The sequence below is a fragment of the Eumetopias jubatus genome, unplaced genomic scaffold, assembly GCF_037043125.1.
Source record: "Eumetopias jubatus isolate StellerSeaLion01/CBP00866 unplaced genomic scaffold, mEumJub1_p1.0 scaffold_1, whole genome shotgun sequence".
Taxonomy (NCBI): Eukaryota; Metazoa; Chordata; class Mammalia; order Carnivora; family Otariidae; genus Eumetopias; species Eumetopias jubatus.
Genome location: NW_028274807.1, coordinates 57,541,972 through 57,606,359, shown reverse-complemented (window position 1 = coordinate 57,606,359; position 64,388 = coordinate 57,541,972). Strand labels below are relative to the sequence as shown.

The 64,388-nt window shown below is 42.9% G+C and overlaps 2 protein-coding genes across 3 annotated transcripts in view; both read right to left on the bottom strand.

Annotated features, from left to right (window-relative positions):
* Positions 1 to 5,119: 5,119 nt before the first annotated feature.
* TMPRSS7 (transmembrane serine protease 7) lies at positions 5,120 to 41,545 on the bottom strand. 2 transcript variants are annotated; one of them, XM_028110683.2, is made up of 18 exons: positions 41,498 to 41,545; positions 39,567 to 39,774; positions 36,578 to 36,708; positions 34,042 to 34,109; positions 32,736 to 32,929; positions 31,705 to 31,743; positions 30,543 to 30,771; positions 29,110 to 29,240; positions 27,055 to 27,167; positions 21,170 to 21,276; positions 18,079 to 18,215; positions 16,090 to 16,197; positions 13,715 to 13,825; positions 12,785 to 12,901; positions 11,711 to 11,882; positions 8,842 to 9,110; positions 7,159 to 7,295; positions 5,120 to 5,290 (listed from the first exon to the last, which is right to left on the bottom strand). In XM_028110683.2, exons 1-18 carry the CDS (start codon positions 41,543 to 41,545, stop codon positions 5,120 to 5,122), a joined length of 2,490 nt encoding a protein of 829 aa, XP_027966484.2. The 2 variants fall into 2 exon arrangements, with proteins under 2 accessions (XP_027966484.2, XP_027966485.1); XM_028110684.1 differs by lacking the exons at positions 31,705 to 31,743; positions 39,567 to 39,774; positions 41,498 to 41,545 and having other exon boundaries at positions 32,736 to 32,926; positions 36,578 to 36,670.
* Positions 41,546 to 57,119: 15,574 nt separating this feature from the next.
* Positions 57,120 to 64,388, bottom strand: part of TAGLN3 (transgelin 3) — a 13,582-nt gene continuing 6,313 nt past the window's right edge. The window contains exons 3-4 of the mRNA XM_028110712.2: positions 59,115 to 59,217; positions 57,120 to 57,604 (exon numbers count right to left, since the gene is read on the bottom strand). Coding sequence (XP_027966513.1) covers positions 57,463 to 57,604; positions 59,115 to 59,217 — 245 coding nt within the window. The 3' untranslated portion in view covers positions 57,120 to 57,462. The remainder of the gene's footprint in view (positions 57,605 to 59,114; positions 59,218 to 64,388) is intronic.

Below are 64,388 nucleotides of genomic sequence, written 5' to 3'. Positions count from 1 at the left end.
GGGGAATCAAACAACATTTCTAGAATATTTGAAATGCCTTGTGCTATGGAAAAAAATAAAGCAGAGGAAGGGAGGCTGGAGTGTCTTGTGGTGAAGATTACGGGGAAGAGGAGGTACAATGATAAATAGGGCAATCACCTCAGGCCCCATCGAGAAGGTGGTATGGGGATGCAATGTTCAGCATGGCGACTGTAGTTTAGAATATGTGTTGCAGATTTGAAAGTTGCTCAGAGAGTAGATCTTAAAAGTTCTCATCAGGAGAAAAAAAGCCTGTAACTATGTGTGGGGATGGACATTAACTAGATTTATTGTGGTGATCATTTACACAAATATCGAATCGTTATGTTGTACACCTGAAACTAACATCATGTTAAATGCCAATTATTCCTTCAGTTTTTTCATACGAAATTGGAAACAAAAAGTTAAAGGTGGTGGGCGCCTGGGTGGCTCAGTTGGTTAAGCGACTGCCTTCGGCTCAGGTCATGATCCTGGAGTCCCGGGATCGAGTCCCACATCGGGCTCCCTGCTCAGCGGGGAGTCTGCTTCTCCCTCTGACCCTCTTCCCTCTCGTGCTCTCTATCGCTCTCATTCTCTCTCTCTCAAATAAATAAATAAATCTTTAAAAAAAAAAAAAGTTAAAGGTGGTAAGGACAGTAGCTGCACTGTGTGGAAGGAAGAGGGGCGTTCAGGAATAAGGACTGTAAACTGGGACCTGTTTTATTTTTACTGTCTGAGAATCAGTAAAGTGGCCCGAATGGTTAACAGGAAGGATGAGCAGTAATTTTTTGTCTCATCTGTCTCCTCTACTGTTTAAGCTCCCTGAAGTACCTGTGAATTCCCAGTGCTTAGCTCTGTGTCAAGCACGGTGCCCTATATAAATGTTGGGTAATTGGAATGATAGAATGATATTCTCAGCACTGATGGTTTGGTAGACCCAGGGCCTGAGACCCCCACTTGAATCACCAAGACCTCTCAAACCTGGACCCCCATCCTTACCCAGGCCCAGACAACCTTTCCCACAGTTCCCTCGTTTGACTGCAAGAGCTTAGTTTCAATGGGAGATTCCCTCCCTGTGTTGGATGAATTGTAGCTGTCTTCCGAGCCCGGTTTCTGTTTGAATAGATGCTTAAAATTTCCTTCACCCTCCACAGGATCAAAAAGCTACTGTTTACTGTCACAAACACACTCTAAACCAGATCTCCTAATGCTTTCTGAGTAGTGGGAAGCAGGGTTTATGTAATCTCTAAACTAGATTAGGACGCATTTCTATAATTCCATAAACCTAATCCTTGCATACAGTTGGCATCTCTATGGTAATATAGGTCTTGAGGACAAACAGATTTAAGACTCGCACTACTGTGTGCTCTTGGGCAAATTGTTCAATATCTATCAGCTGCTGCTTCTTCTTCTTGAGAGAGAGAATGCGCACACAAGTGGGGTGGGGTGGGAGCAAGAGAAAGAGGGAGAGAGAGAATCTTAATTCTTGATGTGGGGCTTGATCTCACCACCTGAACTCACGACCTGAGCTGAAACCGAGTTGGAAGCTTAACCAATTGAGCCCCCCAGGCTCCCCAAGCTTCTGTCCTCATTATAAAATGATTCCTACCCAGTAAAGACAATTAAATGAAGTAATTAGAATAAAGCATTTATTCCTGTACCTGACAAATAGCAGGGTCTCAGTAAATATTCCCTTACTTTCTGTGACTGTAATGATCTTTGTAAGTAATCCCCACCCACTTCCAACCCTTAGCAGCCAGCAATTAATCCTTGACTCAATAGATTTTCTTTTGATATTGATTTGTGTTCCTGTCCTGTTGCATTTTTTTGATCACTGACACTTGCTGACACCTCCCAATACTACCTGAACTATTTAAAGTCTTACTTGCAACTTGTTCCTGATTTCTGATAACTGCAAATTTCTTAATCTCCAGAGAGCTGATCTAGAATGTAGATAAGTGTCCTAATCTCTTCTTGAGGACTTTTTCATCCCGCCAGTCAGTCTGACTCTAAACTGAAGATTCAGAATGAGTAAGAAAAAAATGTTTCTCCCTTGAGGTAGAACCAAAACTAGATTAAACAATTCTTGATGGCAGTTGAAGATTTTTGGATGAGAAACCAAATTCTATATAGGTTTGTTTTTGCCATTTCTTTAAAATCTCTATAGGGGTAGCTTTTTAAAGGGTATTGTTCTTTCATAAAGCTATTCAAACATGTTTTTTAACGTATACTATTCTTGCACAAATAGTTCTTTTTAATATAATTTCAAATTATTATTGACTCAATTGCTTTAGTTTGCTTAAGGATTAAAATGTAAATAAGGGTAAAAAATTAAAATCTACTTGTTGCCAAGGCTTGCTGACCAGTAGAAGATTTTCAATTTTGTTTTTCTTGTCATAGAACTTGCTCTTTTTCTTCATCTCTCTTTTGAGAGCAAATAATTTTCCAAATGATTATTTTATAAACTGAAAAATAAAGTAACACCATCTAAGTGACATCACCAAAGCACCAAAGCATCTCATTACCTTCAAACAGACCTGCACCTCTTGAAAGCACAATATATATCCATATGTTGTCAGGTGACAAGCACTACTACTGTGAACATAGGCAATTGGGTCAGCCTCTCAGACCAATCAAGCAGAAAACAATTGGAAAAAGGTTGATTTGTGAGGTTGCAGTTTGCAGATTTGAAGACACTGTGAAGGAGGGCAAGTGTCCCCAGTAGTCTGGCCCATAGAAGTGCTCCTGTCTTGGTTTATGGAGACCATTCCTCTCTGCCAACTAATCCAGTCTTTGGATCTGCCTCTATTCACACTTTTGCAAGAATAAAGTATATTAAAGAATAAAGAAATAAAGTTCCATGTCATCCTGGCATGTTGGCATAAAATAGCCAAGTAAGTTAGGTTGGTGTTTCTGAACCTTTTCCCCACCCCTGCACTGCTGAAGAACATGGTACAATCACATTTGAGCAAGCAAGCGCATAGAGTGGTAGCATGTATGTGTGGTTTGAAAAATTTCCTGTGTTAGGGGCGCCTGGGTGGCTCAGTTGTTAAACATCTGCCTTCGGCTCAGGTCATGATCCCAGGGTCCTGGGATCGAGCCCCACATCGGGCTCCTTGCTCCGCAGGAAGCCTGCTTCTCCCTCTCCCACTCCCCTTGCTTGTGTTCCTTCTCTCGCTGTGTCTCTCTCTGTCAAAAAATAAATAAAATCTTTAAAAAGATTAAAAAAATAAAAAATAAAAATTCCCTGAGTTGAATCTGATAGATCAAGCTAGCCCTCCTCCATCTCCTGAGATCACAAACTTACTTAAGGTGTTGGTGAAGTTTTTAAATAGTAAATCTCCTTAAAATTGACCACGAATAAAAAATACAATTCAGGGATGCCTGGGTGGCTCAGTCAGTTAAGTGTCTGCCTTCAGCTTGGGTCATGATCTCAGGGTCCTGGGATTAAGTCCACATCAGCCTCCTTGCTCAGCGGGAAGTCTGCTTCTCCCTTTGCCTGCCACTCCCCCTGCTTATGCTCGCTAGCTCTCCCTCTGGCAAATAAATAAAATCTTAAAAAAAAAAAAAGTACAATTCACCTTGTACCTAGGTCATAGCAATCCCAGGCAAAATAAACCTGGTTTTAAGAACTGTCAGCCTAATTTGTTCTTCTACACAGTGAATTTAGTAACTAAGTCCCACTTTGTGAATTAAGTGGTGCACTTGGCACTCTGAATTGTACTATGCCATAGCTGGTTTACTGAATCCTTAGGAACCCGTTCAGAAAGGTATCATTAAAATGTTGTGCCTTTTACCTGATGGAAACAGTCTTTTGGCAAATCAAAATATATTCTGTGAACTGGAAATTGTTCACTATTCCAGGGATATTAAATCCACATTTCAGCCTTTCTGTCTGATCCAGAGAATGAACCCTTTTCCTCTCTTTCTCTCCTTTTACTGTTACATTAAGATCTTCTGAAGCCCCACAAAACCATTTTCATTATTCTGGACCCTACTTAAAAATAGCATTGTTATTACTCCTTTGACTCTGTCCCAGGGAAAACAAATATCATTCTTCTCCTTCCTGCTGTTTTCCCCTAGTCAGTGGTATTGTTAAGTCTAGCCTCTGTTCATGGAAAGTTTATTCTGAGATCACATATGAAACCTTCTAAATCAAGATCAAATAAATCAATAACTGTGATGTATTGAGCATGTATTACAGGTTTACAACTATGCTAGGTATTACAATGCCCTGAAAATAGAAGTAAGTCTAGGCCACTGGAGTTTTATTTAAAAAAAAAAAAAAAAATCAGAAGCCAAATGATAATATTTCTGAAAATTTTGACTTTCAAAACAATCATCTAAAAATTCCCTTATCGTTCAACTGCTGAGCAGCATTATCACAATTCCTTAAATCCCACGTAAGTGCTTTCAGTCGAACTACCATGATGCTTCATTCCATGATTTTCGTGAATATAGTTCCGTGTCATCCTGCCATCTTGGCATGAAAGAGCCAAGTAAGTTAGGTTGTCAGTTTTGTTGGTTAGTAGATTGGTTTCTCTGTACACAATATTACCCTGTGTCATGGCTGAAGAAAGTCTGTTATGATATAGTTAGACAAAACTGGATTGGAAACCAACAATATAGATACTTCCTTTGTCAATAACTGAGCTTGGGTTCATTTGTGTTTATAAAAGAGACATTTTTGTGCATTTACTTTTATTAGAACACTGAAATCAGGCATTTTTAGTGGAATTTTTTATTTTAATAAATCAGATTTGCCTAAATCCTTATAAATATCTGTACCTTGAATAGAAACATAAATTTAAGAATGGATTCTTGAGCATCTCACCCATTTCTTATCTTATTTTAGAGTCTTGATTCATGACATTACTTTAGGTTTCCTCCATTTCTGAATCAATGGCCCCTTGATGCTTAAGAATGAATACAGTTCTATCCTTGAGGCAATTTTTCCTGGAATAAAATACATATTAATTTCTCTGCCTTTCGATAAACATCAAATGAAAGCAATCTGAAATTTACAGGAGAAAAAAATAGGGTCTCATTTTATGGATAATTACTGCTTTCTTTTTCAAAGAATCTATCACAGAAATCATAGTCAAAACTCCAACTTGTACTTTTACATAAGAGAAGGGACATATTTATGAATCCAGGGAACGAAGTTTGACACTCTTGTGTAAACACCAGGAAAGTTTGGTCTTCCGCATCCATGTCCCCAGCTAACGATGCCAGTCAAAATCCATTTTCCATCAGTTTTTCTTCGACAAGATAAAGGTCCACCTGAATCTCCCTGCACAAGAAGATAATGTAAGTAGGAAGTACCTTTCTCCCGTGATCATCAATTTTGTCATTAATGTGTCTAATGGATTGTAGCAAAACTCCCGTTCTGGAAAGTTTTCGCTTGGCTAATCATTACGTAGTTTGGAGAAGGGTCAGGAAATAATATGAAGCTTCTAATGTCGTTTTAGAATTATTCTTCCCAGAATCGAAAAGCTTCATTCGTCACAAGAATTGTAATTCTTTAGGCCAAGAGTATCTTTAGAATATTTTTGTAGGGGAAACAACTCTCACATATCCCAAACAAAGAACAAACCTCAATAGTAGTGGAGGTAGCCATAGTAGTAGGGGTAGTAGTAGTAATAATGGCTAACATTTATTTAGTGTGAGCTGTCTGCCAAGTACTATTTTGGGTCATTTAGCCCTGACAACAACCTCAGGAACCAGGGTTACCTTGGCAAGTTGACCTCTGCCTCTGGGCCATGCAAATTCAGTGGTTGGCTCAGGATTCTGACAATGAATGATGAAGAACCACACCCCTAAGGCAACCCCTAAGGCTCACTGGCCCACAGCCATCAGGGACAAATCACCCTCATCTGAGAGTCCCTTCTGATACCTCAACTCCACAAAGCAAAGCAAAGACAAAAATAATTCACAGTGTAAACATAAATCCTACAGTACCCATCCTTTACATTATAACACCTGGGCTTTATTTTTCTAGTTTGGAAGACAGGTAAAGCTGCAACTTAGCTAGAGGCAAAGATTAAAAAAAAGCATTCCGAATTTGCCCCCGGAGTCCCACCCCCCAATTCCAACCCTGATTAGATGAATTCTGACTGGTAGAGAAACTGGACTCTTTCTATTTTAATTATCACGACACCAGCTCTACTAAGTCTAAGTTGACCTGTAAACTTTGGTGGCTAGGTGGAACAGGACTCTAGAACTGACTAGCCTCGGGAAGCAGCCAAAACAGAGCAGCTTTAGCATTAGACAGAGAAGCGTTCACATTCCAGCTCAGGCATTTACTTACTAGCTGTGTGACCTTGGGTAATTTGCTTACCCTCTCCATGTCCCAGTTTCCTCTTCCGTAAAATGGGCGTGAAAGAAAGACTTGAATGAATTTATGCAAAGGATCTAGTGCTTGCCGCAAAACAGGAGTTCAGAAGATAAAATCCATTATTATAGTAAGATGAGTTTTTGTGGCATGGTGGCTAAGGTTGTGGAGAGATGTGGGAACAGCTCCCACTGCTCTCTTCATCCTCTAAAGCATCTGTTCACTTTTTGGCAATCATACAGCTATCAGCATAGGTTGGAATCTGAGACTTAGAAACGTCCTCACGAAGATGAACTCCAACTTGACCACTGTCAGGAGGCCTAACCAGAGGCATGCGAATGAGTGTCCTCTGTGGCCTCTCCCAGTCCTCTTTCCCTTCCCCCAGGCTATGCATCAAAGAGCAAGTGAATAAAACCCTGATATTTCAGAAAGGAAATGGCAGCTAACCATCCTAAAACACTGTGTGTGTGTGTGTATGTGTGTGTGTGTGTGTGTGTGTGTGTGAGAGAGAGAGAGAGAGAGAGAGAGAGAGAGAGAGAACTGCTTTGTTTTTTAGTTCTGGTCATAAGAAAATAAATTATGGCAGAATGATAAATCCCAACCTCATTTTCTAAATGTTGGAGGAAAATACATGGGAGCCAGAAAACTGAGTTTTATAGACCTAATTATTTAATCATCTTTCCCTGATCTTAGGCAATTAGATTATAATTAATATCTGAATTAAGGGAAATACCCATCCTAGTTATTTCCCAGTGTTGTGCAAGTTAAACATGAGAGCATTTATGGAAAGTATAACCTCTTGGCAAAGGAAAGGTGCAATGACTTACCCTGCAAGCATCTCTCTTGCCTGACATGACCCCTGCGCAGAGCATCCGTGAAGTGATGATCCCATAGGTGGAAACACAGAGGGTTTGGTCAATGAGCTCTACCTCTGCTTGCTGCAAAACAGGGGAGCCTTTATCGTCTGGAAAACACATTGGAAGTAGAAATCATGGTAACGATTACACTTATGCAGGGTGCTATTAGACCATCTACTCACATTATCTCAGAACAATTTTTTATGTAAATTCTTTTATAATCCCCATTTTGCTGATGAAGAAATAGAGGCTTAGGAGGTTAGAGGGAGTGCCCAATGGCACACACCTCACAGGTAATAGAGCAGGATTCAGACCCAAGGTCTGACTCAATCATTGGAGCCACTGAGCCATACTCCTTCACCATGGACTTCTTGCTTCTGGTAGGACTGTGAATCCCAACAGTTACTAATACTTACTGGTTGAGAGGACCACCCCTGAAATAGAGTGGCATAATCTGATATATGGGAGAGTCCTGGGAACCATAAAAACAAAAGTTTTGTTATAGCCCTTTCACTTCCTTTTTATCCTGTCTGGCTAAAATGATTCAGAAAAATAAATACACTCATACTCATGCTTATAAAGAAATGTCTCATGATAAAGCTGGTTGAATAGACTCTTCCCTCCCGTGATATAGGATAATGCAATTAAAGCCCGGAACACAGTCCTGATAGGTTACAGGTGTTGGAGCCGGGAGCCACCCTCCCTCATTAGGGTCCTGAGATCCCAGCAGGCCACTGGGAGGGCATTAACCACACACTGGCAGTGAGCCCTAGAGAAGCTGCCTGCAAGGAATGTTTAGAGGGTGTCGAAACAAGGCCAAGATTTGCAGAAAATGCGTCTGTCCTAAACCCTTGGAAATGGCTGCTGGGGACTCTGAGAGGCGTGGGAGCCGAAGGAGGAGCGTCAGCTCTGGGGCGGTGCTCACAAAGCTATGGCTTCTTCCTCTTGCTGCACATTGGGAATCAACCTTGAATCCTAGACCATGAAAAATCTTGACGGAGCAGATGTAGGGACTTCCCTACCAGTCCGACCTTTGTGCGTAATGATAGAGAGGCCAGCTAGGGTGAAGGGATTATAAGGAGGCATCCCCTCCAGGCGGTCCGATTCTAGGCTGATGGAACTCCCCGGGCCTGAATTTGCAGTGCGGGGAGCTAAGGGCAGGCAGGTTTTCGGCCCTGACTCTCATCTGCCTGGTGAGTTGCCTTTGTGACGGCCATACTTGTATAAGCCTCCAGACAGTTGCCTGTGACTTGACACAATGGGGCGGGGGTCGGGGGGAGGGGGCGTCCTTCTCTTCTTTAAGAAAAGGAATCGCTTCTTTGGATGGAAGGGAACCTAAAAGTAAAGAGGAATTGCTCCTCTATAGTGGAAAACCCAGTACAGTTTGAAAAGGGCCTATGCTATCTATCCAATCTTGCCTTGCTCACAGGCCTCCTTCCCCTTGTGAGGTGGGTCTTGCTTCTTTTGGGGGTAAGGGAAGAACATCATAAAATAGGAATAATAACACCTTCCTCCATTCTACTTCTTAGAATTATCAGGAAGCTCAAATGAGACCATATACAAAAACCCTCTCTGTGAACCCCAAAGCACCACATCAACGCAAGTGAGTATTATCTGGAGGGGCAGGGCATGACCATTTACTCGTTCACACACCTGCTTCGTGCCTTCGCCCCCAGCCAGTTACCCAGCACTTCTCCCCACTGCGCACTTTCTGGCCAGCAGGAGGAATGCATATTGGCTGAATGAGCTGTTTCAGGGTCTCAGGCCAGGCCGCACTGAGCTGTAGCAGAGCAATGTCATAGTCAAAGGTCTGACTGTTATAGTACTCATGGACCACAATTCTTTTCACTGGGGAGACGAACTTGGCATTCCCCTGCACGTACATCCCGAGGTGAGCAGTCCATGGCGTGGGGTCTGACAACCTAGCAGAAAAGGAAGAAAGTCAGTGGCCAGGGTTTGGAGAACCACCCAGGGTTTGGACACAAGCCCTCTGCAGACAGACAAGGGCAGAGGCAGGAAGGCCTACCTTCCAGTTCCTATCGTAGTCCCTGGCTCTGTACACTGACATGGCAAAAAGCACAACTTTTCTGAGCCTCCCTTGTTTCCTAGTAAAACCAGAGATGAAGGAAAGTATAGTAGGGGTGGTGCATGGTAGCTATGTTCCAGAAAATTCCCTCTCCCATCTTAAAGAACTGCTGGAAATTCTGTTGCCCCTGCTATCTCATGAACCATACACGGGTCAAGAATGTGACTGGAATTAATTTGTTACATTCTTCCTATTCATGCTGACGTAGGCATTTGATGGGGACAGACAGGGCCCATAGGACAGAGGTCTGGGAATCCTTTTGCCAAATTCAAATGACATGAATCCCAAGAGAGCTTAGAAATCAAAGTGTGATAAGGAGGAATTTGATGAAATTCCTTCGTGTCATCTACCAGAAGCCTGAAAGATCATGGCTACAACTGCTCAAGCATGACCATTCTTAGGGGCCCCACTCTTTGTCAGCCCTTCCAGAACTCTACTTCTGACCCCTGTGGCCTTGCACAAAGTCACTGATGGTCTTGCAGTTTCCATGTGAGGTATCCAGCTCCACCTGCACAGCAGCCTTGTTCTAGTAGGGTGAAGAGATGGCAAGAGCTTTGCAAGAAAAATAAGGACAGAGCCTAAAGAGTATGGCCCTGAATCTGTGCAGCTGACATCTCATGGTGGCACCAGGCACCCGGGGGAGTATTAAGGTTACCATAGTACTTGGAGCAGTGTCATAGGGTAAAAGACTACTGATTAAAGAGAAGCATAGCCATTTTTTTTTTAAATTTTATTTATTTATTTATTTGAGAGAGAGAGAGAGAGAGCACACGAGAGGGGGAAGGGTCAGAGGGAGAAGCAGACTCCCCGCTGAGCAGGGAGCCTGATGCGGGACTTGATCCTGAGACTCCAGGATCATGACCTGAGCAGAAAGCAGTCGCTTAACCAACTGAGCCACCCAGGCGCCCGAAGCATAGCCATTTTAGTCATGAACGTGAACTCTGTAATTTCCAAAAGAAGCAAATAGTTAAGGGGCGCCTGGATGGCTCAGTTGGTTAAGCGACTGCCTTCGTTCGGCTCAGGTCATGATCCCAGGGTCCTGGGATCGAGCCCCGCATCGGGCTCCCTGATCGGCCGGAGGCCTGCTTCTCCCTCTCCCACTCCCCCTGCTATGTTCCCCCTCACACTCTCTCTCTCTCTGTCAATTAAATAAATAAAATCTTAAAAAAAAAAGAGGCAAATAGTTAAATTGTATAAATTGGTTGAAATACTCTACTTTAAAAAATTCGGAATGAGAAACGAATGATATCTTTTTGTACCTAAGATCCAGTAGATTCCAAATGAGGTTACATTTTAGTGGTTATATGTTCTAAGCTTCCCTTTCACTCTGAACTGAAAGAGCATCTGCCCCATAACAATCCCATTGGTAAAGATAGTCAGAGCTCTTCCAACGTGAGCCCTAATAATGGACCTTTGCATGATTCCCTTCCGTGAGATTGTGATTTTATGATCAGAAATATGTATTTGGTCTTTATCTCGTTTTGGGCACAGCTCTTAAAAACCCTTGGAGTTTCCCAAGTGAATAGCACCACAAAGCTGTCTTGTTATGTTGTTATGTTAATGAGTGACTTTTGGACCCCACCCAAGGTCGGGAGCCAGTGGCCAGGAGAACCAACTATGTGATTGGAGGCTTGCAACTTTCAGTCTGATCTCTGAGGAGGGGAGAAGGGCTGGAGGTTAGAATCCACCACCAAAGCCAATGATTTAATCAGTCATGCCTAAGTACTGGAGCCTCCATAAACACCCAAAAGGACAGGGTTCAGAGAGCTTCAGGGTTGGTGAACATATGGAGATTCAGGGACAGTGGCTCTGGGAGAGTGGTGCACCTGGGGGCGGGCATGACAGCTCCTCACCCTTTCCCCAAACCTCGCCCCGGGCATCTCTTCCCTCTGGTTGTTCCTGAGTTATACCTCTTGACAATAAACCAGTGATCTAGAAAGTAAACTGTTTTTCTGGGTTCTATGAACTGCTCTAGCAAATTAATTGAACCCCAGGAAAAGATGGTTGGAACCTCTACAGCTGCTGAGCCAGGAGTACGGTGACAACCTGTACTTACAACAGGTGTCTGAGGTAGGCTAGGAGGGACAGTCTTGTGGGTCTGAGCCCTTCACCTGCTTAATCTGATGCTATCTGCAGGCAGACAGGGTCAGAATTGAGTTAAATTGTAAGACACTCAACTGGTGTCAGAGAGTTGCCTGGTGGTATGGGAACCCTTCCCCCAACCAATACTTCGGAAATTGGGTGAAGAGTCATTACCCTTCCACTCTAAATAGAAGTCCAGTGCCCATTCTACACACAGACACACCATTTAAATTGATCGAATGTCCCCAGCGGGCAGCTTCCTTCCACAGCTTGAGGACGGATGTATGGTCTGGGATCAGAAAGTGTGCCATCTTAGAGTAAGAATTGGGATGAGTAAGAATTGGGATGCCGTACCTGTTTCCATGGAAACAGTGGGCCGCAGAAAGAAGCCACTCCCTGGAGATGAGCGAGGCTGCGCAGTAGGCAGATCCGACAAAGTGGAGGCTGACTTGCCACGGCCAACCCCCTTCCTGCGTGTCGGTGCCCCCAATGATGCGGTGGAGGGTGGAGGAGCCCCCGCTGCAGCCTTCAGGAAAGGAAGGGCCCCGTGATTTAAAAGCAGACTTGGAAGAAAAACTGGAAATGAAGTTCGGCTTGGAGCTGCATTGGGAACTGAGGCCCCAGGCAAGCAATGTGAAACCTCTCGCTTATCTAGAGGAAAGGCACCCACACACCACTCCCTCCTGAGAACAGGCGGCACACAGAGTCTCCATACAAAAAGCACATTGATTCAAGGAGGAGGGGACTTGTTAGCAACAGCTGCCCTGATATGAACAGGAGTTGTGGGGCTTAGATTATTAGAGAGGAAAAGATGAGTTTCAAACGCAAGAGAATTGAATGCATCTTTGGAGGCGTGCTGATTTGAGAGGAGGCATTCGGGAGAGAATTTCTAAGTCCCAAGACAAATGAAAACCCATTAAGAAAAACTAGTTACCAGAACAATTATTCTCCGGGGCAAATTGTATTGATAAGGATGCATTACTAACATGCTGCCAGGTGGCCAGTTAGAGACCACATACTAACATATGGCAGATTACAGTTCTCAGGCTGTCGCTAAAGAAAGAAGCAGCACTTGGTATTGATTATAACATAAGGCTTAAATAACAGTCATCCACTGTGTTCCAGTATCTGTTTCTTTTCTCGTGGACTTTTTATTTAGGAGCTTCTCCCTTGATTAGAGTTATCAGAAAGTGAAAGTTGTCATTATAAACACCTGAGGTTTTGATGCTTGTTATCAAGAAAGCAGACAGAATCCGCTCCAGAGTTTTTAATTCTGAGAAATCATTTCAGACGCAGTTCGCCAATATTTACTATTCTTCCCTGGAGACCAACTTTTGCCAGGAGCATTTACCCCAAGAAGGGAATGAAAATGAACAACCGGAAGCTGAAGACAATACAAGGAGTGGGAAAGAACGTATTTCTACTTACTGCAGCCTTCTTCATCGCTTCCATCTGGGCAATCCATGGTCCCATCACACTGTGCGTTCTGTTTCCTGAAGCAAATATCATTGCCACACTTAAAAGTCCTGTTGTTACATGGAATGCCTAAAAATGAACAAAAGAGGAAAGAGTTTTTCCTGCCCAGAAACAGACTTGAGGGAATGACACTCAGCTCCATCCTCCAAGGATGGGGTAGCCATGGCCTCAGTATTCGCTGCTCTGGGAAACATGGCAGGGGCGATGAAGCAAGCCCACGGTGACCAGTCCCTTCACCTCAGAGCCATCGGAAGGCAGGCAGGCAGGCACACCTGTTGAGAACTAATCCGATGGCCCCTCCTTTCTTCCATCAGAGGTGAGATGCAAAGCAGTTGGCCCTATCGGTTGCTGTAGGCCGTGGTCTCTGTGCTATTAATTATTTTGTCTTGTTCTCCAAGAAAATTCTGAGCAAAGATCAATACCATATTCAGTCCTTTCATATCATTACGGGGAAAATGGGCAGGCTTTGTGAATCACAGCACATTTGTTCACAACTCTAGTGGTGTGTGCTTCTGTGGGGGCTAGAATAGAACATGCCCCATCACGGTATCTGGCAAGTCCCGCTAGATCACGTCCTCAGCATCGTTTACTCTCGAGCAGCATTAAGAGCAAATAAACAATGAAAAGCTTTACACGGTATTTACATGGACACACACACACATGCGCACACGCTCAACACACACACTCAACTCAAACAGTGACCAACTGTCCCGTTTTGCCTGGGCCCAAGAGAGTCCAGGGAACTGGGATTTTCAGTGCTAAAACTGGGTAAGTCTTGGGAAAACTGGGGCAAGTCAATTGCCCTAACCCCCCCGAGTTATTTCAGTTCCGACTAGCAGAGTGTACAGGAAGAACAGCAGAGTGCAGAGGACTCTCCCTCACTTTGAGTGCAGTTCTGCTCATCCTGGCCGCCCTCACAGTCCCTGAAGCCGTCACAGACCAGAGGGCCATGCTGTCCAAGAGAGCTGGCGTGGCAGGCAGGCTTAAGAGTCACTGGAATGAGAACAGACAGAAAGCTCATGAGCCTGAGACATCAGCTGGCTTCTGAGAACCAGCAGGGCCCCTCTAATGGTGCACATGGTTAAGATGACTTACATAAAATAAAAAGTGTGTTTTCCTCAAACCTGACACCTGCATGAGAAAAGTGGAGGTCGAAACTTTGCTGTAATTCCTACTGCTCTGAGTTTGTCAGCTCTGATTTTTGCTTTTGCCTAAGTGTGTTCAACCCTGGCAATTTGTTTACTTAATCACGATTAAATGCATCGTGAGATTTTCTTTTAAGGAACATAAAAACCATAAACTGTTATTGAAATTGAACTTGTCTGGGGCGCCTGGGTGATTCAAGTCAGTTCAGTTCTAACTCTTGATTTCGGCTCAGGTCATTGTCTCAGGGTGTGGAGCCTGCTTAAGATTCTCTCTCCCTCTGCCCCTCCTCTCTCTCCCTCTTTCAAAAAAAAAAAAATTAAATAACTAAATACATAAAATTGAACTTGTCTGCCTTCCTAAACAAAGTGGGAGTGTCCTTACATTGAGGATTTTGTCTTATTCATCTTTGTACCTCTGGCCCCTGACTACATAGTAGGTGCTCATTAAAGTTTTATTGAATAGATAACATCTATGAGATCTTAAAGGACAATGGGCTTGTGATCTGCGTATAAGGAAAACTCTCTTTAAAATGATTTTGTCCTGGGTGATCCATTTCCTGAATTAAGAAACACCACTGTAAATTATCACAGGTTTTCTTCTTTGGGATATTTTCATGAATTGCCTTTGTACAAGGGACAGGTGCAGTAAATTAGCAAGCACTCTTGGAAGGTATGATTCCTTAGACATTTCTGGTTTTGTGAAAAGTGATCATTTTTGTTATCGCTCTCGTGTTTTCAGTGGCATCTCTTGTTAGGGGTGGGGGGTAGCTGGGGAGGACATGGCTGCCCTGAAATTCTCATTGAGCTTCCGGGTGTATCTAGCTGACTCCTAGAGAATAGTTCCCAAAATGGCACTATGAGAAATAATGATTACCAAAAACAGCCCTTCTTATAAAGTAACAATAATCACTTCTGTTTGGAGCATCATAGCAGGGAATGATAATAATGTAAAAAACACCAGCAACCTCACTCACTATATAATGGCCAGCATTTATTTTCTTAAGCAATAGAAAACCCTATAGATTGAAAAGGTCAATGAGCCATAAGTTAAGAGACTTTGATTTTGTTTTGTCAAAAAAAAAGGTATAGAGTCATAGGTTATTTTTCATGAATATAAGTTTCTCATAGTTATATTAACTCTACTATTTCTCCAAGAATATGAAAGAAATTAAATAGCTTCACCATTGCAATTGTATTTGAATTAAAATCTGGATCTTTAGGAGAAAGTGTTTCCAGTGGTGTCATGCAGTCTGGTGAACTATCCTCCCCATGTTACACCCCGAAACTGGAGGTAGATTCGGGAATGATGTGCAAATAGTAACAAAAAACCAAGAGAGAGAACCTCTGTCCAAAATAGGAATGTCCAATACCCTGCCCCTTAGTCGTTGCAGGTGTGACATTGTTGCAAATTATACAGGTAATAATAGTAATAATTCTCTCCTTCACAACCCCTGTGCTCCATGAATGAATGTGCTGAAAGAGTTGACTCCTCTGCAGATTCTGAGCTACTCTCTAGATAAAAGATCGGTGCTTTGAAAGAGGATTGTTAGTTGAAGATTCACTTTTAGGTTCACTGAATTACTGGCCACAGATCCTCACTCCCTGTGGTAGTATTATACACCTCCACCCTCGCCATGGCCCCAAAGTGTGCAGGATAAGCTTCCTGCCCATTGACTATGGCCTTAGCTCTAGGACTCACTTTGACTGATGGAATATGATGTAAGTGGTGGTGTGCTGGTTCCAAGCCCAAAACTTATGAGGAACCATGTGGTTTTGCTCACTCCTCCTTTGCTTCTACCACTGCCATGGCCAGCCCACTAGTTCAATGAGAAAAAGAGCCATGAGCAGTAGACCTGACACCAACCTGGAAAGAACCAAACTTAGGAGGACCTACTGCTTAAGGCAGAGCCACCCAGCTGAGGCCAGCCTAGATCAGTCATATCTCAAACAACCCATGGATGCATGGTCCAGAATAAATGATTGTTGTTGGGAGTAACTTGTTATGCAGCAATAGATAACAGCTACAAAGACCCAGGATATACACCAGCAGCAACAATGGCCCTGAGAAGTTACTTATTCATAAGAAAGCCATAGTACAACTTGAATACCCACCACAGAAAAGTTCGTCACTTTCATCAAAGCAGTCATTTACTCCATCACATCGCTGGGCCTGAGGGACACACAAGCCAGAGGAGCATCTAAAAGATCCAACCGGACAGGCTAGAGACAATAAAACATAGGAAGCCTCGTGTGAGTCCCTCAAAGTCATCAGACCACATGAACAAAGAACAATGAAGTACTAGGTGGTTAAGGAAATGGCAATGTAGCGATAGTAATTATACACTTTCTCTATCAAATCAAGCTATAGGTGATAAAAGACAAAAAAGGTGAATTTAGGAGAGCAGAGGAAAGTAAACTAATCCACCAGAGGCTCTGAGTGGACACTGGATCCAGGTCACGTGTATAATCAAACTTATACTATCTCCATTTTTCACTCAGCAATCCGGCTTTGTCACTGACTCGGAGAAAGCGAAAGCTGGAATATGCTTTACAGAGTCCAGCAGTCTTAGCGTGCAGTGTTTAGACTCCTCCAGGGAATTACAAATGGCCTTCTGGTGTCTCTGAATCCTATATGATCAGATGCACTGGTCTGAAGAGTCTGTGCTTTTAATTACATTATCAAGTGATCTCTGTCCCCAAATACATTAGTAACTACTGATCTTAGACACTTGGGCCTAGAGAGATGAGTGACTGGCCTCAAAACTCAGGACTCCTGCCTTCTACCTCCCAGTCCACCTCAACCAGGCTACTTGTCAAAGATCTATTCCCTGCCTGACCTTGAATCACAAATCCTGGGCTTATAGCTAAATATATTAGGAATAATAAATCCTTCTTTGTTGCTATGGTCTGAATGTTGGTGGGCCCCACAAATTCATATGTTGAAATCTTAGTGCCTAACGTGATGATATTAGGAAGAAGGGCTTTCGGGAGGGAATTAAGTGATGAAGGCAGAGGCCTCATGAATAAGATCGATGCCTTTATATAAGAGGCCCCGCAGAGCTCCCTCACCCTCTTCCAACACGTGAGGATACAAGAAGTCTACAACCCAGAGAGAGCCTGATCTCAGACGTCCAGCCTCCAGAACTGTGAGAAATAAATTTCTGTTCTTTATAAGCTACCCAGTCTGTGGTATTTTGTTAGAGTAGCCGGAACAGACTAAGACATTCCCCGTGTGCACAAGAATGGTGGGAACGCATGGTCAGGTCTTCTACTATCTCATTGGCACACACGGAGAGGGTAGGTTTCTAGAAAATATTCATGGTTTGAAAAAATCAATTGAAAATAAGATGGATGGCTCACTATTTACCTGCTATTCTTGCTGGAAATGGTAATATTCTGCTAGTCAGAAGTGTAATATTCCAGATCCAGAAGCGGGTATATTGGCAAAGAAGGAAGGCTCTAAATGAGCTTTTCTCAAGTCTTATCCTCATGGATTCCCAAGTGGTTAACCCTTACTTTTCCCCTTTTAAAACGTGTTGAGAATTTCCTGAGGCAATATCTACTCTCTCCAGCCCTAAAGACTTCCCTTAAACACTGCTGACCACTTCCTGGCCACTGTCCCCATGGTTCTTGGTGTGGAGTGCAACATTTTGAGGGCTGATGTTTGAACTCTCCTTGACCAACCAGCTCTCCCTGTGGGTCATGGGCTAATGTGAGTCACAACAGTTGCTTTCTGATCCACCAAATGTTGGTATAAACATCATATGTACAAAGATTTATGAGTAGCAAGAACAAGAAATCAAGCAATGGGTTTGTCCCATATTTTAGGAATAAGGTAAGAAACTATTTTTCAATTGTACCAAATCATTATATTATTTCTTCTATAGTTTAAACTATAGCCATAATAAATACATAATTTTAGTCTTATTTATTATATATTTTGTTTGTATTACATTTATTTATATGTATTTACATATTAGTAGTAAATAGCAGAAATAAATCCATTTTTATTCCTTAATTTCTCAAGGTTTAGAGTTACAAAATATTAGGCTCTGTTTAACCATTTATTAGGATTTTCTAAAGAGCTAATTCCAGGCTTACGTTGACTAATGTTGTAACTTCCATATTCCACCAAAAGTGGCTTGTCGGAAAGCCTTGAACTACACTGCAGCTGAATGTGAGCCAGTGGACTAGGCACTCGGAAGACCGTCTGGTGATCCATGTAGGAGCCACAGTACCTGAGGAGGCAAGAGTGAGGGAAGAGACATGGATGAGGGTCTGTCAACTGCATCCCCATTGACAGTGAACGCACTGATACTTTGGTACTTTGGGCCTCACAAAATGAGATGCTTACGGCAGAGCTAACGGTAGTTCTCCAATCTATGCTAAGTGACTGTCACTGAGTAACTTCCGTCCCCTCGATTTTCTACTCTGCTAAATACAACAGCAGTGCTATTGACTGTTACCTAGTGTTTTCCTCACCAATACTTATTATCAGAAGAACTATGGGTCCTCTCTTTTTCTGCATAAATAACCATGTAACAACAAGAAATGCCCGCTTTTGCCCACAAACGTCGCCACGGAGCAGAGTAGAATCCATGAGCTCAGGAAGAAAATATGCAAAGAATCCCAGCACAACAATGTTTTTTCAAACTCAATTGAAAACCGATGTGTACTTTGGGGATTGTCCTTGGTAGAATTTCAAAATAGTAATGTCTGTCTGCAATATTTCCTTACCTTGATTTTTCTTACTTCTTGTACCTAAGAGGAAATGCCCCTCCTGTTAGTAGTTCTCATTATATGAGCACTGTGGTTAGTAGAACATGAAATATTACTATGCTGGGGGCCCATGGTAAGTTAGGTCTCTGCCCTGTGTAGGCAAAGCCCTTCCCAGGGTGAACCCTACAAAGTCTCAAAGGGAAACACCAAACAGGCAGGTTGAGGAGGGACCCCCTCCATTGGAATCTGTGAATGCCAATCACTCCTCGCCCCCACGGCACTTGGGAACCACGAAAGTTCCATGGATCAGACACCGGCATTCTGGGGGAGGACCACAGAGGTTGTGGTTTTAAGGTTCAAAGAAGGAAAGTGTTCACATATATTTCAGGAGGACTCTTTTGCAGCTGGGCTAAATAAAGTTCAGGCCCTGATGGGTTGATAGACCAGCTCCTGGAACAGAGGAAAAGATAGCAGCTGCAGGTGGGTGGCCACTTGGCAAAGTGGGAGCCAGGCTCTGAGAGACTCCTGGAATCCATGTTAACCTTTTGGGGCCAGGATCCAGCTGATCATCTTGGGATCAGAATCCTGTGTTCTGAAAACATAGTCATTATTATTTGTATCTCGTAGTGATTTTATTTGTGTTCTCCATTAACACTTACTAGAGCTTTCTTGCGAAGATGGATCTTACTGGGATGTTAAGGAGGAGTCAAGAAAAAAGGAACCTTTGAATCCATGCTTGGGCTGGAGTTTGAGGACAACAGTAAGGAATGGGGGCATAGTGGCGTCTAAAGGAACAAAAGTTAAAAAAAAAAAAGTGAGAAATTGGAGAAACCAGCAAGAGTCGGTTTACAGCTACAGTCACGTGACAGGTAAGACACCGGAGAAGGTAAATAGGGGACGTAATGCGTTAAAGTTCAAAACAGTGAGAAAGTGGGAGCAGAACTAGGACACAGGTCTGCCTGGTACTAAACCCTAGAGGCTTCTAAGGCACGAACAGCTTTTCCTTCAGGAACTCTGCTCTACAAAACTTCCTAGGAAGGACATCCATTTCTTCAGGGTTCATAGGCTGCGTTCTAGCTGCTCTAAGCATGCACACCCCATCCCCACCTTCTCTGAATTCAGGAGCACTAACTAGGCTTCCTGGTGTCAGCATTACCTTTTCCTACTTCCCCATTACAAGCCCGGCGCCTTTAGGCAACTTTTCAGCAAGGTGTCAGAAATTAGTTCAATTAGAGCCTTTCCTTTTTAGATGAAGAGAACTGATAATGAGAAGGGCTGGCATTTCAAATCCTAAGGGTGCTACTAGCATCAAAAGAATCTGCTGGGATTTCAGCCAGCCCGCCAGACAAAGGGAAGAGCTGGTCCTTCCCAGAAAGTATTTAGGGCAGAGAACTGTCTTGGTTGATTACTTGGGAGAAGATCTTGCTCCTACTTTGGCAGCAACACTCCGTGGGTGGTGGGGGTTGTTACTTAGGACAAAAAAAAAAAAAAATAGTATCACATTTTACAAAAGAATTGTAAAGATCTGTTTTCTGGACCTCTAATTAAATATCAGAATGCAGTATTCTTAAAACTTGGAGAGGGAGCACATTCTATAGTATTTATCCATCCAGTGTCATTTCCAAAGCAATCTTTTTTTTTTTTTTAGTATAGTTGACATGTGATGTTACATTAATTTCAGGTATACAAAATAGTGATTCAACAACTCTATCCAAAACAATCTTATTAATTGTAATAATGGCTAATTTTTTTTTGGTGTGTAGTAGGCATCATCTCATTGAATGCCTACCAAAAAAATCCCACCTTATTAAGTAGGAATGATTGGCTCATTTACAGACTGAAAATCAAAGAGGTTAAATAATTTGTCCCAGTTAATATAGCTACTAAATACCAGAGCTGGAATCTGAACCCAGGTATTCTGCCTACTACATAATAGACCCTGATTCAAAAATATTCCCAAAAGGAGTACAAGTCTTAATAATGGATCCAAGAATGCTCTTAAATCAGATAGGATCTATTCCAGTGAAGACAGAACCAGTGACTGTTTTAGCACGTAATCTGAGAGTCTAAAGAAAATGAAAGAAGGTCATTCAGGAAAATCATTTAGAAAAGGAAACTCTCATTCATGGATCAACAATGAGCACAGAATTAGCCGGCAAGTCCCTTAGGCTAACTTCACAAAAAATCTTACCTGAAAGTAAACTTAGAATTTACTCTGCTGCAATGACAGGACAGTCTATATTTTTTAATTCAAGATCTATTACGACTTCAGAAGAAAATAAGACATGGATTTGAATCCTGGCTTAATCACATATGAACTGAGTGACCTTGAGCAAGTTCTTTAACCCCTGTATCCTTCGATTTCCCTATCTGTAAATAGTAAAGTGCAAACTCTTTGGGAACAAGGAATCCAAGGTTTTGAACCTCTGTGTCAGGCCTTTCATCAGATTCCTTACATCTGGAACCCACTTACATGTGCTCATTAATTTCCCACCATCCATGGTCACAGCCTTTCACGCTCTTCTTGGTTATTGAGTAGTTATGGAATTTCAGTGCTATGCCAAGGGTTGACAGGGAAGTCTGTGAGAAACATAAGTCAGAAAAACGTTTCAGTTGAAGGACATGTTTCAGGCTGACTCCTCACTCAGAACTCATTCCCTTGACTTGCTGTCCTCGGGGCATTTTATTCTTTGTGCCCTATGGCCTTTGGTGGGGTAGACCTGACCCCCCCTCCCCCAACAAACCAGAATGAGAAGAGCATAAAAGAGAGGGAAGTGGGTGGCCCAGTGCTCAAGGAGTGGCTCTTAGGCCCCAGTTTGAGTGTGCTGGGTGATGTGGGACACATTAGATTATCTCTAGATGTCGGTTTCCTCCTTATAAATGAGCTTGAAAACACCCCCTTGTTAATGAGTGCGCACAGTTTCCTCCTTCAGTGACAATAATGACAGAGTTTATTTTAAAGCACTATTCAGATTATTTAGATAATGAATCAGCATCCTCTTCATATTCAACCCGGGTATTCCTGAAGGCAGTCACTGAGTCACTCCTGGGTCTGTTCAGGCAGGATCAGACAAGAGAAGAGGCTGTCCATACAGCACACACCCATGCGAGAGCATGGGTGTGTGCACACGCGCACACACACAAACAGAGCTGACCTTTTTACAACATTTTATGACATTCACATACATTTTGTTTGTTATGTCAGGATTTTAGTTTTAATTTTCACTTTGACCCAGGAATTATTTAGAGAGAGTTTTCACATTTCCAGGGAGTGGAATTTTTGTTCACCCACTCTCAAGTTTCCTAGTTCTATACTAATTAGATAAGAAATTATTTGTTGCCTATATTGCTTTTTCATGTTTTTATTTATTAAGGATTTTGGTGTGATCGAATTTGTGAATGCTCCAAGGGTAAAAGAAAAGGGTAATGTATGTATGTATGTTTGTTTGTGTGTATGTATATACATGGGTATATAGCCAAACTCATTATCTGTGTGGTTTAATATCCTTCACAGCTGTAGTTATTGTCCCCACTACCCCTGTCAGGAACCAACGGAAAGGAACTAAAATCTCGTAGTTAAGCATCATCCATTTCTCTCCGTATTTCCTATAGATTTTGATTTATGAGTGTTAATGTTATGTCCTTTGGTACAAAAATAATTATCACAGACCTTCACGTGGATTGCTCTCTTTATCATTATAGATCACCTTCCATTTCTCACCCAATGTTGTTGCCCTAATGTTGACTTCCACGTTGTCTGGTGCTAAGGTTTTGATGCCTAGTTTCTTTTTGTTTATAATGTCGGTATGATATTGCCCACCCTTTTACTTTCAGCTTTATTAAATCACTTTTTATTCTGCCATCTTTTGTAAATAATATACAATTAAGTTGTAGGTAACACTTTGTGGTTCAATCCTGTTGTCTTTTTCTTTTAAGAGATGGATTTTACCCATTGATTTTTATTACTCTGATATTTGGTTTTTAGAGATGTCAACATATTTGATGTCACAATTTCTCTGTTGTGTGCATGTACTTCTTTCTAACATGTACTTAAATGTAGTAGCCCCCCTCTCTCAACGTATCTTCGAGAGGCTCTTTATGTCTCTCATTTAAACATCACAACAACACAGTTAGGAAGGTAGTATGAGTCATATTTTATAGAAGAAATCAAAATTAACCAAAAATAAGTGGCATGTCCAAGGTTGCCCTGCAATTCCCTGAAGGCCACATGGTGGTCTTTCCAGGTGCCACAGTGTATCATGGCGCCTGGAAGTGGACAGTGAGGGCTCAAGAGTCCAGGGATTGTCTTTTTTTTCTTTTTTAAGATTTTATTTCTTTATTTGACAGAGAGAAAGACAGTGAGAGCAGGAACACAAGCAGGGGGAGTGGGAGAGGGAGAAGCAGGCTTCCCGTGGAGCAGGGAGCCCGATGCAGGACGCTGGGATCATGACCTGAGCTGAAGGCAGACACTTAACGACTGAGCCACCCAGGTGCCCCAGGAACGGGATTGTCTTATGTTCAATAAAAACCAAGGGTTCCTGAGGGCACACATTAATTTTTTGCCCAGTCTTGTTATCTGATTTTTTCTTCAAATTAAAAAAAAAGAAGAAAAGATGCAAACTGATACTAAATACCTTGAGTAACCACTGTAATTTTATAGCGTAAGGACGTACTCCAATGCAAATTCTTCATAAGAAGCTTACATAGGCATTTTCACTGTGTTCCATCACTCTAAAGTAAAATAGATTTAAATGCATCACCACCCCCCAATCTACAAATCTTCTTCACAGTGAGAAGAATTAAGTCCCCTTGCACACCAGATTCTACTGATACAGATTTGCACACAAATCTACATTTGTGGCCAGATTGGCCAAGAGGCTCTACTGATATTAGCCAGCTTGACCCCAGTGGGGTCATGAGGTGCAGTTCTACAAAGCATTGTGAGCTATTTTGTTCAACAAATGGACAAAAATGAAAAACCACTAAGTATGCTATTTCCTTCTATGTCCTGTGTCCTCTGTTCCCACTGCCCAACCCCTGCCTCTGCTTTGGGAACTTTTACCTAAGTAAGGGGAGGATTTCTCCTGATCTGGACCTGCTGTATTGAAATATTTCTCTAGTCAGCGGTAGCAACAGGACACAGAACCCGCTGCACTGTTTCCAACGGGCACTAGAAACTTCGGTGGTTACGTGTTTGCCACAGAAGCAGGGAAGAGGGGGTGCCTGGGTGGCTCAGTCGGTTAAGTGACTGCCTTCGGCTCAGGTCATGATCCTGGAGTCCCGGGATCGAGTCCCACATCGGGCTTCCTGCTCAGCAGGGAGTCTGCTTCTCCCTCTGACCCTCTTCCCTCTCGTGCTTTCTATCTCTCATTCTCTCTCTCTCTCAAATAAATAAATAAAATCTTTAAAAAAAAAAGAAGCAGGGAAGAGGGATTCCTTTCTGGAGAATCCCACCTTTTTCCTAATGACACGAGGAGGTGAACTGACATGGGCCACTGTAATCTCTGCTTGTGTCGGATGCATCTAAGTTGGTGGGTGCTAGGCTGATGGCATCTGTGATAAAACAATTCAAAACCCCACTCCATGTTTCTCTTCTGAGATTGCATAACAAAATGTATTAGTTGGAAAACAAAAAGAGGGAAGAGAGAGGGAGGTAAATATTCAACTAAGCGATTGTTATGAAACATAGGGAAACTGAACATCTTTAGGGACCTGGAGGGCGGATTTGCTTATGGGGGGGCAGGATTCCTTTTAATGCTGCCTGGGTCACTTTTTTTTTTTTTTTTTTTGAATAGCCTCTGGCCAGTGGCTTGCCCCAGCTCTATTTCCCTATTTATAAAATGTGATGAGTCTCTCTCCTCTATCAGAGGTATGTTTTAAGAGCAAATAAAAATGTGTGTGCCCGAAACAAATGTAGGTGACATGTTATAAGCCTCAATACTCTTTTTCACGTTTCACCACACCTCTTTCCCCTGCAGTCTGTAAGCTCCGAAAGAACAAGGACTTGACTTTGCTACCGAGTGTTCCCTATGGTTACGCGCCTGAAACTGACATTCAATAGACATTTGTTAATTCTTGGGAGAAAAATTGCAGGGACTTTAGGTTGGAACGGGAGTTAATCCTTCTCAGATAAATGAGACCTTAAAACTCAGCTGAAAGGGAGTTTGCAAAAGGGATTGATGGCTCTTCAGTTACATTTAGAAATCAGACAAGCGCTAAGAAGGATGGAGGATGATAGAAACCAACTCTTGTGTATAAAAGGTTTTATCATGACTTGAGTCAATATTTTTGTCAAGTCATTCTTCTCAGTCGTTTGCAATAAATTCAAAGCTATTTTACAGGTGACATTATTTTTTTACATGAATTCCATTTGCAGAAACATGCTATCACAAAATTTTAGGTGGCTGTTCAAAGCCATCCGAGAAAGGGACAGCTTTATTGAACGTCCACACTGAGGAGGACCAACCTTGACCTCTGGGAAATGGCGTCACCCACCCCAGTCTGTCCCCAGTATTTCCTGTCTGTCTCCCCTCTCCCATTCTCCACACTCCCTCCGTGGCATGCTTTTTTCTTTATGAAGAGTTCTTTTTACTCAGCATTTCTAACCCTTCACCTGTAGTGAAATAGAATCTAGTATTCTTTTTTATATCCCGACTAGAACAATATTTAGGGACCTTCACATTAGGTTTAATGGGTTATCACGGAATCAATGTTTATTTTACCTCGAAGGAACTTCAAACATTTGATAGAGCTCTTGGGAATGGGCTTTTCTTGTTCTGGATGTCATAAAGAAGATACGCCCGCTTTTTTGGAGAGATGGAAGAGACAGATTTGATTCTCTTTTTCCTTCCCCAACTCATGAGTGACCCGAGGCACTGAGATTCTGCTGCCCGGAGGCATTAAGAATCTGGTGGTGAGCAAGAGTCCAGAACCTTTGGGTTTTCATTATCTTGGAAATGTTTGCAACAAAGACGAAAAAAATAATTTAAGGGTGTATGCCATCAGGACATTGACACTAAGTACACATTTGGGTATAATAAAATTATTAAAAATATTTAACTCTGGGGCGCCTGGGTGGCTCAGTCCTTAGGCGTCTGCCTTCAGCACAGGTCAGGATCCCGGGGTCCTGGGATCGAGCCCCGCATCGGGCTCCCTGCTCGGCGGGAAGCCTGCTTCTCCCTCTCCCACTTCCCCTGCTCCCCCTGCTTGTGTTCCCTCTCCCGCTGTGTCTCTCTCTGTCAAATAAATAAATAAAATCTTTAAAAAATATATATTTGACTCTTTGTGTACAAATGAGACATGCAGCAAGCATGCCCCTGCCTCGGGGCCTTGGTCTCATCTGTTCTCTTTGCCTACAACACTCTGATTCTAGGGACGCATGGGTCAGTTCCCTCATCTCTCTCAGGTTTCTGTGCAAAAGTCCACTTGTTGGCGAGACTTCCCCTGGCCGTGCTATTTAAGGTAACAAATTCCTCACATCCTGCCCTTCATACTCCCATCACCCACTCAGCTCCAGAGCCCCCTTCCCTGCTTTGTTCTTCTCCATAGCGTTGTGCCACCGTATACCCTACTGTACATCTTTTTGTTCGTTTGTCGCCTGTCTCCCCCTACTGTACGGTAAGCTCCATGAGAGCCGAGCTTTTGTGAATGTGCCTCAGGTACCATGGATCCCAGTGTCTGGAATACTGCGGACACATAGTAGGCATTTCATAATAACATGCTGAATGAATGCAAACCCTAAACTCCTTGCCACTTACGTCTAATTGCTATGCCTCACAAAAATGGTTTTACACATAGATGCTGAAAGAGCCCTGCCCTATGTTCCTCCACAGGACAGTACAGTTGGAGAAAGAAAAATAGTTATAGACTAAAATTTTAAAGAAAAAAAAAAAAGAAGGAACTCTGTTAAGGACCAGGTGGCGATGTATATATTTTATATAAATTTACAAAATTTGGTTTGCTTATATAACTGAAATATACACTGCCTAATTCAATTTATTATTTTTTATTATTCTTACAAAAATGCTGACAGTGAAATAATTAAAAATTGATAAGTGAGCTCTATCACAGTAAAATAATAAATTGTTTGATCCCGTAACAGTATCTTTGCATTTTTTAATACAAACAAACAAAATAACAATTGGAAAAATAACCCCATCTGCAAAGAACAGTAAATTTATGGGCAGCAGGTTGAAATTACAAGGAACTTTCATGTTCTAGGTAATGTATTTGATTGTTTAGATATTATAAAATTAACTAACATTCTTTTTGTAGTAAAAAATAAAGGTAATTAAAAATAGATTGCTACTAAACGTAAGATAACAAAATTTTTCTAAAGTAGTGGTAAAACTAGGCTACCTGAAATTTCCAGGTACACTTGCATTTCGGAGGATAGTAGCTTGGGTAATACGGACTTGAAATTTTCCCTTCAAAGCCAGTGATTTCTTTGACCAATACTGTGTTTTCACACTCTGAAAAAAATATCCAGTAACACACACAATGACTTGCAGTTGTGAGACTATGGGAAATGCACTGCATACATTTCTTTAACTACAAACACACACTCCTTGATCAACAAACTTACATACTTTTTGAAATTTAAACTAGTTTTTCCAAAAAGAAACAGTACCCTATAGACATATGGCTTATCTTCTTATTCAAATTCTATATTTGTTTTCTGATCATATTTTGACTACAGATCTAGAGGATGCTATTACTCTCTTTAAAAAATTAGCTTAAATATATTTTAAGGCTTCTGAGCTTATTTGTTCAATTGAGTGTATATTTGTTGTTGAAGAAATATCCCCAGTTTACATAACATGTTGTTCTGTTTAAATAAAAACAGTCTAAATGTCTATTCTTACTGTAGGGTCATCCTTCTGCTAAAATGCAATTTCCTTGAGAGTACTGATTTTTATCTATTTTGTTTGCCACTTTCCCTAACACCTGAAATCATTCCTGGCATATAGTACATGCTCAATAAATGTTCACAAATTCCACTGCAATATTTCTGAGCTAATCATATTTTTAATCTTTGGAGTTAGAGATAATTTTCAACACAACAACATTTCAAATAGCTAGTTCAATTTGGTTCAATAAATCAATTTTATATTTAGTTTTGTAATAATTTGACAGAAAAAAACCTATCAAAATAAGCCACTGCCTTAAAATGTCGGTGGACCTACGAAGCTATGACAATCTAACTTAAGCCAGATCCACTGTCCTCCTCACCCACATCTCTCTTTCCACACCTTTTGGCCTTGTCAGTGCTCAGAAAGAAGTTACCAAGACATGACCTGGAAGATCTGACCGGTTACAAGGCAACAAATATTACAAAAAGACTAGAGTTGCAGTGAAGGCTCTTTTGTTTTGTTTTGTTTTGTTTTACTTCGTCAACCCAAGTCAAAAGGAGAAGAATGAAAGGGAGCTAGGTCACTTTTTGCTCACTCTCTGACCTAGGAAAACCCACTAAATCTCTGAGTTTTACTTCCCGTGCACTTTCTAGGATGGCATTCACACGCAGAGCTATTAACGAGAGTTCACGGAAGACAGCCGCTGTAGTGTGGTAGGTTCTGTGCTATTATCGCTGAGTTGCCAATGCACCCTTTTCCGACGCTCTTATGGGGACTTTGCGAACCGCTTCTCTCCCTTGCCACCTGGCTTCCTGCCAGGCCCAGCCAATAGGGGGCGCTACAGGAAGACTAGAAAACTTGAAGGAGGCAGAATGGGGCTTCTTGCGTGTTTCGTTTCCACTTCCTGGGAAAGGTACCCCAGCAACGATTCTTACCCCATCCCCCTTCTTCCCCTTCTCCCCCCGATTCGCTCCCCCTCCTTCGCACAGCTACACTTTCTTCCTATAGCAGAGTTGAATCCTGTATGCAGTTTTCCCAACTTCCATTTTATTGCATCTTCCTCGAAGATACCAGCCCCGGCTGTCTGGCACCCCCTCCTTGAAGGTCTGGGTCCCAAGTCCGTGAACACCGGCTCTGAACTCAGAGACACCGCATCAGCTGAGCAGCAACCCCCGCTCCCCTGCGCCAGAGGTCTGAGTTTCAGTCCACAGACCCCCCTCCACACTGTAAATTGTCAGCATTGCCACCACTTTCCTCTGCCCCCCCCCCCCCACCGAACTACAGAGGGGTAGTTGCTTCCTACATGTATTACACCCAGAACACCTTACGGTTTTCTTTCTGCCTTTTGATTGACCTAGCTGATACCTTTATGCCGAGTTAACAATTCTTCACATTAAATCCTCTCTGTTTAAATAATATGATCTCTCTCCTCTGACTGGACCCTGAGTCAAAGTCCCTGACTAAGAGGACTGGTATTACAACACAGCCTCAGGAGAGATAAGACTGGAGTATCATAATAGATACTTTTCAAGGTGACTTTTTTCAATTGGGAGAGACTTACTTTCTTCCGGAATGACCTCGAAAAATGCCCGGATTCCCGATAGCCTCCGTATCTGAGGAGACTTAAATGACACCAACATGAGATTATTTGTGGAGACAAAGGACATTATCATTCTTGTAGGTTCACAAATTCTGAAACCAGACAACAAAAGTCCGTGGATAACAGGTTATTGAGCAGTGAGCCTCCATCCACCACTAATCCCACCCATTTCCCAGGCCATCCACACGGTTCTTGTTAGTCAGACTCCGCCAGCCAGATCTTCATCTGCCACAGGGCACCACGGAGGGGAGCTGATAAGGGTTAGAAACTTCTGCCCAGTAACTATCAAAGAATTCTGGATGGCTGTCACTGGACGCCCCCCACCTTGAGAGCGAGCAAGGCATAGACAACTATTGAAATGGCTGGGGTCCTGAGCTCTGCCCTCAGGAAAACTGTGTTCAAAACTCAGCTCCATCCCTAAACTGGCCAAAAGAGCTTGGGCAGTCGAGTAACTCATCTTCATGAATGCCAAATCCCCTACTATGAAACAGTGGTAGTACCAAGAGTCTACTCCTTGTGGCTTTGGGGTGAGGATTATGTGTGATAATAGCATAGTATGTCTGGAAGGATGAAAAGAAATAATAATAATGACTGAGGAATGGGAGCCAGGGACCAACTTATTTTTCACTGTAACCATTATGTACTGTTGAAATTTCTAGCATATGCATATTCATCACCAAAATATATATACATACATACATAAAACACGGTTACATACATAAGCACTATTAAAAATAATAAGATAATTCATGTGCCTTTTTAGCACAGTGAGTAACAAATAGTACATTTTTGATAAAGTGTAGCTATCATTATTAAATTATCAAGATAGTAAGCACTCATAAAAAGATGTCTACTAGTAAGTAAAAAATACTAGGGCATATAAATACGTGTGTGTGTGTGTGTGTGTGTGTGTAGAATGAGAATGTGCAAAAACATAACAGACATTTGTTCTAGCTAATGGGACTGTGAAATATTGATCTTTTTCTCTGTTCACTTTCACAATGAACAATTGTGTTATCTTTTTAATAAGGGGAAAAATTTTAATTGTTTTACTAATGGTATGCAATCATCAGAATTTTTATTCTCACACTCTAATGAAACAGTAGATTTCATTGCAGTTGCAACAAAAGTAAAATTAAACAGAAAAGTCAGCTAGATTTCAGAAATATTGGCTGAAGTTCCTGTTATACTGATTTTGACCCTTGTAAGCAACAAGTAAAAAGCAAAAGTTGTGTCTGATAGGCGCTGGCTAATACAGGGGATACTAAGTAAGGCCTGGGTCAGTCTTGAATCTCACAAGTGCACACAAAAATAGGTTTCAAAGTCTAAGGGGAAGGAGATACTGCCCAAGAGAGATACTGTAAAAAAGTCTTTTTACTCGCCAACCCGAGTACCTATACAAGATGGTGCTCCGGATTGGCAAGAGGGAGTCGTAAATGGTCAGGGAGTCGGTGACACAGTTGGCAGCTTCAATCTGGACGGACTCTATAGAGAGACGAATCAGATAGCCCACGATGGCCACCAGCTTGAAGTGGCACATCAGCCTCCCTGAGGTTGCAGAAATCTCCAGAGGGTAGCGGAGAGACAGATGATCTGCATAGAAGGACTGAGAGCAGCCTTTGTCTGTGGAGACAGCACTTTTATTTTGTTTTGTTTTAGGAATGACTTTTCTAGACATCTTTATAAAGAGTAAGAGTGGAGGACCTCTGCTGTTTTTGTCAGCCTGGAATCCACTCCCCTCTCTTCTGGTAACAGCACCAAGACTTTACTTTGAGAAACTATCCTTACCCTGCCTGTATGGTTTGGTTGGGGTTAAACTCACCTCGAGGTCCAGAGATGGGAACGTGACCCAGACTGGCCAATCAGAGTAAAAGAAACTGGTTCATAAATGGGCAAGCCAGCTGATCTGAGACACTGAGATCAGCCCCAGGACTTCTGCAAAAATTCTGGAAATTTGTGTGGGCTTTTCTCTTTTTTCTTTTTTCTACTATTGCTGCTACTGATAAATTATAAGCTTGGATCTATTGGTTGCCAGTCATGACACTGCATTAGAAGAATACACTCGATGAAGCTTCAACAGGGAAAAGCAGAGATGCAGAGTTCTGATGATATTTTATTTTACAACCTGGCCCCAAACATGCCTGAAGCCAGAACATTCCATGTATGTCCCAGTTACAAGAGCCAATCACGTTTCTTCTGGGCTTAAGCCAGTTCGAGTGTATTTCTGTCACAGGCAACTGAAAGAGCACTACCAAATGCCATCATTTGAAAAAGAAAACTATAGGGGCGCCTGGGTGGCTCAGTCGTTGAGCGTCTGCCTTCGGCTCAGGTCATGATCCCAGGGTCCTGGGATCGAGCCCCGCATCGGGCTCCCTGCTCGGCGGAGAGCCTGCTTCTCCCTCTCCCACTCCCCCTGCTTATGTTCCCTCTCTCGCTGTGACTCTCTCTGTCAAATAAATAAATAAAATCTTAAAAAAAAAAAAGAAAAAGAAAACTACAGCCAAAAAGGATAGTGATTTGGAGGCAGCGTAGGAGAAACTGCATGTCATACTTTACCAGATCCTATAGTTGAAGAGTAATCTGACCGAAGCCCAGCTGCATTGAAAAAACACATGGAAAAGAGACTATCAGTTCCAGCATTTCATTTTGTTAGAATTTTGCTCAGTAAAAATTCCTTTCAGTCCTCTAAAAGCAATTCCTCATATCTGGGATTTGCTTTAACATGATCCAGGGAGGGTGGGGGAAGTTGTTTATGTATTTCGAGAGCAAGTGGGATGGCCAGGAGTTCATTGTTGTTGAAGCTGAGTAAAGGGTATATGAGAGTTCATGATAGTATTCTCTTTACTTTTCTTGATGCTTGAAATTGTCCATAGTGACACATTTAAACATCCCTAAAGGTAAAAAGCAACCAAATATAATAATAATTAGTCCTAGATCTGAAATAGTATTTGTGGTGCAGACTTTTCCACTTTTCCACTTCATTCATTCATTTAGCAATACTTATCAGCCACATACTACTACATTACATGCCTGGCATATAGATCGATCAATATCTATCTATTTATATCTATATCTATATCTATATCTATATGATTTAAATCAAGAGAGAAAGTTGCATAATTTGGGGGTCACACAATTAATTAAAGTATTTTACTGGCAAATCGAATGATAAAATTTGCATTTTGGCAGGGCTATTCAACAGGCAATTGTGGAATGCTGGGCAACACTCTATAACACTGGTGCAGTTCTAGGTTCTATCTGGACAAAGGAAAAGACAAGATAAGCCTCAGCAAAATTCTTTCTTCTTCAGGACTTGGAGCCTTAGTTTGAAGACTCGTATAGCTGAATTAAATATAGGGCAGGGGACACTGTAACAAATTCAATCTCATATGTATTTTGAACCCACTTCTATTGTCCAATCATTGTATATAACATTTAGCAATTTCCTTTATCAATGTCCTCAGCTAATACTGTTTTACTGGGATTGCAGAAGGGAATACAATTCATTACAATAATGACCGTGTTTAATGGCAGTATCAGCAGTGCTGCAGGAAGGAACGCATAAAGGAGAATTACCCAATAATCACCATTTAGTACCACAGAGTCCATGTCTACAGCAAGGCCCTGCAAGCTCCCCACAGAGGTTCGGTTTATGATGCTCGTCTGGATGGAGTCCTTCAAAATGGCGGCCACACAGTCCTCACAGAAGATATGGCCCTTGGCATGTGGCATAACAAACACAATCCAAAAGTGGACAAGGAGGCCACCTTTGTTGTTGCTGCTATAGGAAAAAAAAAGAGAGATGTTCAGGTATATATCTTAGGAAGTGGACTCTCATAAAAAGCCAGTGACCCGACTGAATGATTCAAGGTAAAGCCAGGAACTTCCAAAATTCCTTCTTTAAGAAGTCATTGACTCTTATTGTGGGAATTGGGAAGGGAAAGCATCATAGTATGTGTCTTCCTGTGTTGGGTTCACATCTAGAATCATTTGTGTATAGTTGCATCTCCCTGGAGAATATACTATTTTTATGGATATCAGTCATTCACTGCTATTACAAATAACAACAACTATGATTTTTGACACTTTGCCATGTCCAGACACAGTGCTAAATTCTGCTTTATCCCACTTAGTCTTATGAGGAACGTCCTATTATTCCAGTTTTACAGGAAAGGAAGTCAAGGCCAACTACAACTGAAAATCATATGGTTAATAAGTAGCAAATCCAGGAATCGAGTCCAACTTGGTTTTTAGCCAAACCCTAGAGCAAGAGCTCTAAGTGCACAAATACTGTCATGTTTTATGAAAAACAAACCTTAAGTGTTCTATGGTAAATAATGCAGGAAAGAGAAGTAGACAAATTGCTCTACTCCCAGACTTCTTAGTGCCTTTGGTATGCCAAAGTGAATTGTGAGTCTCTGCAGATATACTGGAGGTGGGGAAACATAGCACATAATTAAAAAAATGAGTTTTAATAAAATAAAAAATTTAAAATTCATAAAATAAATTTTAATACCTATTATTTGACTATGAGATCCGTTTTTCCCTCAGAAAATCTCCAGTGACCAGTTTTTGGCGGAACATATTTTGAGAAATCCTGGACTGTGTTTTGTTTTTACCCCCACCCGATGGTAGCCACGATTGTGGCCATTTTGCCCAGCAACATTAATCCCGGGGGCCCAGGATCACAGCTGTGGGAGAGGGCAGGTTTTGGCAGATGAAGAGAAAAACTCAGCATGACAACAGGGCTGAGTTGGGTCACCAGTTGTGCTAAAAGCACAAAGCCGCCCCCAGGAAGTTACTGGAGAGTGGTCATATCTGAGCCCTTCCACAGCATTAAGAGGAATTTACAGCAGTAAACACAGAAGTCCCAAAGTAAGGGATATACATTACCTGACATCTGCAACGACAGACTGCTTATAAAATTTAGAGAAGGCAGATGTTGTATAAACCAGGTTTACCTGAAAAAGAAAAACCGAGGTGTCTGAAGTCTTTCAAATTTGGCTTTGTTTTGCGGTATCTAGCATGCTGTGGGCCCAAGCTCTGACAGCTAGCAAGGAGAAAAGCAGGGCTCTGGCTGAAGGCTCAAGTCTTGGATTCCTTCCTGTCTCTGTGCTCTCTGTGAAGAATAACCAGTTACCTTCGTTCATTCATTGCTGTCTCCAGACACCCTAACCAAGCTTAACTTCTGTATTCTCCCTACTCCAAAGGTTATTTTTCTCCACAATTAATAAATCAAACTCCTTCAAGTACATTGTCAAAGTCCTTGACCCAACCTCTTTTCTATCAATGCACAACCTGGAAAATTTATATTCTTAAGGACACATTGCCGTACTAGCCACTAGGGGGCAGGCGGTGCCCTCCTCCGGGTCTACCATCCCCCTTCTTCCTCTGCAATCTCTAGGGAACCCAGCCCTTTTAAAACGCGGAGCTGGAGCCAAAGGAGAGCTGTTTCAATTTACCTTCTTTGCCCTTCCTCAGCATTTCTACAGCTAAACTGTCTCTGCCAAATCTCCTCCTCCTGTGTTCCCCTTCCTACCTAATGGCAAAATCACCCACCTAATTGTGGGGTTTAAATTCACTATGCAACCCAGAATATGTTACCTAAAACTACTGAGCCCTCACTATTTTTTTTTCTTTTTCTCTTTCTCTTTCTCTTCCTCTCTCCCTCCCCCCTTCTCTCTCTCTCTTTCTTTCTTTCTTTCTTTCTTTCTTTCTTTCTTTCTTTCTTTCTTTCTTTCTTTCTTCTTCTTTCTTTCTTTCTTTCTTTCTTTCTTTCTTTCTTTCTTTCTTTCTTTCTTTCTTTCTTTCTTTCTTTCTTTCTTTCTTTCCTTTCTTTCTTTCTTTCTTTCTTTCTTTCTTTCTTTCTTTCTTTCTTTCTTTCTTTCTGCCTGTCTTTCTACTGTAAAGCGATCAAAATGCTTACCAAGAATCTTCGGGCTAATCTGAGGACTAACGGATATATAGTAAAGGTAAAGCATTTAGCTACATAGTCTGTGTGTAGGTGGCCTTCAGGAAATAGGAGTCACCGTGCCCACTGTTGTTTTAGCTTATCCCCCCCACAGCTCCCCCCTCTACATGGCAGGGCGCCTGTCACAGCAGTAGGGGCACCACTGTGTAGGTCACCCTCGTCATCACTGTGCGGATACAAACTGGCAGAAGCTTTCTGGTTGGTAATATGTACTAAGAGCCATGAGTAGATATTGGTATACACTTTTAGGGGATCAGCTAAGGAAGTAATCACAGATATACACAATCTATGTAGCAGTTTTGTGTAGCATTATCTATAGTAGAAAAATGGGAGACAACTTAAATATCCAATAAGAAGGGATTGGCTATGCCATTTGCAATGATGTGCATGGAACTAGAGGGTATTATGCCAAGCAAAAGAATACCATATGATTTCACTCATATTGAGAGTTTAAGACACAAAACAGATAAACATAGGGGAAGTAAAAATAAAACAAGATAAAATCAGAGAGGGAGACAAACCATAAGGGACTGTTAACTATAGGAAATAAACTGAGGGTTGCTGGAGGGGAGGTGGGTGGGGGGGATGGGGTAACTGGGTGATGGGCATTAAGGAGGACACTTGATGTAATGAGCACTGGGTGTTATATGCAACTGATGAATCACTAAATTCTACCCCTGAAACTAATAATACGCTTATATGTTAACTAAATTGAATTTAAATAAACATTTTTTTAAAAAGGGATTGGCTAACTTTGTACCTATTAAAACTTACATTTTTTAAAGAATATTTCCTTGCATAGAAACATGCAATCCAACATTAAGAGGAAAAATTCAGATTGTAAAACTGAATATCTACTAATATTCCAATATTGTGCTGTCCTCTATGTCTATGTGGCCCAGAATAAAAAGGGGCTCTATCTCTGGAGATGATGTTAAAGAAAATTTTAATGTTCCTTTTTGTAACTTTCTGAATTTTACAATTTTTAATAGCTAAATACATATTAGTTCTATGAAGAGAAAATTTTTTTAAAAAAAAGTAAAGAGATTCCAGTGTGTTGAGGTTGAGATAAATGTGTAGAGCTCCCGGAATTAATCAATATGATTGTAACTTTAGTTCTGGAAGACATTTTAGAGATCGCCTGATCCAATTCCTTTATTTTACAGAGGAGAAAAACTGGAGCTCAGAGAGCTATTTGCTTTTACTTTCAGTAATAAATAAAAGACATGAGTAAACAAATTAAATTAAATTAATTAGCAGTTCTATCAAATAAGCAATTACAGCCAAGATGAGCTAAATCTCGTGTTTCCCTCTGACGTCTTCCTTGAACCTCCCTGCTCACCTGGGACACTTGTGACCCCTCCACCCCAACCCCTCATCCCCTGACCCCTGACCCCCCTCTCCCCAGCCTCTCACACAACCTTACCCCCCCCCCGCGCCTCCCCCCCATCACCTCACCACTTGCTGCACAGTCCGTGCCACTGATAGAAATTCCCTGGACTCCTTCTGTTGGTATTCAGGAAGAAATTCGATGTTGGTGATGCGGAACATCCCAACAAAGTAAAAAGCATCTTTGCTTTCTGTCTTACCTGTAAGACAGGAGAGGAAGCGGGTAAGGGGCTCTCCTCTCTGTGTGGCAGTGAGGCACTATCTGATCTATGTCAGTATCAGGCTTGTCACATGGTTCTATTGGACAGCTACGTATGTTACTGGTTCATAGCCTGGGAAACTCTAAATGTTGTTGATAACAACACTTCCATCAGCAGTAAATCACCATTTCTCTTAGGATAGTCTATTCTCTTTACCGACTTCTGGTAAATACTTATACATGTCCTAGAGTCACCGAGGGACCAAAAAGAACATATGCAGTTTTCATGGATCCTGAGTCTGTAGACGGTAAGGAGGTAAGAAATGTCTACTCTGAGGTCAAGTGAGCATAGTGGGAGAAGAGGGAAGGGCCCTCCTGCTGACCTTCACTGAGCTCCTGGGGGCTCATCCTTATCTGACTCGTGAGGCTGATGTGCAGGGTGCTGGGCTGGTGTTCAGCTCTGTACAATACATGGGGAATTCATTCTTCCTGTGAGCCACAAAGCATGGTTCTCAGCCCAGTGTCAGGTCACTCGTGCTTCAATACTCTGCCCAGTGATGACCATGGGATTGGGTGTCAGGTGGGCCCAGAAACCACTGATGACTTGAACAAGAACACTGCTGTGTCTGAGTTGCCTTAGAGTACCCGAGAATAGCTTGGGGGGCGGGGGGGATGAGGAGCTCTTCTTTCTGCCTTTTCTCTTTTGTTATCAAGGTCTTACTCCTAGGTAGTACCATTCCCCTGGCTCCCGTGGCCATGGTACATTTCTCCCCTGTGATGTATGTCCCACTCTACCATAACTTCTGTCTGTATGTCTGTCCTTTAACAGTAACAGGAACTTCTTTTTGTCCCTCAACCCCTTTTGTAGCTTTGAGGCTCAATAAATGTTTGAAGGAGGGAAGAGAGAGAACAAGGGTGGTAGAGGAAGAAAGGGAGAGAATATTCTTTCCTAGCACAATGCCCAGCACATGAAAATGCCACATAACGGATGGCTGAATTAGGAAGAAGGGGCACCTATGTGAGTGACAGGAAGCCACCTCCCTTGTGTGAGCCATCCATGGTCACAGTAGCCCCATGCAGTGGACTGAGGCTGTGGAGGTGTGGGAAAGGGGTACAGGGGCAGAAGGACTGAGCTGATGTCCTAGATTTATTCTTTCAAGCTATGTGACCTTGGATGGATCACCTTGACTCACTAGCCTCTCATATAAAACAATGGTTGTTTTCATTCTTGATTTTCACAGGGAAGTGCTTCTTAGATTTTTGTTGTTGTTACAGACTCTTCAAAATTTGAGCGAAAGCCATGCCTTTTATCTAGAAGCTCACACAGTCTTCCTATATTAGTAAGTACTCAAGGGTCAGGATAACAATAATATAAGTGAGATCAGTTTAGCCTTGAACTAGATTACATTTACCCAACTCTTTAGCTCAGCCCAACATACAACAACCTGCATGGTCACAACACTATTGTTTGTTGAACAATTCTTTGCTCATACTGGTCTGTCTTCCTGAAATGTCCTTCTCTGATTTTTCACACAGACAACAGACTGCTTCTATACAGTGATGTCCCAAAACTTTACACAAAAATGCTAAGGCAATGCGAATATATCAGTTGAGGGCCAGCAGAGAACAGATAGGAAATAAGTTAGTTCATTCTGGGTTGGGGATGTATTTTGTGTTTGTCTTAATTGCCTATTGACTTGACGTCCTTCACTAGTCTTTAAGCTCCTTCAAGATAGAGATTCTGTCTGCTCTACCACTCTGTCTCCATGCTGATCACAGGGCCCAGCTCATAGTGGGCATGCTCAGGATATGAAAGAAATGAGTTTTGAACAACCAGTTCATGAAGCCTTCCCTGGACTCGATTCCTGGGCAGGTTAGATGCCTCTCTTCTGTGATTGCAAAGTAATTCCTTCAGCAAAAAAATAAACATAAATAAAAATTAAAAAATCAACTCACACCCCCTCTCCAGCCCTGAACTGAGTGTTTTGAAAGTAGAAAATGCATCTGTAAGCTTTCTGAAGGTAGGAGATCTATCTTGGTATATCTGATGTCCTACATTGTGCAGCACAAATTGTAAGTAATCAGTTTGTGTGTGTGTATATATATATATATATACACACATATATATACACATATATATACACATATATATACCTATATACATATATATATCCCAAACTGTTCAATACAATATTCATTAATTATTTGCTTATAAATCCTGCCTCACAACCAATTTTTAATATCCTTGAGAGTACACATATCTTGTATCAAACATATTAACATGTATGGAGTTGCAAGTTGAGTGTAAGTCAACAAATGGTATAGTGACTGAGTGGAATGGGTAAGTACTCTTTACGAAAAAGCTTAGTCATAACTCCTGTCCAAAAGGATCAAGCAGATAGACAAAAGCATAACCAATCAGCTTGACAAAAACATAAACGCGTGGAGAGCAAGATGTATGAGTGAAAGGAAGCTCGGGGAGCAGGAAATGTGAGGTTGCCTAGAAACCAGCGGTGGGTGGAATGAGGAAATGAAACAACTGAGAAAACCATTCATTTCTTAAAGCTAAAAATGCATTACGTTCCTGAGCTCGTCCACAGCTCCTGAGCATCCTCCTCAGCTCTTGTCATCCCATCCCCCATCCCTGCTCCTCCTGCTCTCCGGGGGCAAGAAAGCAGTGGTGGCAAAGGAAGAAATGGGAGAGACAATTCTGCTTTCTTCCTCCTGAAAACCTCCACAGTTTTAGGAGTGGCAATCAGTCTATGAACTTGGGAAAGTCTCTCAAACACACCCAGGGGCAGATGGGGCGTGCACTGCCTATATACTAGCAGCCCCAAAGGAACACGGATTTTCACTCACTGATGTAGAGCCACAGAAGTGTCCAGGCTGTGATGGCTAGGATGAATAGAAATACTGTGAAGACAATGATTTTGTTTTGGACATTCCAGAAGGGAGCTTTCTTCTTGGATGGCTTCTTGGGTTTGGCTTTGCCGATGGGTTTTCGAGGTGCTCGTCTACCTGGCAGCTTCCCTTGGGCACTGACCACCTGAACTGAGATATTGGATATCTTTAAAAAAAAAAAAAAGAAAGAAAAGAAAAGAAAGGGGGAAAAAAGAAGATATATTAGTCTAGAACACATGTGGAATGGAGCCACCCAGTCAGGAGAATCTTAGTGCTGAAAGGCTTCAATATATCAGTCAAATCAAATCATCGATATAAGTATAATGAATGATTTGCATTAAATCATGTAATTAAGATCCGAAAAATCAGACATTATATGAACCCCAGTGAATTAATTATTCATTATATGAATCCCAGATCCCCTCCTCAGCTCTCCAGTTCTGCCAAGTAGATGCTGTAGAGGATGGGCCTGAATTTCATGGAGGGTGGGCCTGAATTTCATGGAGGGTAGACCAGAGGACCCGAAGGTCAGGAGGTTAAGAGTCTCTGAGGGTCATTTCATCTGTACAAAGCTCAGCTGTGGGAATAGGTGTGTATTTCACATGTTTGTACTATGTTGCTTTTCTCCCACCATCAATTTCTTCTGGCTGAGGCAGGACTGAAAATAAGGATATAAGTGAGTTCCTCAGAGAAACAAATTGATATCTTATTTATGGCTTCCTGACTGGGTGTTACAGAAAAAAAAGTTGTGGATGATGATGCTCTGGTTTGTGCAGGGCTGTGGGATAGGATCCAGGGCCTCCCATGCATGCACTTTCAAGACAGCCAATGAGCTGATCAGGGATTCAGTTTCTCAATGGCAAATGAAATAATTATTTAAAAATAAAGAATGAAATAGAGGACTCGGAAAATTATTGGTTTTAGTGTACTGATGTGCGAAGTGTTATGTGCAAGAGGAAAAAATGCATTATTTAACTATTTCCCTCCTCTTTTTTTTTTTCTCCCCTACCCTCTGTCATCTGATGCTGTGAATTCTTTAATAATGTATGCAAGAGTTTAGGTTCTTTCAAGGAGAGATTTATACATGTCGGGGTAACTAAACTCCAGCGATGAAATAACTTTTAACCACACATTCCCTTAAAGGCAACAATCTAGAACACCAGTTCCAAAGAAATCATCTCTCTTTTGAGTTCTCTTAAGAGTTCTCTCATTCTCTCTTACTCTCCCTCACTCTTCCCTTCAAAGTCCATGTCTCCAGTCTTTAATCCTACTGATTAATGGGATAATATGTGGCCAAGTACATTCTGAATTATTCATGGCCCCCTCATTCTTTTTGCCAAACATCTTTGTCAACCCCTGGAGTGAAATGTAGCTTATATCCCTCCTGGTGAAATTGAACTAGATGAGGCCTCGATGAATGCGATGTCCTGCAGGCATGAGGATGGTGTTTCTACAGAGAAAAACATTCTATTGCAGGATGAGCTGACTATGGTGCCAAACTACTTTCAAATATTCCCCCAAAGAAGTGAAAAAGGGAAATGCACAGAAATTCTGGCACATGTAGAACTGACAAGGGCAAGGTTGGGTCCTTCAGGGGAGGAACACATTATAGGCCGTTTCAGTTAGCACTGATTAAATTTTAAAATGGAATTTGCATAGAGATCAGTACAATTTCCCTGGAGTTTTAGAAAAACAATTGCAAATCAATTGCCAAGTACAGCACTTTGAAACAAGCTCACATTGGTAAAATCCATTAAGTACCGTAAGAAGATCAAGTATGTTATTAAAGCTCTCTTTATTTGTAAAAAGTCACACGGTCTCATTTTACTAACAAGGTCACCAATAAATGGCATTCAAGTAAGAGGGAAGCCTTCCCACGTTGTACTTACGTTCGTGTCGGCAGGTTTGGATGAAACATCGGTGTTTTCTTTGTCCATTGTTAGGTCTTCTATGTGTGAGCACAGAGGGGTCTCGAAGCTAGTTTACCCTCTCACATTCTTGCTTGAGGAGAATGGGTGGCTGCGCTCAAGCTAGCTTTCAGAGGGAAGGAATCAATTTACCTCCACCGGGGCCAGTTCAGAAACTGAAGCTGCCTCATTGTTATATAGTGAGTGTTAAAGGGACCTCGCACCTCAACTTGGCACCCCAAACCACAGGCTTCTTAACATAACTCCATACGAGTCAGGCCCTCAGAACAGAGTCTCAAGGCAAGATTGCCTCACACGGACACATTCAACAATCGGAAAATATTTACAAGTCATTAAAATGTTGCCTTCCGGTTATAAAATTAATAACAGAGATGAAAAGTTAAATCAAATTAAAAAAAATTTTTTTACCTGTATCTTCTATTTATTAAGAATTTACTAAGAGATCTAACTTATAACCCTTAGTCCTGCTTCTTAGAAATCTCCACACCCCCATTTCTCTTGCTCGGATCCAAGAAGTTTCCAGAAGCCTCACTCTCTGATTCTGCTCTCGACTGTGCAGCTACACGTTCTGAAAATCCCCATTCGAGAGGAATTTTTTTTTAATTTTTTATTATTGTTATGTTAATCACCATACATTACATCATTAGTTTTTGATGTAGTGTTCCATGATTCATTGTTTGTGCATAATACCCAGTGCTCCACGCAGAATGTGCCCTCTTTAATACCCATCACCAGGCTAACCCATCCCCCCACCCCCCTCCCCTCTAGAACCCTCAGTTTCATTCGAGAGGAATTTTTCCTTTTTTCTCCCCGCTCTTGAAGTCCTCTGTCAACCTGGGTGATAATGCCCTGCACTCATCTCCCTCATTCTTGCCCACACCAGCCTGAATTAGGTTCAAGGGTGGGAAGTGGGGAATCACAAGGGGCCTCTGTCCTCAGCAGACAAGGAAGGAAAAGGCCAGGCTTGCCCACACGTTTCACAGCTCGCCCCTGTGACACAAACAGGCTTTCTTGTGAGCACCAAGCATTAATGGAAAGCGGATCAATGGCCCTTTAGAGGAGAAGCTCTGCTCCAGACACAATATCCAGCATCCCTCAAGGGCCATTCGTAAGAAAGGACATGAGAAACTGCCTGCTGAAAGTGGTCAAACATTAGTCAGGTAAGGACAGAATGACAGACAAACTATGTCATGTCGTACTAATTCACTTCCTGGCTTTGTAATTTATTAATAACACCAATGAAATGACTAGTTAATGCTTTAGGCTTTATAAGATTGGGAAATCTAAAAATAGAGCTTTCTTTAATTGCCCCTCTTTTCTGTATTATTTCCCTTATTTCTAGAACTATTCCTTTCACCAGTATAAGTAAGCCCCTTGTCCTGGGCAGTGGCCACTGACAAAGACTCTCTCTTTGAGAGTCAACCCTGAGACAGGCTCCTCTGAGCCCTCTTGTTGACTAGGTCCCATCCTTGGGCCCTGTCCTCAGCCTTCCCAGCCCAGTTGTAGCAAGAATCCTGCTGTCAGGTTAGTGAGAATTCCAACCCCCAACGTTGACATCTGATCACCCCTGATACGTGATCAAGGTCCTCATCCCCTACCCTTGATGTATAAATCCTTTGTCTGCCTTTGGCGAGAATCTCCCTACCCTTTGCTGTCTTCTCTTAGTGATTTTTCCACTCACCAGCCCCCTAACTGTGCTCACTGACCACAAATCACCAGCTATCTTTGATGTATCTGGAGTTGGGCTAAGTTCTATCCTGCAGTCTCTTTCCCCTATTGCAACAGTACTGAATAAAATCTGTCTTTGGAGCCTTTCCTGGGTGTCCAGCTCTATTTCTCTTTGACATCACCATGAATGGGAAGGGGTAGCAAATCAAAGGAGGCTACACTATATGCACGGGATTTTAAAACAACCAGAAAGCCAACTAAAGTCTGCTTTATATTATTACCATATACCAGCAATTCCAAATAATGTCTAAACAGTAAAATACTCCTCCCTGAAAAAAAGCTTTGACTGGGATAAGTTTGAAATAATTGCTGTCCATTATTACAACTGAGTTTTAAAAATATGTATATACAAGCTTCAAATGAGCATGTTTTTATTCTCATCTTTCAATAAATAATGAATGTCACGTAGAAGTTAATTGAGAGACTCCCATTCATAGAGTCGGTCTTGAACACAAGAGGACTCTGTGACACCTGCTTCTTTCAAGAGTAAGCTTCCAATGGTCTGGAATCATTTGAACTTACTTGGTGCAGAATCCTGGGTCTCCGACAAACCCTGTGGAGCTACATATTCCTGCATTTAAACAGAAGATATACCGTAAGCAACAGTAGCACCATGACAAAGATGAAGAGATGGAACTTCAATTATTTAATTTTTGTTCATCTATGGGACCATTTGGAGTTAATTTATATTGCAAATTTAAAACAGGCACACAGGGGCGCTGGGTGGCTCAGTCGGTTAGGCGTCTGCCTTCAGTTCAGGTCATGATCCCGGGGTCCTGGGATCGAGCCCCAAGTCGGGCTCTCTGCTCAGCGGGAGCCTGCTTCTCCCTCTCCCTGTCATTTCCCCTGCATGTGTTCTCTCTCTCTATCTCTCTCTGTCAAGTAAATAAATAAAATCTTTAAAAAAAATAAAACAGGCATATAGGGAGTAAACTGCAAAGTGTAATAATTTTTATATAATATTTTACATGCAATATTTATCTTGTTAATCCAGGTGTGTAGATGCATTTACACTACTGAATTTTTTTCAACTGTATGTTTGAAATTTTTCTTGATAAAATGTTGGGGGTGCTGTGGAATCATCATTTCTGAGAGTTAAAGACTGTAGACAAGCCGTTGGTTTTGGAAGACAATGGCAAAGAAAGCTGGGATATAAGATAAAGTCTGGATGACTGAGCCTGCATCCATCTCCCCATGGAAATTCTGGTACGGAGAATATTGACATGGAAGTTCTGGTATGGAGCCCCTTCCTTCAATTCCAGAACACGTGATCAAATCACAGCGGCCAGATAGAGGTTGGTGCTTTTTATCCTAAGCAGTTTGAAAGACAGTGAAGAGGTTTCTACCCCCTTTCTAGGAACAGAAGTCCCTGTGCTGTGTGCTGATTGACCGGTTAAGCAGATAGTGTGCAGTGACTGAAGGAGAAATACCCCTCCATTGGATTCGGCAGTAGTCCTTGGGAGCACGCGACTGACCCAACACATCGATTCAACGCACAAAAACATTTCTAAAGTTTCAACCTTCTATCGAATGGCAAGCCCGGTGCATCTGAAGGTCTGGAAGTGGGGCCAAGTCATCCATCTAACCTGAGCAATGTTCTGAGCCCTGGCATAGAAAGCACTTAGCAGGTGCCACCTCCTTCCTTGCCTAACCAGAGGAGAGCCCAGCTCCCCAACAACTGACGAAGTTTGTTTCTACTACTTAGGGCCCACTTCTCTCTATTATGATAAATGGCCATGGGCAAAGTTGCTATCTGATCACCACTCACCACCAAGCTCTCCACAGAAGGGGAGTGAAGCCTGAGGAATCACGAGGTGGTACAGAAGCCTGGGAAGACAGCCAATCATTTAACCTTATCACCCTTAGTGTGCTGTAATAAAACGACATGACAGTGATCGTGGCCTCCCTTTCCCCACTGACTCATATGGACCACAATCTTAATCCTCTTTGTCACATCACATGAATCTTTTTATTTAATTTTAAAGATTTTATTTATTTATTTGAGAGAGAGAGAGAGAGCAAGCGAGAGAGAGCACAAGCTGTGGGGGGAGGGACAGAGGGAGAGGGAGAAGCTTACTCTCGCCGAGCAGGGAGCCCCATGCAGGGCTCGATCCCGGGACCCTGGGACCATGACCTGAGCCGAAGGCAGATGCTTAACTCACTGAGCCACCCAGGCGCCCCCACATGAATCTTTCTAAAATAATGAAGTGAGAGTGGGGCATCTTAGAGAACCCCTAGATCTAGACTATCATAATATCTTCTTAACTGGTTTCCCTCTTCTGGGCTCATCCCTCACAGGCACACATCACTACTAAATAAATCTTCCTAAAATAACTCTCTAATACCACCTCCATCCTGACAATGGCAGCCCAGTCTCCTTTTGTTCAGTGCTCCCAGGCTGACATTCAAGGTCTTCTTCCATGTGGCACCAGGTTACCTTCCTCTGTCCTCCTGTTACCTCCACTAAATCTGCTCTGTCAAATCATTCATTTTCAATCTTTAGTGCAGCCATTTATTCACCAATCATCATTTACTCAGCATTTACTACATGCCTACTATGTGACAGATGCCAAATATTTTTTTAAATGTCTTTTTTTTAAAGATTTTATTTATTTATTTGACACAAAGAGAGATAGAGAACACACGCAGGGGGAAGTGGCAGGCAGAGAGAGAGGGAGAAGCAGGCTCCCCGCTGAGCAGAGAGCCCGATGTGGGACTCGATCCCAGGACCCTGGGATCATGACCGGAGCCGAAGGCAGATGCTTAACCGACTGAGCCACCCAGGCGTCCCTGGATGCCAAACATTTTTAAATAAATAAAATATACCACTGCCCTTAAAAAGCTCTCAGTAGAGGGAGCAGACATGCAAACTATAGATTACAATATTTTGTAATAAGTGTTATCAAAGAGGTGTCAACAAGATGCGATAGAAGAGGCTGATTACAACAACCCTCCCTTCTGAATCTCATGCCCCCAGTTCATATTACTATTCAAATTCTAACCACTTTCTTTTTTTTTTTTAAATGTTTTATTTATTTATTCATGAGAGTCAGAGAGAGAGAGAGAGAGAGAGGCAGAGGGAGAAGCAGGCTTCCCACTGAGCAGGGAGCCTGATGTGGGACTCGATCCCAGGACCCTGGGATCATGACCTGAGCCGAAGGCAGACGCTCAACCATCTGAGCCACCCAGGCGCCCTCAAATTCTAACCACTTTCAACATTCCACTTGTAGCTCACCTATGAGCTTTTCCACTCCAGCCCACAGTACTCTCTTCTCCCTAACTGAAAAATCTTTATTGTAAATACCAGTACTTGAGACTTAAGTAATGTTATAATGATTCATCACACACTTCTTTGTAGCATCTCTCATGTTGTCTTGTTGGTTATTCCTCTTGTCACATGTATATCCTATCTCCAAGCTCCTTGAAGACAGGAGCCCCTGCAATATAAAAGCTTTGGGGGCTGGGCAATAGCCCCTTCAGAAATCTGCCACATCTGGGATTGGCTTCACCTTATTTACTAGCTAACAAGTTAGCTCATTACTATTTCATTGATGGTGGCAGAAGACACACAATACATGGCTCAGCAGGTGGCATGAGTACCAGCATGTTTGCATCAGGCCCCTCTTTTCCAGAGTCCCACAGGGGTGACACAACATGATTCAGATGAGCGCAGTGGACTTACCTCACAGCTGAGGAGCACTGAGCTTGGGGAATCCACCATTTTTATAGCAAGCGATAAACAAGACTGTCCGTTGTCCAAGATGGAGATATGACCTCACCCTTGGAGGTTGTTCCTGAAAACACACTTAGAGAAAGAGCCAAGACACAGAGCAGCGAGGACATTGTGTTTTTTACATACACAGTGTACTAGTTTTCTGGGGCTGTCATAACAAAGTACCACAAATTTGGGGGCTTAAGAAAACAGAAATTCATTGTTCCACTGTTCTGGAGGCTAGAAGTCCAAAATCAAGGTGTCAGCAGAAACTTTCTCCCTCTGAAATACGTAAGGTTAAATCCTTCCTTGCCTCTTCCTAGCTTCTGATGGTAGCCAGTGTTCCTCAGCACCTTGGCTTTCAGCTGTAGCACTTCAGTCCCTGTCACCCTCGTCACATTGGATTTTCCCTTTAGGTGTCTCTGTGTCTCTTCTTACAGGAACACCAGCCATACTGGATTAAGGGCCACCCCACTATGGTATGACCACATATTAACCAATTACATCTGCAATGACCCTATTTCCAAATAAAATCACATTCTGAGGCAGTGGGAGTTAGGGCTTCAACTTATCTTTTTGGGGTGAGACAGTTAAGCCCATAACACCCCACAAGATCTGTAGAAGTGGAAGAAACTATTGGAGGATTGTCACTGTCAGCAGAGTAAACTTCCTCTTAATGGATAGCATTTTGAAAACTCTACAGCCTGTTCAGAGTCCGGGACAGCTATAGGTAGCATTCTAACTGGATTATCTAGATGTTGTCCTGAAACTCCATCATACTCTTCTGACTCCCTTTTCCTCTGTGGTGAGAAGGAGGAAGGACGGCGCAGTACGACTGAGTCATGGTCCAGGAGGAGCCATTAATACATCACCCATGGTCAGCCACATCAATACCAAGGGGCAAATGTTCAGCTGAGATTGTCCTGCATTAGATCAGTAATGGGAAAATAAGGGGGTGGACGGCTAATGCCTCTTCTCTTTCCGGCTCAATAACCACATTAAAAAGACCTCTTTTCTCTTTTTAAGTGCATGGTATAAAGATTGCTCAATTCAGTAAAAACATATAGTTGGGCTGAAGAGCACTTGAATAAACTAGTCCGGAAGTGATTCTCCAATACGCCCCTAACCAGATATACCTGAGAGAACTCAGATTGACCCATGCTGGTAAGAAGCATTCCCACAGAAAGCTGTATTGACTTGGCCAAACATCTGGTTCCCCGTAGGTGCTGAATCAGCTCAATGCTTGAAGGAATGAATCTGCCCTAACTAAAAAGTATTGACTTTGGAAATTATGCAAAGGTCACTAGATTATAAGGGAATACTTTGAAACCAACTTTAAAAATCAGATTAATCAGATTGAAAGGCTAGGATTGGGGAAATGACAGCATGATATAAAATGAGAATATATGATAGGAAGACTGAACTAAAACAGAGAAATCAAAATGAACTTGGCACAGGAAAGTTTGGAGAAAAAGGAAGAACAAAAACAAGGGGAGGAGAAAACAAAAAGACAAGAGCAGTGACATCATTTTAAAGGTGTATCCCCTGGCGTAACTGGGCCTGGAGACCATCTCTCTTAGCACAGTCAAGCCTTACACTGTTAGGCAGAGTAACATTTCCCTGCCAATTTCATTTGTTTCGCTGTTCAGCGCTCTGAACTCCTTTGGAGTTCAGCCCCTTGTCTACCAACTTTCCCAGAGGCTATGTGCATATTCTGGAATCTGAAATAAATCCCATTCAACTATTTGCTCATTATCCTAGATCATTCCCAGTTTGAGTCCCCAGTGGCCTGGATGTAATTTACAAATGGCAAACAAGAAATACCTCAGCATATATTCGGGTCATTTCTGTCAAAGATCAGATGCTTGGGAGCACAGCTAACATCCAAATAAACACATCAGTGATGTGGTAAAACAAAAATCCTCCCCTCTGCCACACCCCAACACAAGAGAGCTATCCAATTTTCATAGCTTTTCTGAGATTTCCAAATTGAGTTAGACCTTTCCCCCTAAAAAACAGTTTGGCTTTCCAACATTTCCTATCTTAATTGGGGGATAGTGATAGAGCGTGGAAGCTGATCTCTCTCCCCTTCTTTTTGCAATTATGAAGCTGCTGGAGGTTTGGGTTTCGTTCCAGCCAACACAGAGCATGTCCGTGTGTGGTTTCTGTCGCAATAGTTGCTAAATTCTTTTTTATTCATTACCACTGGTATCTCTATTTGATTAGGGCTTACCTAAAACCTCAGGGAATCTGGGATAGGTGCTTATTTGTCAGCGTGTCTCCTGGCTATCACATTGTGACTGCTCTCACTTGAGAGTTCTAAAACCTGGTTGGGGGCGGCCGGGTGGCTCAGTCAGTTGGGCGTCTGCCTTTGGCTCTGGTCATGATCCCCGGGGCCTGAGATCGATTGCCGCCTCGGGCTCCCTGCTTAGCGGGGAGTCTGCCTCTCCCTCTGCCTCTGCCGCTCCCCCTGCTTGTTTTCTCTCTCTCTCTCTCTATCAAAAAAATAAAATCTTTAAAAAATAGAACATGGTTGGGGGCATCCTTGGACCTGGCCTCAAGATGCAAAAGGCTCCAGTGGAGTTTTATTGCCCTTCCCCAACAGGCTAAGCACTTCTTTTCTGAGGACGATCGTTGCCATCCTCTTGCTTTCCCGTCAAGCGTAAAGGGCATATGAATGGATGTCTCTGCTAAGCGATCATGCATGCATCAGTTTGCTCCAATGGACCAGACAGAGTTTTATCTTAAATGGTATTTTTGCACTTCTTTCACAAGGTGAATGTTACCAGAAGTCCTTGACAGTGCCAACTGCCAGTTATCCGCAGCTGCCAAATCCCCTTTCTCAATACAGGCACCCCAGCCTCACTGATGAAATTAGTGTCTGAACCAAACCAGAGAAGGCTGGAATCTGCCCACTAGGCTGGTATCTGGCTGTAAGATTAGTCATTGCTCCACACAGTAATCCGGAGCCGTGAAGCAGGGCTGCGCAGGTAGGGGGCTCCAGGGCCTGACTCTCCTAGGGCTAAACTCACCTCAGCGGAGGGAGTCTCGGTTCTAAGAAAGAGCCTGAGGGTAGCATGAGCCTTGACGTATAGCAAGTGCTCAGTAAAACTTGGCTAATGTGTTAATTAAATATTAATTAAGAACATCTACTAATTACCATGGATTAAGCGATTCAACATTGCCAAAAATCTAGTTTCTCTAGAATTATTTCTTTTTGCCACCCAGGGGTGGGTGTATTACAGACTAGTTTGCTTCTCAAAAATAAATTTTCTGCCTCAGGAGAGAGCCTCCCTCGCCTTAGCCTAATCCTGGCCTTAAACGATTCCAAAGAAACGGAAAAAGTCACATAACATTTTTATAGCTTTGCAGGAATAATTCTGATCAAGAATTGTATGTTAAACGTTCACGTGTAAAACAAGCTATCTTAAGTTATTGGTTACTTCTCTATGCACCAGGGTACTCTGAATTCAGGAAGGAATTAAACACGTCTTTTGAGCTGGGTCCAGAAAATCGTACATATTTGCGCTTTTCTGAATTATAGACAAGTGAGCTCTTCACTGTGAGTTCCTACTGCGGAAAAATTAAATGCTGGTTGAGCACAGGGGGGACCACGTTCTCGCTTGTGTATCCCCCAGAGTCCAACAGTGTGTCTCAGATGTGGAAGGCAGGGCAGTATAATGGAATTCATAAAACTCTGTAATCATAATATTCAGAGTTCCAATTCTAGTTTCCCCATAACTAGCTGTGAGACCTTGGGCAGTCCTTCGCCTTCTCTGATCCTTACTTTTCTTATCTGGAAAATGATGTAAATACTCACCTTGCAGGACTGTTATATGCATTTGAAGAGATCGATTATATAGAGCACCTGACACTTAGTAGGTGCTCAATAAATATCTTTCAAGCGAAATTCCCTTAGCTCGTTATTTTTTCCTTCAGTTGTTTTGAAACAGGATTTCTTCTCAGGCAGACTTTCTCATTTGGCAATCTCTGTGAGCCAAACTCATTCCATCATAAGACTGATGCAGTGTTCTCCCAAAGAATTACTGATCCAAGAATGTGGAACCAGCATGGATCTTTAATTTTATCTGAGAGAATGCCATTCAATATCTGTTTCATTAAAATAAAGGTCAGTAGGGCAATAATCGCTCTAAACCCAATTGAACCATAGTGAGATTTATCCTTGCCCTTCAAGATAGCTTTGCATTCTCTGCTCAGGGCCATAAAAGTTGACATATTTATTTTGTGAGCATATAATAGGCTTACAGCCACATCAGATCTTTGATTTTGCTGAATGACAAATTAACCACGTTTACTTTAGTTCTTTTGTCTAAGACATTCAAGTTGAATTCTGGAAGTAATCATTTCTGTTCCGGTCTCATATTTTGCCTTTTTTTTTTTAACCAGTTGACTCTTCTGTCTTACCAACCCTGTGTACGTCAGAGTCAGTAACAAGCATGAATAGCTCATGGATTTAATGTGCTCTTTGGCAGAGATGAAAAATGTTGGGATTTGGGGTTAGGACCCAGCAATCATAAAACTCCTTTGCAGCTGCTCAGGAAGAACACCAAGTTCCACTGACATCTTAATACGCAGATGGTGTCTTTCAGAACATTCACACACGTATTTTTTAAGCGAGAATGCTGATGAGAGTGTAGAGAAGTGGTCACACTTATCCTTCCTCGGGGGAGATAGTGACCTTAAACTTACTCATCATCCGTACCATGAGGGCATTACCAAGCTCATGTGAAAGGTCACCTTGAATCTACATCATTCAAGAAGCTGACTGAATGGGGACAGTTAGCTTTCAAACTGTCTAAGCGAACTAGGCATACACAACAACCTGCAAGAACGATGTTTTCATTTCTGCCAATAATGCTACCAGGAGTTACTCTGTGCTTCTTGTTACCATAGCAGTGAAAGAGCCATAGTCAACAGAATTATTTTAATTTTAATGACTGGTGAAATTAGCAGTTTTGAGGCGATGGCAATTACATTTATTATCAACAATAGTGCTGCAATCTATTATGTCATTAAAGATTTCTATAAATGATAACTAAAATGACAGCATGCCTAGAAATAAAAAAAAAACAAAACCAAGGCTTTATGAAAATTGGGCTTTGCATTTCCACTAACATAAGACCAGCCTCAATCACTGTTGTTGGTGGGAGGGGTGATAGGAAAAGCAGACAACTCTGGCCTAGTCTGTTTGCCTGGAGTCAGACATTTTCTTAAGTCATCTTTCTGTCTCTGACATATTAGACAACCATTAAGTGGGACATACAGTCACACTGCAACCAGGCACAACACTGCAAATGGCATCCCTACAGATGTCACTAGCCATTAGCAAATCTTTTTGTTTCCAGGATCATCAGGAGCCTTGATCGTGGCTCCTGGGTTGAAGCAGATGTCTGAAGCCGAGAGCTTGATGTGTTGATCCCGTGGTGGATCTGCAACCGTCACCAGGGAAAATTCTTTTCTTGTTTCTTTTTTTTTTTTAAAGATTTTATTTATTTATTTGACAGAGAGAGAGAGAGCAAGAGCAGGAACACAAGCAGGGGGAGTGGGAGAGGGAGAAGCAGGCTTCCCACCTAGCAGAGAGCCCGATGCGGGGCTCGATCCCAGGACCCTGGGATCATGACCTGAGCTGAAGGCAGACGCTTAATGACTGAGCCACCCAGGCGCCCCACCAGGGAAAATTCTATACTTGAGAACAAACAATGTTGAGGCCTTCTTTTAAGATCCCGACCCTTAGCTCTGTCCCCTGGCAGTCTAAGATGGAAGAAGGCTCCCCGGCATGGGTACCACAGGTCCTTCCCACGTCACATGGCTCTTGTTCAAGGCTACCCAGCAAGGATTTGTCTGGAAATCCAAGCCTGTTCCTCATTGTTTTAGCTCTATTGGGTGCAGGCAGGTTGGGGCAAATGGTAAGGAAGCCCCTACATTCCCAGGATGGCACAAAGCAGAAGCTCTTGAGTCTAGTCTCTTCTGGCAAACATTCCCAGGCCAGCCCAGCCCAGAGAGCTATTCCTTCAAAGAGACCAAGTGGACATGGCTCTCATTTGGCCCTTCAACAAGCAATGGATACAAGGAGCTGCAGAGTAGATTCTGTTTGTTCAACTAGACTACAAATTCATTCCATTAAAAGCCATGTTCATATTTCCTTGTCTCCCTATTTGTAATACAATTCCATAAATATATTAAGGACTCAGTAAATTCTTATAGATTGATGGCAGGGATGGGGTTTTCTAGACATTTCTTTTCTTTTTTTTTTTTTTTCTAATCATTTCCATACCTTTAGCATAGATGGCTTTTGCTGATCCCCAGGACAGTTTTTGAATACATAAATAAATGAAAAGAATAGAATGCTACATTAAGACATGGCTTAATAAAGCCTTAGGAAGAATTAGGATTAGCAGAAAGGCTGAGTAATAAAAATGAACGAGTGTTTCTCTGGAAGCCTCTAAAGAAGCCTCTAAAGATTAACTAGCCAAATGATGTAAAAGTCATTTCACCTTTGGTTTCTAGTATTATTATGAATAAAACTCAAGGTTCAGAATAGGTGATCTCTCAATGATTTTAGAAGAGGAAAAGGGTTCAAGCCTCTACTTAGGGCTAGCCAGGGATAGGCCCCAAAGAGCCCATCCAGTTTAAAAATAAAGGGGAGGGGTTCTTTTTAAAAGAGAGCAAAAGGTTCATTCTAACAGATTTTTTAAAAATTCACTGCTGGAATTGTTTAGATATTGTTTTGTTTAGAATTTTTCACATCTATGTTCCCAAGTGAAATCAGTCTGTAATTTTCTTATTCTTGTTGGGTTTGGGAATCAATATTAAATGTGTTTGTCTTTTCCTAACAATTTCTTAAATTTATCAATATCTCTATATTTCCTCCAAACAGGACACTTCCTTTTTCTTTTCCTCGATAGTTATAGATAACCTTTTTCTCTCTCTATTGTTAAGTTGTGGTTTCCTCACTAACTTCTCCTCATTTCCCATATCAAATAGCATTTTCCTAGTAAGATATTTTTCTAATTGGAATACTTAATCCAGTTATGTTTTCAGAGGGTCTTTGTTAAATATTTTTGCTCCACTTTTGGGTTTAAAAAATTAGTTGCTATGTAGAAAATTACATGTTTAATGTTTTCTTTTATCCCTTCAGTTCCTCAAAAATATCACTTTATGTCTCCAGGTTACTGTTGAGAAGTTCAATTTTAATATGATATTCCCCCCTCATATGTAATGGGTTTTGATTTTTAAAAGCTTTGAGAGTTTTGTATTTATTCTTAGTGGTCATACATTTCACAATACTGTTTCCCACTGATGACTCATCATTTATTTTTTGGAATCTTTGTAAGTCTTTTAAAACTGAGTCCTTAGGTCTTTTTTTTTTTCCCTGCGAAATTCTCAAAATCATTTCTTCAAATTTTTCCTCCCCTGTATTGATCTTTTTCCTTTCCTTCTGAGATTCCAATTATATGATTTTTGGCCCATATCACTTAACAATTTTTTTGTATTTACCATTTATTTGTGCCTATCTTTTTTTATAGAATACCTTGTTTTGATATTCCAACTTATTAGCTTGTTCATGTTATCCATTCTACTCTCAATCTTTATTTCATTTGTTTTTTTTAAGATTTTATTTATTTATTTGGGAGAGAGAGCTAGCAAGTGCATGGGGGCGGGGGGGGGCGGCGGGTAGAGGGAGAGGGAGAAGCAGACTCCCCACTGAGGAGGGAGCCTGACATGACTCAGGCTGGATCCCAGGACCTGGAGATAATGACCTGAGCTGAAGAAAGCTGCTTAATTGACTAAGCCACCCAGGCGCCCCATTATTTCATTTATTTTTTTATGTTCCATATCCCCAGTTAATTTTTCTTCATAATGGATTATTGCTTCATGTGTCCAATAATTTCTCTTATCATTTTTATTATATTTATTAGACTACTTTTAAATGATTTTTCTGTCTGGTCCATGAATTCTACTTCATGGGGTAAGGGTGATCCAGTGTGTCTTTCGATCACGGTACTTTTGTTCCTCAGGAGTCTTCCAGATGCTGCCTGTGAGTTCACACTGCCCTGAGGTTATCTGCTACCTTGATTGCAAATACAAAGTGTGGAAAGGGGGAAAAAACCTCAGGCCCCAGTTTGGATTGCTTCTGGGGACTCTTGGGAGCTGGAACTATTGTGTTGAGGCAGGTAGTCTTTGGAATTATGAACTGGGCTCTCATTCATGCTGTGTTAACTCTTATGCTCCAATACACCTTCTCCCCCCTAAGGCCTCCATTTTTTTTTTTTTAACAGTCTCATTTCTAGGCTGTCATCATGCAAACGGACTCAGAGATGGGAGCCTGAGGAGGTGGGGGCGCTCATGCTGGGAGGAAATACCTAGGTGCCCGCAAGTCTATCAGTGTTCTATCACCTGCTCCTCCCTCGGGCTGGGCTCCCTAGATTTGGGAGGCTACTTCCTTCCCGTTCTGAGCTGATTTCGCTGTTTTTCTGCCTCTTTTTTTTCTGTGTCTCTGGCACAGCTGTGGTGGAACCAGGGCGGTGTGGGGAACCGAACAGGCAGAGCCCGGCAGCTCTCTCCCAAACCTACCCCACCGCTGATGGAGGCTATGTCCCACGTCCCCACTCCCAATCCCAGACAGGGACCTGACCACCTTCTATCTCTCTCCAGGAATTCCCTTCCAGTTTTATTTGTTTTTTTGGGGATCCATCAACCTGACTGTCTTGCTTTTACGGCAACTCCGAGGTAAGGGTTCAGCCGCCATGCTCATGTGACATCTTTTCAGGAACGAACAACTCACCCACCAGTGGCTGTCAGAGTCCATAGGGCTCCTCCAGGACACATTAGGTCCTTTAGGTGACTCAGGCTCATTCCTTTTACTGATTCTTGTTTGTTTTCTTTTAATATTAAAAGTCTTTTAAAATCTTATGCTGAATCCTAATATATAAAATGATAAGATCAGTGATGCTCTCACTGGAGAAGGAATGGGGACCCAGGATTCTGCCTCTTTTAAGCAGCACTTCCCACCCCCTGGGGATCCCATAGAAATCTCTATGGAAGCCTAGAACTGCAGAGAACACAGTCTGAAAAGCCACCACCCAAACATTTAGAGGGTGACAATATCTACAGTTTCATTTATTTTTATCTTTTCTTGTCAATTAACAATTCATGGTATGGGTACAATGCCTTATTTCTTTTCTTACTAAATGCATCCCTTTTTTTTTTCTTGTTTCTACTGGTAGGAAAGAATAAGATTAAGTTTTGGCCCCAAGGTTTATTAGCCTTCTTAATTTTTATATGGCTGACAGAATCTCTGGAACCTATCCATCAGCTCAGACTACAGCTCAGTCTTAGGCAGTATCCAACAGTTTTAGGGATTTAGACCCTCTAAGTGAGTGTAAGGGAGCAATCAACATTGCCTCTAACTCCTGGCTTCTGAAGAAACAGTATGGGGGCGCCTGTGTTGCTCAGTCGCTTAAGCATCTGACTCTTAATTTCGCCTCGGGTCGTGATCTCAGGGTTGTGGGATCGAGTCCCGTTTCTGGCTCCTCGCTCAGCGCAGAGTCGGCTTCTCCCTTTCCCTCTGCTCCTCCCCCTGCTGGCTCTCTCTCTCAAATAAATAAAATCTTAAAAAAAAAAAAAAAAAAAAACCTGTATAAATGTGGGCAGCAGAGCCAGGGTCTGGCCTGCAGGGGGAAGATTATTGGTACAGAAGTGACAACAGCTCTTTCCTTCAACGGTCACCCATCCATTTGATAAAACCACCCATCCAGCAAATACTTCCTGGGTTTCCATACGAGAGTCTCTTAAGAACTGGGGTTTTGGTTTCCTCATTCCCGCATCTCCCCCGACCCCCAGTCTAGCATCATAAGCACAAGGAAAGAACTTTGACCCAGGGGATCGATCAAAGAGCTTGTTCTTGAATTCATGGCTGTAGGCTGTCCGAGTGGGCAAAACTATTCCTACACTTCTGCTGCCATTGCCAAGATAAACAACACAACCTTCTTAGGGCTTCCTCGAAGCTCACCTATATCTCTCCATCTACAGCTTGGGCTCGATTCCATCCTGCTGGCCTGGTGAGCGAATGGAAAGCCAGCCCTGCAAGCCAAGACCCTGCCACAAAGAACGAAGTTTACGTTTGAAGCCACAAGACTAATTTGTTTATTAGGTGTGTTCTAATACGTTGAGGAGGGGGCATTTTTGGCAAATAAATAAATAAATAATCCGACAAAAGGCCGTGACTTTGGGGCCAAGGAGGAGCTCGGGAAGAGGAGGCGGAGTCTTTGCATAGTTCTAAACGAACGCAAGGTGGCAGCAGTGGGCAACGCGGGTTCGCAGCGGAAATGCAGCACTTGCAAAAACCAGAAACGGGAGGCTTTGAGAAAGAGGAGAAGGTCAGAAGGTGACTAACTATTTCTTTATCACAGAGACCGTGGTGTGGAACATTCGTCCTCTCTCCTGGGAGGCGGGAGGCGGCATGTCACATGATCTGCCTGGGCATCCCGTACCCCGTCATGCCCGCCTGGGAGGCCCCCTTGTTGCTGCCCATCTGCAGGCCGATGACGTTCTGTCCCTGGCGAAGCTGCTCCTCTGAAAATCCTCTCCGATTCTGCTGAGCTTTCCTGGGCAGAGGAAGTGAGGGGGAATAAAGTCATTCTGACAGTTTTCAAACCCTTCCCAAGACATGCAGTTAGAATGGCTCTCCCGGGGGGGGGGGGGGGCGGCTACCAGATAGAACACAAGGTCATCAAATAGAATAGTAGGCCCTGTACTGAGCTACAGTACTGATAGGAACTATGATCCTACCCTGAGCTATGGCCCTACTCTGAGCTATGGCCTGACCCTGAGCCATAGCCCTACCGTGATGAGCCCTACCCTGAGCTATGATCCTATCATAAGCTATGGCCCTACCCTGATCTATAGTCCTACCCTGGGCTATGTTCCTACCCTGGGCTATGGTCCTATCATGAGCTACAGCCCTACTCCAAGTAGGCTGCTCCATGATACATGAGCTCTCTACTCCTTAGAACCCAGATGATTTTTCAGAATTTCCATGAAAGAATCAGTGGGTCCTCTCTGAGGACTTCACTCTCAGACAACTTTCTTATCACCCACTCTCTCAGAGTTACCTCAAGCCCTTGTGAAAATTACAAACAGCCCTTCTTACAAAGCAGGTCATTAATCCCAATCCACCTTTCCCTGTGTAGGGCCAAGTATTAATGTTCCCGTTTTAGAGCTACAGGACCTAGGAGTCAAGGAGGAAACATTTTCTTCCTTGCCAGAGGTCAGCAAGCTGCAGTAAAGAGCCAGATAGTAAGTAATTTTGCTATTGTGGGTCATATAAACCATGGTATGTCACTAACAAAGCTGGGACTAAAACCAGAGTTTCAACTGGCCAATATCTAGGAAGTTTTCGGACCAGGTTCATTTAAACTGGTACCTTTTTATAACAGCTAGAAGAAGAAAGAGGGATTAGGGAAATGAAGGGTCAATTATCTGCTACAAAGTGCTCTTTTGTCTTCATTGCCCACAGAGCTCTTGGGTTGAGTTCATGATCCCTTCCTTCCCCCAACCCATGAAAACAGCAGCAACAACAAATAACAAAATAAATCCTTTACTGACATGACCACATAAGACATTATCCAGACCAGGCCACTTTTGGAAGTGAAAGTGACCGTTATCAATAAATTCACTGGGACAACAGGCATGAACCAGGACATATTTTCTCTTCATTGAGTGCAAGAATAGATAAATGAGTTGACTTAGGGCTTCTTAGATCAGAATAAAACCAAGTTCAGACCTCAAGCCACCTTCCTGAGAAAAGCCAGCCAAGTCCCGCTCAGCCTCTAGAGAAGGAGCATGGCCAGAGCTGGAGGGTCCAGGTATCTAGCAGGGAACACTCAACCAGGTTCGCTGTGGGTGGGTGGGCTGCTGGCCTCATGGCAGCATAGCTCTTTGTTTGCTCTCAGCAATCAGCTGTGGGGCCAGGAGTGCCCCCCCCCCAGCCCCCTACAGCACTTGCTCCTAAGGGCTTTGTGTGGAAATGGCCTCTGGGGTTTCAGATGCTCTGGTAAAATCCTCCTCTGCTGGGGGGGCGGGGAGGGGGACAGGGAGGCGGGAAGGGTTACTTACCTGTGAAACCAGGATGGCTCTCCCCTGTAACAGCCGTCATCCTTGGTGACCGCAACACTGCCGAGAGCCATCAGAGTCCTCTGCACGGCCGCCATGTCCTTCCCTGCAAGCCAACAGAGAAATGAAAGCCAAGCCTGTGTCAGGGCCGAGGAATCTGGAAGGATGGGGCTGGCCCTCTGGGAAGGAAGTTCTGATAGGAGGCTGTAGGCGATCCCATCCTAGGCGGAGGGATGGCAAATACTTCTCAAAGCCCTGAAGATAACTGTAGCAAAAGTTCCTAGAAAGGAACCAAAAAATCACCTGCTTACTCTCTATATGACTTGCCCAGTTTCTCATCCTTTCATAGTTGCTGTATGAAGAAAACATTCTAAACACCTATCCGCTCAGATACAGGTAAATCCCTGCCCTGGGCAGAGGCCCTCGTGTCAGTGGGTTCTAGAGGCTGTGGCAAGGGGACATCCTGTGGCTAGGCTTGTGAGCTGGTCTGCAGATGAGGATTTTCCTCAGGAGTGGGGGGAGGGGTAGGAAACTAGAAAGAAGTTGTTTTGGATGGATTAAGTGCACCAAACCCCAGCTGGCTCCTCTCTTTTACTTTCTCTGGGTTAAAAGGATCTAAAATCACCCATTGTGCATCCAACTGAGTACTCGCTTGGCTCTCTGGGCTGGAGACATGCACATGAAGGAAAGCAAATCAACACAGAAAGCGCTCAATGCGACACAAATGAGAGGCCCTTTATTCTGTGCAGCTTGGAAGGAGCTAAATGGAGATAAAAAATAGCTGGTTTGTGGGGTGTGTGTCCGTGTGTGTGTGTGGGAGAGAGGTGTGTGTGTGGTGTGCCCCTTCCACAGTGGGAGGGGGAGCACTGTTACCTGAGGGGCCCAGTGACCGTGAACCCTCAGAGAAGGCCATTGGACCCTACCAGTCAGCCTGTTCCTCCCATCTCTTCTCCTCTCCTCCCTTGCGTCTGACTGCCAGGCCCTGGACTGGGAAAGGATGCCCCTGTGCCGTTTGCCCTGACTTAGAACCAGATCCATGCAGGGCACAAGTGGGAAGAGCAAAGCTCAAGGCTCAGGTTTAGGAAGGAGAGCGGCGTTCAGCGGGGTGGGGGGGTGGTGTAAAGCTATGAAAGCTAAAGGCCAATACTAAAAGGCCCTCTTTGGGGGCACCTGGGGGGCTCAGTCGGTGAAGCGCCTGATGCTTGGTTTCGGTTGTGATCTCAGGCTCTGCACTCAGCAGGGAGTCTGCTTGAGATTCTCTACCTCTGCTCCTCCCTCCATTCATATGTGCTTTCACTCTCAAATAAATAAATCAATCTTAAAAAAAAAAAAGGCCCTCTTTGCACAGAGTGAGCCATCTGTGGTCTTTCCGTCAGGGCTGTTGCAGCTCAGTCACTGGGGAATACAGAATTACAGGAGAAAGGCAGATGGAAAGCAAGCCCGCGGTAGAACGCTGATCAACTAAACCGTTAAGGCCCACAGAGGAAGTCCAGTTCAGGATGCCCATCTATTCAATGAGGAGAGAGAGAGAGACAGCAGATCCTCCGTCCTTCACTTTTCTTCTCCACCCCATGAACCACAGGACGATTTCTGGGGTCCTGAGGCCAGGTGCGGTTGGCAGGCAGCTGCGGGAGGCAGGGACGTCAGAGGAGAGTCCCCGGGTGCAAGGAGCAGCTGGGGGGAGGGCAGGTCAGAGTGTGTGGGCAGCAGATGGGCGGAGGAGGGCCCAGGAATAGTGAGATGCAAGAGCAAGTCCAGAGGTGGTTGTGAGAATGACTTCTCTCCATAGATAAAAAGCTTTTCTGTAATTGTCACCGTGTAATGTGATCCTTTTTTCGGGGGCGGGGGGGGAATAGAGCTGTAGTTATGATATTCTGAAGGTCCACTCTGGAAAGAGAAAGGGAGAGGGTCTGCTCTTAAGTAGTGAGCCATTAAAGAGAGCCTAGAACAATGATGAAGCGCAGGGAGGTTTAGGAAGGTTTGGATACACCACTCAGCTCTGCTCATACAAGGAGCACTCAGGAAGTCTGTTTCTGCTGGCTGGAAGGAGCGGGTCTGGTAAGCCCAGGGGCTGGAGGTGCCCAGCAAGTCAGCCACAGATACCACCCACAGCCATGGGCACAGCGGCGGGCTGTTAGAACACAGACCCAGCCTCCTTCAGAAGTGGCTAGCTGCTGCGCATACTGCATGGACCCAGGCAGGAAGGAGGGGACAACGTTGGGGGCAAGGGTAAGAGAGCCAGGAACCCACCTACCCTCATCCTGGAGAGTGGGAAAGGGAGCCACAACATAATCAGGGGCAGAAGAAGCTAGGGAAGGAGGCTGTTTTTGACCGGAACACATTGGAGAAGTTTTTAAGAAAGGTCCCAAGGCAACAGATTTGATATAAATTAGAGGCTAGACACTTTATTATACATGACATCAACCCAGTGGAATTGATATTACTGCCTGCAGTGGAGGGATGGGAAAACTAATTCAGGGAGATTAATGAGCGTGCCCAGAGTCCCTCAGCAAGTAAACCAGAGCCTGGCTGTAGCTCAGGTGTCAAAATGCAAAGCCCACAAACAGTCCACTAGGGCCACCATTTCCCAGGGGTCCCCATTGCAGGCTGTTTGGGGTGCCCCGTTCCTTGGTGATCAGAGATGATCCGAAGGGGTGGCAGTAGCAGCTTCAGTGCCAGGCAGGAGGGAACGCACTGGGGGGACAAAGCTGGGTCATGGTCCTTGGTCCCCATTAGTTCAAGGGTACCAACCCCAAGGGCCATAAAGTCTTTGAGAGTTTTTGTCTGGAATAGTTTCTCCAGGCCTCCACCCAAATGAGGTTAAAGCAGGAGGAAGAGTTGGGGCCTAGAGTCCCCCATCAGCATGCCAATCAAGTTCAACATTGCCAAGATTCTGAGTAACACTATGAGCAGAAATCTGCCTCTCTAACTTGTCTAGCTTGCTTTCCTATCATGTCTAGTTAGCTTTCTAACAGACGTCCCTAACAGACTCCCAGATTGATGGAATGGCATGAGGGCCTTTTTCTAGCCTCCTGTTTCTTTATCAGTTCAGAATTCCAGATCACATGCTGCTGGAGGGAGGGGGCCATTTGCAGAGGCTGACTTCTGTAACGGGGGGTCACATACTCAATGTCTAGAGGAGCAGTGAGGTTAAGGAGCATCTGTGAATCTTGTTACCACCTGCCTAGAGCACAGCACTTCAGAATGAGGTTTCCCAAGCCTCTTGGACTATTTATGGGATGCTGTGGGGGAGATCTCTTCAAAAATATGAATTTTGGGATGGCTGGTGGCTCAGTCGGTTAATCGTCTGCCTTCAGCTCAGGTCATGATCCCAGGGTTCTGGGATCGAGTCCCGCATCGGGCTCCCCGCTCAGCGGGAATCCTTCTTCTCCCTCTGCTTGCTACTCCCCAGCTTGTGAGCTCAGTCTCTCTCTCTCTGGAAAATAAATTAAAAAATCTTAAAAAAATATATATGAATTTTGACATCATTCCCCTGAGAGACGGAGTCAGCAGGCCTGGGGGGAGGCCTGGAAGTTCATATTTTTAATAAGTTCCCCAGGTAATTTACACCATTAGGCAAGTCTGAGAAACATGATGACCCTCAAACTAGACTGATCATCAGAAATATCTGAGAATCTTAAAAATTCAGATTCTGAATTTTAAATTAAAATTAAAATTAAATTTTTTTAATTTAAATTAAAAATTTAATTTAAATTAAAAATCCCAGAATCTCCTGGGATGATTCTGATATAGCCAGATGGATAGGCACCACTGCTCCAGCACTTTGGTTTTTCACTTTTTAAAAACATCGCAATGTCTGGCACATGGTAAGTTACTATGTAATATTCCTTAAGCAGTAACTCCTCCCTTCAGAGCTATCTTCCCCAAAATCAAATGGTAAAGTCAATAATTAGAAGGGCTCTGATCCAAGTCAGGAGCCAGCTCAGAATCCTGGCAGCATGGAATCTCTTTGCTCCCTGAAAGCTACCCCTAGATATTTTGGCAAGACAGCTTGAAAACCACTGCTGAAGGCTTTTCTTCCAAGAAAAAAAAAAGAAGAAGAACGGTCCTGAAAGAAGTACCAACTAGAGGGAAGTGCTGGGAATTTTCTAGATGCTGAGTCCTTGGTGGTGACCTAAAAATGAGACCACTGGCCATTAAAATGGGAAGCGACACAGGGAATAGGAGGTGCCAAATGTCCATAAACAGCTCAGCATTTTGATCAGGTGACCCAGACTCTTATGGGAGGGGCTGATATTAGACTTGCAATTGTGGGAAACAAGACAGTGGTGTAGTACAGTAGCTTCCCTTGTCTCACCTGGCAAACCTTTTCTCAGAGTCTTGACATCTGGGTGTGCCCTCTTTGCTGCATTATCACTGAGCAGGGTTTTCCCAAGCACTCCAAACTATGAAATGATGACCTCTGGGGGGTGGGGCCAAGGGTTCTGTATTGTCAGGTCCCTGCCCCCACAACCGGGACTTTTTTTTTTTTTTTAAGTAGATAGGCTCCATGCCCAGGGTGGAGCCCCATGTAGGGCTTGAACTCAGGACGCTGAGATCAAGACCTGAGCTGAGGTCAAGGGTCGGATGTTTAACTGAGCCACCCAGGCGTCCCACCACCAGGAATCCTTAATACCCATGAAGTTTGAGTGCTATTACCATAAGGATACTTCAACAGGGATTTTGTTCTCTTGAATTTTTGTTGTTGTTGTTGCTTTCATGATATCTTGTGCATGTCTTTGGGAAGAAAAAATAATCGGAAGGGTAAAAGGGAAATAAAAAAGACCAGAGAAAGGTCATTTGGGCGGGTAAAGTCAGACTGGACACTCTACTTTTAATACTAAAAGTTTTTTACAGTTTATAGTCCAAACTCTTTGCTTCAGAGCTACTTCCATTTTTTTTTTTTTAATCAGTCTTGACTCATCTTTGTTACTTCTGGAATACTGACCTTCTTCCTCTTTCTGGAACCATTTCTTTTTTCCCTGAGTGATAACTTAGGCATGACCCCAATTCTCTCCTCAAGGTAGAGGAACTATTGCTACGGTCAAAGGAGAAATGTCAGAGAATAGATTGGGCTTGCTCTGTGAGTTTTATGAATTTTTGTTGCTTGCCTTCCTGGAGACACTGTCGGGCAGTGGTTCTCAAAGTGGGGTTCCCAGACCAGCCAAAGCAGTGTCATGTATGAATTGGTAAGAAATGCACATTCCCGGGTCCTAGCCCAGATTTAACACCTCAGAAGCTCTGGGGCTGTGTTTTCCTAAGCCTGCCGGGTGATTC

Coding starts and splice junctions, on each gene's coding strand:
- TMPRSS7 (XM_028110683.2), bottom strand. CDS start 41,545: ATGGACAAAGAAAACACCGATGTTTCATCCAAACCTGCCGACACGAAC. Junction 39,775..41,497: donor CCAAACCTGCCGACACGAAC/GTAAGTACAACG, acceptor TTTTTTTTAAAG/ATATCCAATATCTCAGTTCA. Junction 30,772..31,704: donor CTCTTCAACTATAGGATCTG/GTAAAGTATGAC, acceptor CTGTCTCCACAG/ACAAAGGCTGCTCTCAGTCC.